Consider the following 72,089-nt stretch of genomic DNA (forward strand, 5'->3'; position numbering starts at 1 on the left):
ATATTGTATTATACATGTATTCTAATATATTATGTAATCTTGGGATACCATAGACACGTATGCAAATGTTTTGACATATCATATCGACCCATGTGTATATATTATTTGGAACAACCATAGACACTCTATATGCAGTAATGTGGGAGTTAGTTATACAGGGTTGAGGTTGATTTCAAAAATATATATACTTTGAGTTGTGATCTAGCCTGAGACGTGTATACACTGGGTCGTGGATTGATTCAAGATAATATATATCAATTTTTTTCTGTACATCTAACGTTGGACAACTAGTTGTAGGTTACTAACGAGGACAGCTGATTTAATAAACTTAAAACATCAAAATGTATTAAAAGTGTTGTAAATATATTTTGAATATACTTTGATATATATGTACATATTTGTTATAGGTTCGTGAATCGACCAGTGGCCAAGTCTTACTTCCCGACGAAGTAAAAATCTGTGAAAGTGAGTTATAGTCCCACTTTTAAAATCTAATATTTTTGGGATGAGAATACATGCAGGTTTTATAAATGATTTACAAAATAGACATAAGTACATGAAACTACATTCTATGGTTGAATTATCGAAATCAAATATGCCCCTTTTTATTAAGTCTGGTAATCCAAGAATTAGGGAACGGACACCCTAATTGACGCGAATCCTAAAGATAGATCTATTGGGCCTAACAAACCCCATCCAAAGTGCCGGATGCTTTAGTACTTAGAAATTTATATCATATCCGAAGAGTGTCCCGGAATGATGGGGATATTCTTATATATGCCTCTTGTTAATGTCGGTTACCAGGTGTTCACCATATGAATGATTTTTATCTCTATGTATGGGATGTATATTGAAATATGAAATTTTGTGGTCTATTGTTACGATTTAATATATATAGGTTAAACCTATAACTCACCAACATTTTTGTTGACGTTTAAAGCATGTTTATTCTCAGGTGAATACTAAGAGCTTCCGCTGTTGCATACTAAAATAAGGACAAGATTTGGAGTCCATGTTTGTATGATATTATGTAAAAACTGCATTCAAGAAACATATGTCGATGTAATATATTTCTATTGTAAACCATTATGTAATGGTCGTGTGTAAACAGTATATTTTAGATTATCATTATTTGATAATCTACGTAATGCTTTTGAAACCTTTATTGATAAAATAAAGGTTATGGTTGTTTTAAAAATGAATGCAGTCTTTGAAAAACGTCTCATATAGAGGTCAAAACCTCGCAAGGAAATCAATTAATATGGAACGTTTATAATCAATATGAACGGGACATTTCAGCAACCCCTGGCGGGGTCCAAGGGACAGAGCCCCTGGCTGGGGTCGAGCTGCCAGGTCAGCTTGGAATTTTTTTTTTTTGGGCTAGCATTGCTTTATTAAAAATGTCTTAAAATTTTATTTTGGCCCGGTTTGACCCAAAATAAAAGCCCGGTTTTGAGCCTCTTTTTTACAGTTATAAACCCGTCCATATTTGAATTCTCGTTCCGTTTCCTCAAAATTTCTACAAGTATATCTAGGGTATATGTAACCGTATCATACCCAGCTTCTATACGTATTTACTATTAGTATATACCAACAATAAAATTCCAATGATCGGCAACTAGACATGATGTTACATGTGGGAACCAACCATTTAACCTCATGTATGACTTATATGCAAGAAAACAAACTAAATCTCCTATATATCCATCCCATAATCACATCATTTTGCATACACACACACACATACAATTTCATTTCCAATTTTCTTTCAAGTTAATTCACTCCCTAATCTCTCTTCATGTACCTACTCAAGAACGTATCAATATAGTCATCCGATTTCAAGGAGATTACTTCCAATCTTTCAATCCCACTCCACCACTCTTTTGATTCCAAGATTTTTCTTATCTTTTCCAGTAGCTTTATCCAAGTAACCTAAGGTAGTAACCTTATTCATAATCTTATTCGATTCATATCTATATAGCTATCTTATTTTGAGTTATAAATTATAACAACAAGAACATAGTTTGAATGATTACAAACTTGTTCGCAAACTAAATAGATCCTTCTAACTTGACTTTTAAAATACTTCAAGACCTGTAATATATCATAATGATATGCTAACTTAACAAGATACAACTTGTTTTTACAAATAACACCTTAAAACAAAATCGGGTATCCGAAGCTAGTTTAGCTACGAAATTAATTGGAGTAAAACTAAACTAATCATATTTTTGCTAATTAATATGATATTTTATACTTATGATTTGATTTTATATATTTCAGGACCACCCGTAAACAACACGAGAAGATTAATCATAAGACCTCATGATTGTACGCAACACGTCATTTGACAACACGGTACTTTATGTACGCAACACGTCATTTGACAACATGGTACCATGGGTCGAGATTAATTCTGATCAATACGAATACAATGGGGTCTTTATTTATTTTATTGAGCAACTAATTGTGGACCATTAACAACAGACTGCTAACTACGGACTAAGAAAATATTAAAAGTATTATATATATATATATAACGATTACTTGAAAAGAAAATATGTTGATATATTATATATATGGTTAGGTTCGTGATATCTATCGGAGACCAAGTCGTGTTAAATACCTTCAAGGCAAAAGTGAGTATATAGTCCCACTTTTAAACTCTAAATATTTTGGGATGAGAATACATGCATTTTATGATTTACGTTATGGACACAAGTGATTAAAAATATATATTCTACGTTGAGTTGTACCACTAGCATACTTCCCTGTAACTTGGTAACTACTATTTACATGAGGTATTGTAAACGCGAATCCTGTTGATAGATCTATCGGGCATGACAATCCCAACCGGACTGGACGACCAGTATTCAACGGTTGCACAGTACTTCGTTTCGGTGACTACACTTGGTACGGTGTAGTAAGATTTCATAATAAAGGGAATATGCGACGTTGATTAAATGTTAAGTATGGTTATCAAGTGCTCAATAACTTAGAATATTTTTATTAAAACGTTTATATATGAAATCTTGTGGTCTCTATTTATAACGCTGCCGGCATTAAACCTATATCTCACCAACTTTATGTTGACGTTTTAAGCATGTTTATTCTCATGTGATAACTAAAAGCTTCCGCTGCAACATGTTGAATTTAAGCAAGATCTTGAGTATGCATATTTGTGTCAAAAATAAAATTGCATATCGGAGAAGTTGTAATGTAAAATACGTTGGAAATCGTGTTGTTATCATCACATGTAAAGTTTGTAAGGCTAAGATTATCGCTAAACGATAATCATTATTATGTTGTTTAAACTTTGTATTTTTAATAAAAGTTATGGTTTGTATTGTAAAAACGAATGCAGTTTTCTTTTAAAAATGTCGCATATAGAGGTCAATACCTCGCGATGAAATCATATGTTATTATATTTGTCCTTATGGTTTAGGACAGGTTATGACACTTAAGGTCGTCTAATGAGCCTTAAGGTCGTCTGATGAGCCTAAAGGTCGTCCAATGAGCCTATATGTCGTCCGATAAGCCTAAATCTCGTTCCGATAAGCCTTAAGCTCATATGGTAACCCTTAAAGTAATCCTATTACGAGGACTCTATTGTGAGAATATGTCCTCACAATAAATCTATTGTGAGGACTTTTGCACTTATTGTGAAGACATTTGTCCTCCTTAAAGGGTCAAATTCTTGTAGTGCAAGTTCACTATCTTATCTACAGACATTAGTTACGTTACATTTTAATTTTGAAAACTGTTAAACATAGGTTTAAGAAACCTTGTTACTAACTACTAACCTACATGTTATATTATTCATGTTCAGTGTTAAATTCATAAGAAAATATTATTTTGGTCATGACCAATGACCTGTTTCATCACTTCACAAACTTCTTCTATGTATAACTTAAGCATACAGCAGATTTACATATGAAATTAAAAACTTGAGGACATGTGTAATCTCAACGTAGCTATTTTCTTCCATTGTCACCTGCCAAGATCAGTGTGGACCCCCGGGGTATTACCCTAGGTGCCGACATACAATTACAACTGTTGATGCAAATCAATAATAGTCAAACTTCAGACACTGGCTCGCCGTCTTGGTTATTTCAGGACACAAAAGTATTTACCTTAACTTTTTCTTTCACTATAGATCCGAATTCACATGAAAATTAAAATAAATATAAGTACTTCGTAGTACGGAGTAATAATATATACAGTAATATATTGTACGGAGTAATATACGAAATATACAATGTAATTTATAGGTAAGCAGTATGTACTACGCAGAGTGTTCATAATATCGGACTCCGTTACCAGAATAGTTCGAAAATATCTGAAAATCGGATATCCAAAGTTTTGGATATTCGATTTTTCAGATTAGGATATCGGATCTACTTTTCGAAATATTGGGGTACATATTCGGATATTGGAATACACGATATCCTAAATTAAGTACACTTATTATTAAAAGTATAAACAACGGTTTATTCGAATACTATACATTAATATCCTAAATCAAACACACTTATTATTAATTATTAATAGTACAAACAATAAACAATGGTTTATTTGTATGATGTTCACCTGCAATATTCATTAGGACTGTTTTTTTAGCACGTAATTAATAAGTTTCATACAATCAGATAGCGTACACGACTGTTGCAATCTTCCCTTACTCGTAGTGCTGTAAACGACGTCGATTGCGTACGTAACAACGCCCGTTGCGACGTTTTGGTGACCATTAGGTCTCGACCCCGTCCCGTCTTCTAATAAGTCAGTCAACTTTCAAAAGTCAGGTCAAATGTGAGAAAGGCCGGGTCAATGCCGGTCAAAAGTCAATAATTCGGTTAAAATCGATCAAAAGTCGGTCAAATCGATCAAAATTGACGTAGTTTAGTGTTACTTCTTTTATTATATTAACGATAATATCGATTATAGGTACAAACTAGTCGACAAGGTATTTTGGCTTTAGAATGTGTGTGTGTGTGTGTGTGTGTATGCCGATGCAGCGATAATATCCCCGCCCCCATCGCTGCCCGGGAGGAAACCTTGAAATCGATCCAAGGGCACGACCAAGTAAAACGCCCCTCCCCTTTATACCCCCCCCCCCCCCCCCCCCAAAACGATATGGGAAAGGTGTCATGGGTAGATACTTCATGACAGGGATGAAATTGTGGGGGTCGAACTCCTGACCTCCCCTAAAGGAGGCATGTCACCAACCGCTGGACCACATCATAGCTTCACCAAAAGTTTTTTGTGAATTGTGGTTGAAAGTTATTTTAGGATGTTTGTATTTATATATTATATCTATATATTTATATTATTAAATTAATTACAAATTAATTACGGAGTACAGTATATTTTAGGTTTTGTAATAAATACAAAGAATAACTCCGTTTTTGTATCACTGTATCCATGGGTAAATCTTATAATGTTTTAAACATATGGGTAAATTTTAATTACGAAAATCAATCTATTTTAATTAATTAATAAATTATTAAATTAATAAAATATTTGATATTATTGATAAAGAATTCATAATTTATAAATACTCCGTAATTAATAATTAATAATCTATCTATCTATAGTTTCTATTAAATTACTAAAATGATGATATCATAAATATGCTTTTTTCTTCACTAGAAAAAATCAAAAATAAAAAAGAAAAAAATTTAAACAACTTAGATGACATCATTAATCATTAATATTTAATTTACAACTAAAAACATAGTCTTTAAAATTACTCCGTATATTGGTTTCATTATACGCTTTTTCAAAATCAAAATAACCCTAGAAAGCTGCTTCTTCTTCTTTTCTGCTTAGGGTTTTTTTCCAGCTTTACACATATACTGACAATCATCAGCAGCTTCTTCCTTTCAGGTTAGGGTTTATTTTCTCCAAATAATTTAGGGTTTATGTGTTGTTACTCGATTATTACTTCTAATCTCCGATTTCTTTGATTTTATTGTCTAAGATTGCATATGACCTTCTTCTTTTCACGTTATCAACTGATTTTCCACTTCATAGCCATCATTATTAGTCTTTAATCTCTATCGATCTCTCTTAAATCTGCATCTTCTAAATCCAGTTCATCATCACAGTTCTAAATCGACATGTTTAATTAACTATTTATCAAGTATTGATTCAAGATCATTTCTTGTGGTAATACAAGTACCAAAGATATTGTCGATCTTGATGATATTAATGCTTCTTCACAGGTATCATCAAAGATTGTTTTTTTATTTATTTTTTGTACTAAATTTAATGTGGATTACTTGAATCAGATACTGATTTCCTTATAAAATAGTTTAATAGTTTATTAGGATTGAATTAAGCTATAAAGTTGTAACCTTCATGAATAAATTTGACCGATGCTTTTTTTTTTTTAAATATAAATTGTTTTTGGGAATGCTGGAGAAATAGAATTTAAAAAGATTTTGTATTTTAATTGAATATGTGAGTTTTAATGTTTTTTTCAGGTTTTAGGATATGGGTTCATGTTTGTAGAATAATTATGTCTAAGAAAAGTTTATTCTTTTTTATTTTTCATTAGCTCACTTAATTGAACTACGGAAATGTGATGTTTACAAAATTGGGAAAATGTTTATGAAATGGATCTAAAAAGTTGGTTTGTTCCTTACTACATTTGTTTTTAACTACTATATGTGTGTTTATTAATCGCAATCAAGTAGAAAATGTTTTTATTAGATCTCACATTAAGCTTTAATGTTAACATCATTCAGCCACTGACATTTACTTTTGTCAAAGTTTAAATGAATCAAAATGTTTATTTAGATGTTCTTCGTTAGTGTTCGCGTTATGTGGTAGGGTAAGTCTAAAATTGTTTCTTGCAACCTGAGGGCATATTGGTTATTCATGTCACTAATTTCGGTCATTTTTAGCTAATGTGTTTATTATTTGGCTCCACCCATCTTGAAGCACTGATTTCAATTGTTTTGAAGAGTCGAGTTGCATGTTTCTTTTCTTTTTTTTATTTGTTTTCAGAGCCGAGTTGCACACATCAAGCTAATGTCGATCGACTTTCTATGCCTTCGGTTGAATCCGTGGAGAGTGGAGTTGGGTACCCGAAGTGAAAAAGGGTAATATTTTTGAAATTAAATCCGAATTTTCAATAGATTAGTCATCGAGTTTTTGTTTCAAGTTTACTTATTCATCATTTTTACACCACTTTTGATTTTTTGGTTGGAACAGGAACCGGTAATAAAGAATGGAATTGTTTGCTCCAAGTTGTATGAATATGGTTTACTGCTGTAACGACCCGGAAATTTCCGACCAAATTTAAACCTTATTCTCTAAATGTCTCCGACACGATAAGCAAAATATGTAATGTTGAGTCTAGAAAGTTTTGAAATCGATATTCAGGAAATCAATTGACCTTCGACCATTCCCGACGATTCACGAACAACTATTTGTAAATAGATACATATATATATATATATATATATATATATATATATATATATATATATATATATATATATATATATATATACATATATAATAATTTGAAATTTTTTTTGATATAATATTCCCAAGAAAGACGTCGGTAATAAAAATCCAAGATGATAGTACACGTTTAATAAATTAGTATTGTTCTAAACCACTTGTTCAAATTCGTTTGTCCATGGAATTGAATTAAAATCACTATTTTCTACTGTGGATCATATGACTTTCAAGACATATTTATATTCATATTATTATTATTAATTATTAACTATTATTAATATATTTATATATAAGTATGCAGAGAGAGATTAGGATGCATATACAAAATATTTAAACCACCATTCTATCTTCTCTCTGTTTCCATTGTCTGTTTCTTGATCACCCTCCTAACACCACTTTCAATCCAAAGAACCACCAATCGGCCACCTTCTTGTTTCCCATCATCACCACGATATCCCCATAACAAACTGCCACCACCACTGATTCGTTTCCGTTTATGATCATGATCCATCACCTTGGGCATCACCTTCGGCCGGTATCACCTCCACAGCCCAACCGAGAGCCACCACCACAATCACCGGATCACCTATCACCACCCTATAACACCCCCGACCACCGTCACCTTATATCTCCCACTTCTATCTCTTGTACGTCCAAAAACCATTCAAGGGTCACCACTTTTACATCACCCCCAACATCGGTCAACCACCACCGTAGGACCTCCCACACAACCACCATCTAACACCATCACTTGCTGACACATGAAGGCCACTGTTTTCCTCTTCAGCCTTGTTGTTCAAAGATCCAAAAACCATTTGTAAATTTTTTCCAATTTCTGTGTTGTTAACCATCGTATACCCAAAACTGAACTACACCATGATCACGATATTATAGCTGCATCTGTTTCTGTTACAAACCAAGAGACCCAAATAAAACCCGGCCATGAAGAAGACCACCACCATAAACCACCTTACAACCACTTTCGATTATTCCTTTTAACTGCTGCAACTCGAAACCGTCACCTCAACCACCATTACACCTCCATGAACACCACCTAAAACTAATGCTATATGCCTGTTTCTTTTCAAATATCGCGTTTTGCTCCTTTTCTGTTGAAACCGTTTGATTGAGGGCCTAAAACCCAACAAAAGACGCTACCACATAATTAATGTTACAACTATTGTAATGTTTATTATTTTCTCTGTAAAACTCCATCGCATACCACCCCAACTCCACTACTAATATTTTCTCTTTCACAAGCTTAAACCACAATCATCTTTGTTAACTGCTGTGAAGTATTTGTTCCAAACACAACACCATCACTGCAACTAATGTACTACTACAGCGCCCTGGTAATTCTGCTTACAACCCACACCCACAACAAAACGACTTTTATTTTCATGATTTAAAGAGGATGATTGGTTTATATTATATATTTAGTTTAAATGAATGATATGGACAACTTTGTTTCTTCCATTAATTAATAAAGGAAATCAAGATAGTGGAAACATGTTGACCCATTGAAAAGGATAGCCACGTTCGTGTTTCTAATTTTTATTTACACACTGAAGTTGGGAATATTATAAGTTAATACATAAAAATCACATGGGTTGTAGTGATAAGTATGATGATTGACGAATGATACGTGATACATGAAGTGGTAACGATGAAAGAGTGAAAAGATGATGATGGTATAATGATGTCACGATTAGGATGTATGATAATAGCGATTTTTGATGATGATATCATAAATTAAGGATGAATGATAAATGAAAAAGAAGAACTGGAAAATACCGGTTAAATGAATTAAAGTGGGAATTAAATCAAAAATAAACAGCTAGAAGAATGGTTTAGCAGCGTGTGTGCTGAGCTATTGGTCACGTGTTCGAAGCTAGGCGACGACAATGTTTTTTTTAATTAGCAATAAAAGCTACCTGTTGGGCTTGTGCTTGCTGTTGGGCCGTGAGATTTATCTTTTGGGCCGTAATCTTGAATTAGATATTGGGCTAGATTATTATATAGATGACGGGTTAAATACGTATGGGTTAGGAGATATAATACAAAAACAGAATTGGAGGAATATTTTGGGTGTTGTTTCTCTTATGCGAGAGGTCGTGGGTTCGAGCTTGGGCAAAAGCATTTTTTTAGGAAAGCTTTAAGGTAGTTTTAATTATCATTATTATTATTATTATTATTATTATTATTATTATTATTATTATTATTATTATTATTATTATTACTATTATTAACAACATTAGTAATAGTAATATAAATTATGAATATTATTAGTAGTATCATTATTATAAAAATTATCACTTTTATTAAAACTACCATTTTTATTAAAATTATCATTTTCATCATTATTATTATATTATAATAAATAAAGATTTATACATAAAATATATTTATATTACCTATAACTACATATTAAATATATTAACATATTTTTATATGTATATACAAAATAAACATATATATAGTTTATAATTAAGATATAATATATAGAATGTAATACAAATTCTATATAAACTACAACACTAAATACATAAATATTATAATAGATTTAATTATTTGATTACCAGTATATGTTTTAATAAATATATGAATAATATAGGTTCGTGAATCCGAGGCCAACCCTACACTTATTCGATGATGTTATATGTATTTTTACTACAAAATACAGTATGGTGAGTATATAGTTCCCTTTTAACTCTAAATATTTTGGGCTGAGAATACATGCGCTGTTTTTATAAATGATTTACGTTATGGACACAAGTGATCAAAAATAAACTTTACGTTGAGTTGTACCATGGCATATTTCTTTATACTTGGTAGCTAATATTTACGTGAGGAGCGTAAACGCGAATCCTGTTGATAGATCTATCGGGCCTGACAACCCCAACCGGGCTGGACGACCAGTTTTTAACGGTTGCACAGTACTTCGTTTCGTTACTACACTTGGTATGGTGTAGGGTTTATTTAAGAGTATGCTGCTGTGATTTAAATGTTAAGTATGGTTACCAAGTGCTCAACGTCTTTTCTATACACGAGGAGTGTATTATGTATAAATATAAAATCTTGTGGTCCATTGTTATAACGCTGCTAGCATCAAACCTATATATCTCACCAACTTTATGTTGACTTTTTAAAGCATGTTTATTCTCAGGTACGAATTAAGTCTTCCGCTGTGCATTAGCTCATACTAAGGACATTACTTGGAGTCGATCATCGCAATGGAACCAAATGTTGATGACATCGTCCAGGAGGAATAGGACGGGTTGTTAAAGTTGGTATCAGAGCGTTGGTCTTAGCGAACCAGGTCTTACATTAGTGTGTCTAACTGGTAGTTGTTAGGATACATTAGTGAGTCTGGACTTTGACCGTGTCTACCTGTCAAAAAGTTTTGCTTATCATTTCTAGTCGGAAACCATCTGCTTATCATCCTTAGGGAATTGCCTGCTTATTATTCTTAAGTCTAGACACGTCTTACTGCATTTAGTGCATCGATAGTGTATAGACAAAATTCATATCTTAGCGTATCTGTTACTGTAGAATTGTCTGACTCATGCCGTAAATTCCTCCGTGGTCTACATAATCTTTAGTACTATATATAGATATTCTATGAAGTTAGAGTATCATCCTTTATTTGAAAATCATTTCACAACAAAGATCCCTTCAATTCATCAAATTGCCCTCTTAGTAATGAACCTAAAACACTTACCGGCGAGCCTGTTCGAGAAACCATTTTATCTTTTCTTTTCCAAGTATCTCGTCACAATTACATACTATCCCATATTTCGAATCTTACTCACCCGCTCGTTTCAACCGTCAATCATCCCGGTATAATAGAAGAAGTTAACGAACTACGCGCTCGTGTGACGGCTTTGGAGAACCTGGTGCGAAGGTTACAAACACCAGCAGCAGCACCGGCAGCATAACCAGTATCGCCAGAAACACCAACATCGCAATCTTCGGTACCAGCATCATCATCAGTATCAACAGCATCACCACCATTAACGTCAACGGTATCCTTATCACCCCTAAACCACAACCGTGTCATAAATCTTATCACAACTTGTACCTCGGATAACAACATCACACGCCTCAATATTATCATCTATATTTCGAGTATGATCTTCGTTCCACATATCGTTCTACATCGATTAATTTCGTTCTACGTATTGTTCTACCTCATTTACTTTCGATCGGCATGGCAATTATGTAATCTCTAATGTTTTAGAGATCATGTAATCAAGTGCTAACAATAAACCTGATGAGTTTAATATCTTATTGACTCATTAAATCTATGATTACATCTGAAGAAAATATATATGCAAGTATATTTTCATAAAGATTGTAATTGAAAATTCTTTCGTACAAACTATTAATGATGAAAATATTTTAACGGGTGGGTAGTACCCGAGGAATATTTGGATTTCACATTAATAAGTTACACTGTACATTCTTCGAATCTAAATCAACGGTCATTTACTATCCTACTTACAATCACCGATATACGTATCCGTTCATCACAGAATAACCATTTCCATTCAAATTTCATATTTGGATTTTTACCTATCCGAATCCAACAAGTGGCATAACGAAGAAAACATTGGACAAAATAAAATTTGTTAGAAACAAACGAATTAACTAATTGTAAATCTGTTAAGGATTCCACGCTAACTGTTCCGGCTAACTGTTCCCAGCTAACTGACTAACATTTAATTTATCGCAATTTACATTTTCGCAATTTTATTTCTGCATTTTACATACCGTCGGGACACATGTACAACAATACGTCGGATTAATTCTGAGACAACACGTTGTGCAATGAATCATGATATATATTTATTTATTTTACGCACTTTAAATAACGGGACACGTATACAAGGTTTCGACTTATCATATCGACCCATCTATATATATATTTCGGAACGACCATAGACACTCTATAGTTGACTATACAGGGTTGAGGTGGATTCCAAAATATATATATGGTTTGAGTTGTGATCGACACTGAGACCGGTACACGGGTCACGATACGTATTAATTAATTATATATATATATATATATTATATTAAACATTAATATATTGAACTGTTGAACCCTTGGACCATTGAACTATTGAACGATTGAACTATTGGACTGCTAACGTTGGACAATTAAAATGAGTTAAAATGCTGATTATAACATATGAAACTAAAACTAATCTTCAAGTTTGCCACTTGATTTTATCTTAAACCTCATTCGTATCTTGACGATTACAATCCGCATTCAAATCTTTTCATGATTCTTGAAAACACCTTGATCGAGAAGTTGAACTAGCCGCACCTCGTCTACGGAAGGAAGATTTATGCATACAGTTATGCACCTGAAAAACTTTCGAAACCGAAGTTATAGTTGAAACGTATCCGCGTCTAAATTCCTTATCATTCATTAGCAAAAACAACCTTGCGATTCCTTTCAAAGTATCCAATTTTGTCACAGCTCCATTTCGACTTCTCAATGAGACTACTCCTACTATAACCACGATATTTATACCTTGTCCTTTCGCCGTCGTTACCGGAGAACCTTTTATATTTCACAACATCACCAACAGAGGTACCAGCAACTCGTTATCTCGTTGGCGAAATCCGCAATCAGTATTTTGAAAATCTCGTAGAAATTCTTCCAGTTATACCAAAAATGTCTATCCCTAAGAATCACAGATTTCGAAGGTGAAGTTTTTGAAAAACACCCTGGACTATGAAGTAGTTCTTGAAATGCTAATGAAGCAGCAAAAAACCGTAAACGACCTTAATAGTCAAAAGTTTACGATGAAGTACAGTATGTTGGAAAAGCCTAGAAAAAGAGAAGGGTTGAAACTGGAAAACGGATTGAGAAAAGTATGAAGGAGATCGTGGACAAATCATGAAAACTAAAACCGACTTCAAAGAATCCAAACGAATCAGTGCCTGCTGAAACCGTTAGTAAGAACCCTACTCCTTATTCTAAACCTTTCCAGATGATATTCTTCATCATCATCTTATCTTAGATATTATAAGATATCTTCATATCTTCCGTTATGCATATTCTCCATATTTCTGGAGATATTTTCTTAACTATCCTTATCTAAAATCATCTATCTCTCCGTAACATCTGCACTACAACATAAAAGAAACTGTGTTAGTTTCTAAGTTCTAAAACCTTCGAGTTTAAAATATGAATGTTTTGAAGTAATGTTGGGAACTGATGCATGAATTAGTATAATATAATGAAACTTGATCAACTTCATTATATTACAGTAAGTCATGCTGAGTTTCTAATGAAGCATGATGATTCACAGTACCGTCATCATGTGCCATATTACACGGCTCTTACATTCTATCCAATGCTGAAACATATTAAGAACATATCATCTTGATAGTTCTATTTTCCTGGATATTCTGGTAATTTGATAAATCAAAATCATGCCATTACCATTCCTCTCTAAAAACATTAGCTATGTTTCTTCCAAATCTCATGCTTACAAATTCCGGATCATTATTCGCTTGACTCGAGGACAGGAAGAGGAAATGAAAGAGTGGATCTCCAAAATAGAATAGGAGCATAAACCACAGCAAATAAGAGAAAGCATTAACTGTGGATGACAATGATTATAGAAGACAGGAGTAGGAACATCGAAATATAAGGGAAGATATAAAACCTAACAACAACTCTGAAACTACAAACCGTGCATATCAATACGTATTGCCACGTAAAGACACGAGAAGATTAAAAACACTATAACCCCAAGATAATAGTAGAAGTAAATAAAATCCTCCGGTGGTAGATGAAATAGAAGAGTGACGGATGTGAAAATTAAGAGTATATCAAGAATTAGAATGGGATGAAGCATATTGATGAATGTCTTAAGGTAGGAATAAGGAGAAAGAGTAGAAGATGTGGGAGATGGAAATAAGGAAACAAAGGAGGTAGTTTTATAGTGAAATATCCGACAAAGAAATCAAAACAGATTTACCGCATTAAATCAAAGGAGATCCTGTTTCCTAAATCGTCGAAGAACCAAATCTTATTACATAAGATTTTCTTTAAATCCCTTAAATTATGGAAATCAATCCTAATCACGACATCGATTAAAACAATTCCATATTCACTCATTTCATTCTTTTGTGATAGCTTCACTCGTGCGCTTCACATGATCGAATCGTTATATCCATATCTTCCAATAATGATAAAACTCTATTATTACCTCATATTCGTCATGAAAACATTCCTATTGTTATTTATGACAACCTCTACCAAATTTCGGGGACGAAATTTCTTTAACGGGTGGGTACTGTAACGACCCGGAAATTTCCGACCAAATTTAAACCTTATTCTCTAAATGTCTCCGACACGATAAGCAAAATATGTAATGTTGAGTCTAGAAAGTTTTGAAATCGATATTCAGGAAATCAATTGACCTTCGACCATTCCCGACGATTCACGAACAACTATTTGTAAATAGATACATATATATATATATATATATATATATATATATATATATATATACATATATAATAATTTGAAATTTTTTTTGATATAATATTCCCAAGAAAGACGTCGGTAATAAAAATCCAAGATGATAGTACACGTTTAATAAATTAGTATTGTTCTAAACCACTTGTTCAAATTCGTTTGTCCATGGAATTGAATTAAAATCACTATTTTCTACTGTGGATCATATGACTTTCAAGACATATTTATATTCATATTATTATTATTAATTATTAACTATTATTAATATATTTATATATAAGTATGCAGAGAGAGATTAGGATGCATATACAAAATATTTAAACCACCATTCTATCTTCTCTCTGTTTCCATTGTCTGTTTCTTGATCACCCTCCTAACACCACTTTCAATCCAAAGAACCACCAATCGGCCACCTTCTTGTTTCCCATCATCACCACGATATCCCCATAACAAACTGCCACCACCACTGATTCGTTTCCGTTTATGATCATGATCCATCACCTTGGGCATCACCTTCGGCCGGTATCACCTCCACAGCCCAACCGAGAGCCACCACCACAATCACCGGATCACCTATCACCACCCTATAACACCCCCGGCCACCGTCACCTTATATCTCCCACTTCTATCTCTTGTACGTCCAAAAACCATTCAAGGGTCACCACTTTTACATCACCCCCAACATCGGTCAACCACCACCGTAGGACCTCCCACACAACCACCATCTAACACCATCACTTGCTGACACATGAAGGCCACTGTTTTCCTCTTCAGCCTTGTTGTTCAAAGATCCAAAAACCATTTGTAAATTTTTTCCAATTTCTGTGTTGTTAACCATCGTATACCCAAAACTGAACTACACCATGATCACGATATTATAGCTGCATCTGTTTCTGTTACGAACCAAGAGACCCAAATAAAACCCGGCCATGAAGAAGACCACCACCATAAACCACCTTACAACCACTTTCGATTATTCCTTTTAACTGCTGCAACTCGAAACCGTCACCTCAACCACCATTACACCTCCATGAACACCACCTAAAACTAATGCTATATGCCTGTTTCTTTTCAAATATCGCGTTTTGCTCCTTTTCTGTTGAAACCGTTTGATTGAGGGCCTAAAACCCAACAAAAGACGCTACCACATAATTAATGTTACAACTATTGTAATGTTTATTATTTTCTCTGTAAAACTCCATCGCATACCACCCCAACTCCACTACTAATATTTTCTCTTTCACAAGCTTAAACCACAATCATCTTTGTTAACTGCTGCGAAGTATTTGTTCCAAACACAACACCATCACTGCAACTAATGTACTACTACAGCGCCCTGGTAATTCTGCTTACAACCCACACCCACAACAAAACGACTTTTATTTTCATGATTTAAAGAGGATGATTGGTTTTTATTATATATTTAGTTTAAATGAATGATATGGACAACTTTGTTTCTTCCATTAATTAATAAAGGAAATCAAGATAGTGGAAACATGTTGACCCATTGAAAAGGATAGCCACGTTCGTGTTTCTAATTTTTATTTACACACTGAAGTTGGGAATATTATAAGTTAATACATAAAAATCACATGGGTTGTAGTGATAAGTATGATGATTGACGAATGATACGTGATACATGAAGTGGTAACGATGAAAGAGTGAAAAGATGATGATGGTATAATGATGTCACGATTAGGATGTATGATAATAGCGATTTTTGATGATGATATCATAAATTAAGGATGAATGATAAATGAAAAAGAAGAACTGGAAAATACCGGTTAAATGAATTAAAGTGGGAATTAAATCAAAAATAAACAGCTAGAAGAATGGTTTAGCAGCGTGTGTGCTGAGCTATTGGTCACGTGTTCGAAGCTAGGCGACGACAATGTTTTTTTTAATTAGCAATAAAAGCTACCTGTTGGGCTTGTGCTTGCTGTTGGGCCGTGAGATTTATCTTTTGGGCCGTAATCTTGAATTAGATATTGGGCTAGATTATTATATAGATGACGGGTTAAATACGTATGGGTTAGGAGATATAATACAAAAACAGAATTGGAGGAATATTTTGGGTGTTGTTTCTCTTATGCGAGAGGTCGTGGGTTCGAGCTTGGGCAAAAGCATTTTTTTAGGAAAGCTTTAAGGTAGTTTTAATTATCATCATTATTATTATTATTATTATTATTATTATTATTATTATTATTATTACTATTATTAACAACATTAGTAATAGTAATATAAATTATGAATATTATTAGTAGTATCATTATTATAAAAATTATCACTTTTATTAAAACTACCATTTTTATTAAAATTATCATTTTCATCATTATTATTATATTATAATAAATAAAGATTTATACATAAAATATATTTATATTACCTATAACTACATATTAAATATATTAACATATTTTTATATGTATATACAAAATAAACATATATATAGTTTATAATTAAGATATAATATATAGAATGTAATACAAATTCTATATAAACTACAACACTAAATACATAAATATTATAATAGATTTAATTATTTGATTACCAGTATATGTTTTAATAAATATATGAATAATATAGGTTCGTGAATCCGAGGCCAACCCTACACTTATTCGATGATGTTATATGTATTTTTACTACAAAATACAGTATGATGAGTATATAGTTCCCTTTTAACTCTAAATATTTTGGGCTGAGAATACATGCGCTGTTTTTATAAATGATTTACGTTATGGACACAAGTGATCAAAAATAAACTTTACGTTGAGTTGTACCATGGCATATTTCTTTATACTTGGTAGCTAATATTTACGTGAGGAGCGTAAACGCGAATCCTGTTGATAGATCTATCGGGCCTGACAACCCCAACCGGGCTGGACGACCAGTTTTTAACGGTTGCACAGTACTTCGTTTCGTTACTACACTTGGTACGGTGTAGGGTTTATTTAAGAGTATGCTGCTGTGATTTAAATGTTAAGTATGGTTACCAAGTGCTCAACGTCTTTTCTATACACGAGGAGTGTATTATGTATAAATATAAAATCTTGTGGTCCATTGTTATAACGCTGCTAGCATCAAACCTATATATCTCACCAACTTTATGTTGACTTTTTAAAGCATGTTTATTCCCAGGTACGAATTAAGTCTTCCGCTGTGCATTAGCTCATACTAAGGACATTACTTGGAGTCGATCATCGCAATGGAACCAAATGTTGATGACATCGTCCAGGAGGAATAGGACGGGTTGTTAAAACTGCCACCTGTTGACGTTGATAAATTAGCAGAAGGACATGTAAAAGTACATGAAGAAATGAACAAAAATGAAGGTGGAAGGTATGTTTGTTTAGATTCATATATTTGTGTTTGATGTAGCAACCTTTATAGGATGATTCAAATAGTGTATATGAAGTAGCAACTTTTTATTTGGATCAACTCAGGTGAAGCAAGTTAAATAAAATATCGACTATGAAACTGCATGAAAGGTGCATGATGAAATGTCCGAGAGAAATAAAAGTATATGGTATAAATTCTAATAAACCTTTTTAACTAGGAATTGACATGTTTAGCAACATGTTGTGTTATTAAATAAGTAAGTTGTTTAATTTTCTGTTGCAAGTATCATATGAATTTTTTGCCATTATAGTATGTACAAAGTTACTTCAATCTTGGTGGACATCATAATGTTGTGATGAATAGTAGATTTTATTCGTGTTAGTAATGAGTTTTGTTAATATTTTGTTCTATTAGGAAGTTGTTAATGATCAAATAGCTTTGGATAGGTTAATGATGTGATGTTAAAGCTATGATATATTAAAAAAAGTACTTTTTGAATAGAGAAGTACCATGGGGTTTTAAACATTTTACGTAAACACTTATCCGGACATGATACTTTACTATATACATACATTTTTAAACTAAAGCAAAGTTGAAATGAGTTAGTTTTATATTAATAATCAAATTAAATTATTCGTATACATCTTTTGTAGTAGATCGTGTTTAGTATAAGAAACTGGGTTGCTAGATAAGGTTACAGAAACATTAAATAAATTATTTGTACATATTTACTTTGATGAAATAAATTCATGTTTTCAAGAAAGGATGAGACTAATGCTAATATGAATGAACCTTGTATTCTTTGGCGGATATCATTTTAGACCATAACCTTGGTGGATTACGTATTGTTTCCTCCTTTCGACATATGCTGATTTTTCTTGAATTACATATTGTAGAAGTTGAATTATGATATGAGGCTAAAGAAGTCTACAAGATTCAACCACAATAAAATATTCAAAAGTCTACAAGATTACAATTCTTGATGTTTTATTATTGACCAGTTAACATAATTTGTTGCTGTTTTATTATTGACCAGTTAACATAATTTGTCAAGATGTGTTGTTATTACATATTGATGTGTTTCTCTAAATATACATATGGAAAATATTTCTTTGTTATACTATATATTTATATATCTTTAACTTAAGTTACAAACAATATTGGATATTGTCTTCGGGTTATATACGGACTAGAATCCGATTGATGTTGTAGTTCATTTATTCTGACCAAGTTAAGTAAAACAATATGTTTGTAAAAACAACGACAAGTTTCTTAGTTGGAATCCGTGGTTTCACGGGTCATTAAACTAAAGGACTTTAACATTTACATTACATTAAACTGTTTCTTTTAAACAAACCCGTGATACTACGGGTCATTTCACTAGTATATTTAATTTGTCATCCGTGTTTACCCTATCGTAAAATATATGGTGGCTAAGACATCAGATACATGGAAATCATGGAATAGATTAATTACAATGAAAGGCAATATTCATGGCAAATTTTTAATAGTCATATTTTTTTAAATATTACATAATATATAATATAATTTTTATATAAATCAAAAGATATTAATGGTGAGAAAAAAATTGAAGACGTTAAGTTATTAACACCACTCAAAACCACTTTTAAAATTTGTCAATACCACGAGCTCTTAAATTCAAATGATTTTTTAAAATTTGTCAACACCGCGGGTTCTTAAACACAAAAGAATAATTGCTTGAAAAAATTAATTAATTTTGCACGATTATTTTACCCATCCATGCAACGCACGGGCTATAACGTTTTGTTTATTTTCGCTATTTACATACTTGAATGATATAATCTGTTTCAGTTTTTGCACGGCTTTTTACACACTCGCGCAACGCACGTGCTCTAAATCCTAGTATATATATATATATAGTCAACCATCTCGACAGTTTTTGTCGACACTCGTCTTGACGTTATAAAGTCCCAACCATCTCGATATCGTCTCGCGTATTTTTCAACCTTGCTTACTGGACATCAATGGCGGAGGGAGGGGGGTAGCTTGGGGGTGTTGAGCTACCCCTAAGTAGATCACCGACAACAAATAGGATATGTTAATTTTTTGTCAATTATTTGTGAGCATCCCCCATGAAGTGTGCATAGCATACTGCATACCAAATTTTTATTTTCATTGTTTAGTCTAAATGAGCCAGCATATTATATTTGTATATTATATAGTCCAATTATAAATGAACACCCCCTTGTGACCTTATATTCGTATCTTATAAGTCCAATTGTTATGGGTTTTTTAATTTAAGTTTCATTAGTCAAAAGGCCCATTAAAATTAAACCTCAATACATATACCTCAAATAGTATAACCCGTACTAAATTGGGTGTAAATTAGGTGTGGATTACTGATTTGCAATAGATGAAGTTTTTGGGAACATACCCTCTGCCGTAACTACGATCTTAAAGACATCCTTGAATTTTGTAAGTTAAATTCTACGAACTTTATACTAATCTTTATCTTTATTGTTCTTCTTTTATTAGATTTCATGTGTCATTTATTATTACATTTTTACAATTTTACCAATAACAAACTAAATTAAATGCTACTGGCCTATTTATTAATTTTGTTATTTCCTATTAATTTTGCTACTGGCCACGTGACTCAGTGTTGCTTTAGACCCAAAACAACCCTTCAATAAAAGTGACATATGTAAGTTAGCAAAAACGTTCTATCCTTTAGACTTTACAGAGCAAGAGATGATCCACATAAAACACGAGTTGCAACATTATGAGCTAGATGTGCCTAATCATCCAGAGTTAAAAAATGTTCAAACTGCTGCTGAGTTATGTAGAGGCCTACGAGAAACTGAGAAGACAGAAATATATCCTTTGCTTGATAGATTGATTCGTCTTATATTAACTCTTCCAGTTTCAACAGCCACAAGTGAAAGAGCTTTTTCATCAATGAAAATTGTTATAACAAGGCTTCGTTGCAGCATGAGTGACGATTTTCTTAAAAATTGCTTGCTTCTTTACATTGAGAGAGACATTGTTGAAACACTTTCAATAGATGAGATAATAGATGATTTTGCTACCAAGAAACGTAGACGTGTTCGACTCCAAATGTCAAAGGTACAATATTAAACAACTAACCGTTTAGTGTATGTTTATACATATTTTACTTATACAATTATTATAACTTTTTTATAGGTTACTCAATGAGGCAGCGGATCGACGCGTGTTAGATATTAATCTATTTTTGGATGATTTCTTTTGGAAAAAACTTGTTCTTTTGAAAACGGTGGTCGTTTACGTTCTTTTGTAATGATACATTGTTATTATATCTGGATGGATTTGTTACCGTTGATCGTCTATAACGTAAATAGAATGTTTATTATCCATAGAGTAATTATAGTAATTTTTTTATTGCGTAAGCAACCCCTATCATAAAATCCTGGCTTCGCCTCTGCTGGACATGGACGAGTTTCTGCAAGTTCGATGAATATTTCATTGTTTTTAGTAACCTTTTTCTAGTAATTCAATATGTGAAATCCATCCACATCATATATATGTTATTTCGGTATGACATCGTTAAAAAAGAGAAATCTAGGTAGGGTTCAAAATTGAGTTCACTCTTACAACTTATATGCTCTAATGCACAACGACTCATGTCTTAAGTTTAAAATAGAATTCGGATATTGGAAGAGGAAATTCACTATAGGAATTTTTGGATATAGAGTTTTGAACTTCCCTACCATGTAGTACTCCGTATATGTTTTAAATGAATGAAAGAAGGATATATATGAACCAATCGCCTAGTTCTATATGTTGTAATAACTGAAATCTATCAAAATTAATCTCATATATTTTAGACATATATTCACCAACATTATACATTATACATTTATATATATATATAAATTGTGGTAAATGGTGTCAACCTATGATCGGTAAACACCATCCGTGAATAGTAACTTTTTTTTTTCTTTTCAAAACATGATTCCCCAAACCACTAACCCAATACCATCCGAATCCCCTGACCCGCTCCACCAACCCGACCCGAATACCCGCTACTTACTTTTTTTTTCCTTCGAAACCAACTCGCAGCGAAAGCGCGGGCCAAAAAACTAGTTAAAAATTAGACAAAAATGCTCAAAACGTCCCTGTGTTTTTAGTATTTAGCCCGAAACGTCCCTGTGTTCTCATATCTGCTTAATTCGTCCCTAAACGTCAAAAAGAGTCCCAAAATAGTCCTTCTGGTAATGTCTGTTAATTTGGACGTTAGTAGTATATCATGTGCACGTCACGTGATTTAAAAAAAAAAAACTTTTTATGTAACTGAATCAGATGATTTACGGGTTAAATTAGAACCCTAATTTACATACTTTCGTTCCAGGGCATAAAATCCCCAAATCAAGCTTCCAAACCCTTATCAATGGCTGTGTATTGTGCGTGTGGTAGCTCGTCGATTGTTCTTATTTCGTCGACATCAAAGAATCCCGGTCGTAGGTTTTATTGTTGTGAACGTAAAGTAAGCTTCTTCATTAAATAATTACTTCTCGAATTTGTACTATTAATCAATTTAGATTTGAATTTATGGTCTGCAGGTTGGTAAGAGCCGTGGTTTCATTGGTTGGGTCGATCCTCCAATTCAAGAAATTTTACAAGATAAAGATGCTCAATTGTCCCGATGGAAGAAATTTGTAGTTTTTATTTGGTTTTGTTTTATTTGTTATTGGTTTTTCAATTAAATTGTAGGTCAATTGTAATGTGATACTTTGATCATTGATGTAAGCCAAGAATGTATTGTTGAATTTCAATAAAAAGTTAGTTTTGCAGCTATATTGTGTATATTTGTTTGTGTATGTTTATTGTGAAACTGCATTTGACTAAAATGGTGACCATCTTAGTATCTGCTATTGACCATAGTGCAAATCATAGTGCAACTGATATTGTGTAAGCTGATAATAGTGCAAATCATAGATGCTCATAGATGCACATACGAGTGTATTGTGTAAACTGATATTGACCACAGAGCATCTTCATAGTGCAACTGATATTGGCCATCTCAGATTAGTATTGACCATAGTGCAACTGATATTGGCCATCTCAGATTAGTATTGACCATAGTGCAACTGATATTGACAACTAATACAATTTGCAAATATTGGCCATCTCAGATTAGTGTTCAGATTATTGCATCTCAGAATATTGTGACAACTAATATTGAGTCTTGTTGTATCTTGAAAAATAGTATATAGTGACTTTGGTGCAACTCATTACATAGTGCATTGGTGCAACTCATTACATAGTGCATTTGTTCAAACTGCTATTGACCATTTCATAGTGCAACTGCATTTGGTGCAACTCGGATACAAATTTCATTTGACCAACACAATAAGCATGCAACAGATCCAGTTGACCAACACTAAAAACTTGCAAATTTCATTTGACAAACGTTGACCAACACTAAAAACTTACATATTATAGTTTACCAACACTATTAACCTATCAATTACAGTTGACCAACGTTGACCAACACTGAAAACATGTAAATTACAGTTGACCAACACTATTAACCTATCAATTACAGTTGACCAACGTTGACCAACACTGAAAACATGTAAATTATAGATGACCAACATTGACCAACACTCAAACAATGCAATTGACCAACAGACTTAAAAATTCCATTGCAATTCACCAACAAATTAAAGCATTGCAATTCATCAACTACATTCAATTCATCAAGTACTTGAAAAACAGATAACAATTCAAAATGATAGAAACAAATGAAAATACTTAAAGGCTTCAATAGACCCTAATCAATTACTTGACTTGCAACACCTTGACTTGCAACACCATGACTTGCAACACCTTGACTTGTACTTGCAGCTCCTTTTCCTTTACTTGCAACTGCTTTTCCTTTACTTGAACCTGCTTTTCTTTTACTTGCACCTTCTTTTCCACAACCCCTTGAATTATGTTCCATCACACCATACTTTTTACATGTTTTACTTTTCCATGTACTTCTATTACAGTAGTAGTGTTTGGATTTATTTTCTGCAACTCCAAGCAATAAAGTCTTGAATATTGTTTCACGTTGTCACCAATAATTACTTTCTTAGCCTTTGACATGGCCCTATATGCAGCCATCGTTTTCACCCCCAATTCATATTTTGTGGTCATGATTTCTTAAATTGCACATGCCTTAAGATCTGGATCAGCTACTAGGATTTCACCAATTTGTTTGGATATAAAGCAGATGATAATTGTTTAAGTTTCCTCTTTTGTTGACAAGTATGTTCTTCATGTAAGGTCTTGACAATCAATGTGTCATGATTTTTACCCTTTGAAGCATGTAAAGTCCAAGGGCAAATAGCCTGGCCGTTGTTGTCTACTACCATTCCAAAACGTCTAACTCTTACTCTCATCAAATCATTCTTCACTGGTTTCAAATCCCTTCTTGTTTCAATTGCATGTAGTCTTACCCTATCTTTAATTTCTTTTGTAGTTGAAAATTCTTGCCCAACATAAAATTTGTGATAACACACTTTCACTATTTCATCTTCATTAATTGATCTTATGTCTTTCAACCTCAACTTTCTTTCGATATCCACTTTGTCACGCTCATTTCCACAATCAAAATCATCAAAGTCCACACCTTCTGCTTCAGCATTTACATCATCAGTATCAATTACTTTGAGTGGTTTTAACTCTAGATCATTAATCTCATCATCATAATCTTATCCATCATCTTCACTACCATCTTCACTACCATCTTCACATAACTTTAAACCCTTACTAACAGTTTCACTTATTGCAAACTCGATATCAATTTCATCAATCAAACTTCCTCTTCCTATACATGTAAACCCATGTTCAACATACACATCAATACATTGATACTTAGGAATGTAACTTAACATCTTAACAACATCATGTTCATGTTCTGTAACTAAAGGACACAATCCATTATCCAAATCAATGCAAGGTATTCTAAAATGATAATACATAGCTTCACCACCAGAAAAACCAATCTCCTTTATAATTGCATTTAAGTTGTCCATAGAAAAAGTAAAACATTCAACAAAATCAAATGGATTCAACATTCCACCAACATATTGTCTTTTAGGGTTACAGATGAATTGACCATGATGATGTACATTGATGGCAAAAAGTTCTTTATAGGTATCTGAAACAGAATAAAAGAAAAAAAAACAAGATGAATCAATGTAACAGTAACCTTTAAACCAAAGAATATTTATCAAACAATAATTTCAAACAGATAATTTCGAATAGAAACTAACCATAGACATCATGATAATCGTAATCACAGACATCGGGTCTCTTAAACCAACCATCATTATCTGCCATGGATGATGTATGCTGTAGACAGGATCGACTGAGTTGTGTATGGAAGGTGAACGTACGAATATTAATGAAACAGTATATACATACAATCTGATCGAATATGAAAGGGTTTTTTCAAATCACGTGACTATCACATGGTATGCAACTAACGGGACATTCTTAACAGACGTTTACCAAGGGATTAAATTGGGACCTTATTTACCTATTAAGGACGATTTGAGCACATTTGTTAATACAGTTTGTTAATACAGGGATGATATGGGCAGAAATATAAAAACACAGGGATGATTAGGGTTTTTTTGTCTAAAAATTAAATGGTGTACAAACTCTTAATGTACAAGATTTTGAATTTATATTTATTTACTGCAGTTGATGAATTGATGATCTGACTGAGATAAAAATCGACGATATGAAGTTTTTAACATGGAAACGGAGAAGTAGAGAAAAAATAGTAATGGTAGAGAAGTACTTCAGTAAATGTTACTGCATCATTTCATACCAGCATTGTTGAACCTCGAAATAAATATATCAATTGGTAAAAAAATCATGCAACTCATCAATCAGTCTAAATATCTCAAAGATAACATTAGAATAGCCAAACTGAATCCCATTGAAGAACAAGTTCCGGGTCTGATCATTTAATCATGCAAAGTTCCCAAAATGTCCTCATCCCTAAATAGATGATACCTGCATAAAACAAGGATGTAACTCTCAGAGTAGATATTGTCAAGTTGAAGAACTTCAAAAACACTTGCACCAATAAGTAATCACTATTAATAACTTAATAGAATAGAGATTATTTTACAGCTACTAGTTACATGTATATCAGATTGAATCTAGGATATTTGTAATAATTAAAAATAGCCTTACTGTTTTTCACCAAGCTTAACTTCAGTACCACCATATTCCGGCAACAAAACGGTATCACCTTCTTTTACACCAATCGGAATTGTATTACCGGATTTATCACGAGTTCCTGGTCCCACAGCAATAACTTTACCAGAATTCAACTGCATATTTATACAATCAATCAATGATAAATTTACATACATAATACATAACCAAATAATGCTGCAAAAAGTGAATTAACTATAAATTATTGAAGTTACCTTGGAGGATTTCTCAGGTAGGAGAATACCAGCCGTGGTTTTAGACGGAGGGACGATTTTCTCCACCAATACTCTGTTGAGACATGGAATTAAACGTTTCGCCATTGCTTAAGGAACAAACGATCGTCTTTTAATACCGATCTGATTTAAGATAGTAGAAAAGCAATTACGATCAACGTTTGGAGATGAAGAGCATATAATTAAATCAACAAAATCAGACACACTAGTTGGTAGTGAAAGTGAGGAAGACAAATAGAGAAAACACAGTGTGAACAGTAACAAATATACAATAAGAATTAACTCATTCAAATAATCCATTATTAACATTTACAATGACATTCAAGGTTACTTTTGACTATTTTCTGTACTTGTCTAAAATTTCACATATAGCACCAACCAACATTAATTAATCTAATATGTCCTTAGTCAGAATGCCTCTTTCATATGACCTAAAACTCGCACCAAAATCAAATTAGCACGTAGCAACAAACTAAGACATTTTATCGAACAGCTGGAGTGCATATCAAATAGAACCAAAAACAACAAATAAACATGATAATTAAACCCCAAAGTTATACTTAAAGCTCCAGATATACGTATATATAATGATATTGAAAGTTACAAACATGATACAAAATCAGACGCACCAATTAGTAGTGAAAACGAATATAAAACAGAGAAAACAAAACGTGAACAGTAACAAATATAAAATGAGGATTAACTCATCATTTAAGATTTAAAATACTGACACGTATAGATAAACTTACATGAATGAAAACGAGTGATTTGAAGCTGCAAAGAATCGCCGTTGATGAAATTTTGAAATAAGTGATCGATCTTCTTAAGAAGTTGGTGTAATTAATTCGTAAGTGAATTTTTGGCCCCTTTATTTTTACTTAATGGCACTTTAGTACCTTCACGTTGAGAGATAAATAGGAGCAAAACGGAAATTGCTCAAAACACCCCTAAATCCCAAAGTGTAAAATAATATGCCATTAAATTTTTATAATTGCAAAAATACCTCCATATCACGCACCGTGTTTGATGTGGGGTGCGAGTTCCCTGTAACCTTAGACAAAATGAATAAACGACCAAACACGATGCACTGTGCTTGGTGTTTGGTGTGAGCTGCGTGTAACGTTGGATGATGTCATAGAAATGATCAACAACCAAGCACTGAGCACCATACACCACGCATCGTGCTTGATGCTTGGTGTGAGTTACGTGTAACCTTGGACAATGTCTAAGAAATGATCAACAACCACGCACCACACATTGTGCTTGGTGCGAGTTGCATGTAACCTTGAACGATGTCGTAGAAATGAATTACCGACCAAGCAACACGCACTGTGCTTGATGCGTGGTCAGGGATTTTTTTTTTTGCAATTTCGTGATTCTAGGGATATATTGTTAAATACTTTGAAATGTAAAGGTATCTTTATTGATTTCTTAATAAAAGAGATATGATGTTTAGCCCAGTAACTTCCGGGCTTTCTAAGCACAATTTGGGCTACAAGTATATGAAACGGTCATTTTAAAAATAATACTACTGAAAATGTTGAAATCTTGTTCCCTGCTCCGATCTTGACAAAGACATGAACGATAATCATTTAATCAACCTAATAAACATATTTTTTTTTTTTCAAAATAAGTGACATAAATTATTTAAATTTCAAGTCAACCAACGTCTCTTATGACCAATACTCTTGGATATATGACCCACTCAGTTATTGTTTGTTTGTTTGTTTTCATCCTCAGTTTCTTGTCTTGTAAGTTGATTATTGGTGTTGTCTCTTTTTATGTTTATATGATTAGAATATGTTAGCTGTTTGTATAAAATAAACACATAAGAAAAAACAGAAAGAATCATTAGTCTTTTACAAGTCCTTGGAAGAACCTGTTACACTGTGAAACCCGTCAATTATTATTCATTATCTAATCGATATTTATAGGGTACATAGTAACCCTAATCTCTAATTAAACCTAATGGTCCCAAGCCCACGTATTGGACTTGGGCCAAATCTAATTTCTCTAACACTTCCTTGCAGTCCGAGCGGTGAAATCAAGAAAGCTCGGACTGGAAGAAAAAATGCTAATATTGAAAAAAAAACGCTAACAAATAATCATAAGTAACTCTTTTTTTCTTATTTGGCGCATTAAATAAACTGATATCGTTTACAAAGTTCAGATTTCTTGACTTATTTTCCATAGCGTTTTTTTTTTCTTTTTACATTGTGAAATCCGTCAATTATTATTCATTATCAAATCGATATTTATAGAGTACATATTAATCCTAATCTCTAATTAACCCTAATGGACCCAAGCCCACGTATTATACTTCGGCATAATCTAATATCTCTAACAGAACCATGTTGCCCTGAAAGGTGTGATGCTCGGTCAACAAAAGCATAGATGCTCACAAAACCATCAGGAGAAGAAGAACCATCACCTATTAGCTAGAGGAAACTATCTTATCCGAACAAAACATAACGAATTCAAAAACACCCCAAAACATACCTTATTCGCAAGGACCTTCCGAAAAGTCAAATAATTAACCAATTAAGCATTACAAATCGGTTCCTTATCCAGTACAAAACACTTGACTTCCACTAAGAATCAACATCAGTAAAGGAAAGATCATCGAGGTATACGTTGAAATCAGGAGCAATTTTACCTGTAAGATAGGTAGACCGAGGTCCGAAATGGAATTGAGACCGAATGAGCCTACCTACAAAATGGTTTTACGAAAAGAAGTCGAACCATTTAACGAACTAATCGTTGCACCAACAAACTGGCTTGGATCGAACATGACAAAGGCGTATTTGCGGTCCGACCAACATTTAGCATCACCAACAAAGCCGAACTTACCGAAAAGGTCGATCAAACATTCACGAGAATGATTGGGATTTAACCTACCAGCAAAGATAGAGACATCTACAGGAGAATCATTCTTCAGCTGCTGAGACTGTCTAAAGAAAGTCTCATGCTTGCCAGACTATCTGTGTTTTCCAGATATTTGAAGAAAACCAGATTTCCTATTTACGTGGGCATGTTATTGAAAGAGTCTACGACTGGAAGTGCGTTTACAAAGTCAAATTATGAATATAATAAAGATTGTGGATGCATTCAAGTATAGTTAATGAGATCACACATATGATGGGATTGTACCATGATTTCGGGAATAAGAAATTATCATCTATTGTAATTTAGTCTTTGCAGTGTAAATAGATTAGTCTAGACACAATATTTAATAGCTCATTCCTTGCTATACGATTGTAATTGTATCTTCTTCTTCTTCTTCTTCTTCTTCTTCTTCTTCTTCTTCTTCTTCTTCTTCTTCTTCTGATCGGTGATATCAACATCGAATGCTCTCATTTGTCACCCACCCACGGGTTAGGAGGAAACCAATTTGCGAAAATGTTGGCAGTACCATCGAAGGGTGGGAAACCCCCCCCCCCCCCCCCCCCCAATCCTTTTCCAGATCGCATTGATGTTGGCAGTACCATCAAATGTTGGAAACTCTCTGCTTGGATTGAGAATCGAACCTGGGTTGACAATACCCCAAGTTTAATCTCACCCCCATACCACTCAAGTCAAACTTCGATGGTTTGTAATTGTATCTTCTGTATTCAAATATTATAATACATACGATTATTGATATATCATTTGTTCAATTTTTATTTTCGCATTTGTTATTGTTCAAATATTATAATTAAGCATTATAATCTTAATTAAATTGATTCTAAGTTAACTGATCAACCCTTGAGACTCAATAGCTCATATTCTGTCCATCCTTCATTTTCTTCAACTATACATTCAAATTCAAATATAAAGCAAAAGAATATGATAAAAAAAAACGAAAGTAAAAATAATAAAAACGTTCATGTGAAGATAGTGCATTAGAACAACATGAGAAATGTTATTTGGAACGTCGAGAGTGGAAGAACGTCGTCCATCGATGTTCGAATAACATTCCAAAGCTGGAACGATGCCCATTTCGTATCATCGAGCCTGGTAGTGACACTTGTGAGAGGGAGTCGATTTCTTTTTGCAGTGTAACTCATAAAATCCCACCGAAATGGTTACGTTTACATAAACCTATCACTATCTGCTTTAATACCATGTTTTAAATCATAACTTTCAAACCGAACACCAAGTATTATCCAATTACTACTATTAAAAACCATCCTCACATATCTCCTCCGACGGTAGCATAGTAAAACCGTTGTGACGCATGTCTCGACCGTTTTTTACAACACTGATCTCAATGATGTTTTTTTGTCAACCATTTGGGAATGGAGCATTAATAAGATACATAAAATCCAACTTGTTTACATGCATCTCTAACATTAGTATCATGTTGTCATAAAATAAACATATAAAGGACTAAAGGAGAAACAACACCGTTTTCATGTCTATCTTTCGATCTCACCTGTACTGTAACGGACTTGGTTGATTTAAATGTTGTTAGTAGCGTATCCGAATCTCCATCGTTTCATAGTTATGCAATTCACTAGAACTCGGAAGGTGAAACAAAAAACGCAATAACAATAAGACCATTTCTAATGGTGATTGTGACGTCACGGGCAGTTAGTGCACATTTTATCCTAAAAGTGCAATCTGACTGTGACATGACAATATCAGTTTCTGACATTTTTTAACCGTGGTGTCAGTTTTTTGTGTCAAATATTGGGTAAGGTAATGTGGTAAAATCTAATTGGAAATTGAGTGGAAAAAGTAAATTAATTATAGAAAATATATATTTATTAAATCAGAAAAATCAGTGATTGATTGAAAAAAGTGACGATTTTTGTTTTTTGCGTCACAAGTTCAACTGACGCAACTGAATGACGACCCGTTAAATTCTGTCAGTTCTCACCAGTTTTGTCCATTTAATCTAACGGATAAAAGTAGTACATGGTTATATATGGTCTAAGAATGCACAAACATGTTATTGAAGTGTACATGTTTGATCATCTTTGTTTCCTATTTCAATTTTCAAGTAACAAATTCATTGCTCTGTTGTCATTTCATTAAGCAACTCTGTCTTTTAAATGCATATGTTACCATCAACCAACTGATATTGACGTACTCAAATAAATGATTAGGCCCACCATTATACATAGTATAAGTTTAGAATAACAAGATGGACTAAGGGTGTGCTTTAGTGTTTTTAATGTTAAAAATAATCATAAGCATACCCTAAAGCAGTTCACTTCAATTTTTTTATAAAGTACTTACAATCCTTGATAGCACTTGATATATGTGTTTAGTTAACTTCACAAAATGCAAATTTAGGAGATATTTCTTATGAAGTCCTGAATAAGACAGCCAACAGATGCATGAGACGAACCGCCCTCTGCCACTGCTGATCTGCTCTTGTCGCTCATCGCTTTCACTTTCGTTCGCATCTCACTATCCGTCATCAACCGGCTTATCCCACTCTCTATCTCGTCAGCTGTAACTACGACATTACCATTAATATCGGACAAATTTTTTTTATAATCTAACTTAATCTCCACAGCTAATCCTAATTCCACCACCATTTGAAATGCATTAACTTGTTGCTCAGCGTACATCGGCCATGTTGCCATTGGTACCCCGAACCACAAACTCTCTAACAACGAGTTCCACCCACAATGAGTCACAAACCCACCTACCGCACTATGTGCCAACACCGCCACCTGTGGGGCCCACCCGATAACTTTCCCTATTCCCTCGGTTCGCTCCAAAAATCCTTCTGGCAATACCACTCCCGGATCCTCGTAATCACCAGGGACTTTCGATGTTTCATCTGATGGCGGTCGACGTAGGGACCACAAGAAACGACAACCACTCTGCTCTAAAGCACGCGCAATCTCCTTCACTTGGGGTTCGTTAAAACATCCCATACTCCCAAAACACAAGAACACCACTGAGGAAGGTGGTTGAGTGTCCAACCACTTGATGATGTCATCATCGACCTGCTTCCTCGCTCCAGACTCACCTTTGAGAGAAATTATGGGTCCTACCGGATAGACCGGCGGGATGCTGATGTCAGATGACAACGACTCAATAGCATATGTTTCAAGTTCAAAGTATGTATTAACCATAATCGCTTTAACCTTTTTCAAATTCCGAGCAGAAGACATAACAAAATCGAGCCCTTCTTTAATCTGAAGAACCGAAGGGAAGACTTTTGTTGGCATCGGTTTGATAAAACTCGGAACCGATATCTCAGTGTCAGAGTGGCTTAGCTCGAAAACATCTTTGCTCTGATCATCGTTTAGTGTCTGAACATATAATTTGAATCCAAGAAAAGCAGCACTAGAAGTAAAGAACACAAAAGTTGGAACGTTAAACTCATTAGCCACATCAATCATACTGGTGCAAAACATATCGATGACGAACCCAGCAACCCGACCCGGACCCGGTTGACTCATCATGTCAGCCACTACTTTTCTTACATGTTTGCAGTGACTGCTGATGTAATCACTGAAAAATGTCATGGGAGATTTCGGGTCACGTGGTGGCCCGATTTCGTCTTGAGGGAGTTCAACGAAGGATATACGGGTCAGAGTGTTGGTAGCTAATGATTCTATGTAGGTTGTTATAGCTGAGTCAGAACCCGATTTGAAAGGCATAATGATAAGGACGGTTATTGAGAGACGTTGATCTCGGTTGACCAGTAGTTTTGCGACCTCCACGGTTGACACGATATGGCCAACGCCAGGGGCAGGGATGAATACGAGCTCTGCAATTGTATTCGCCATTTCGTTTTGGTTCATGAATGGCTTGTTTGAAGTGCCTTTACGTTTATGTTTTTAAGTTGTATACCTTATAGATAATATCAGCTCAGCTGATGTCATTTCATTGCTGGCAGTAGTAAAACTTAGCACGTTAAATTTTATGTCCACACAGACCATTTATTTAGTTTTCTGAGACCTAAATTGTCAATCTATAAACAATTAAAGTAATTGGGACCCATTTTTCGTGATTGGTGGACCGCATTTAATCTCACACCAGATTTATTTAATTTATTATTTCAAAAAAAAAAAAATATTATGCTTCCACCACTAAAGTTTTACCATTCACCACTAACATATTATATTTGACTATATTACCCTTACTATCCTAATTTAAATTTTCTTTTCAATTGCCCTAATGTAAAACCCCTTTTCGCATACAACGGCTGCTGCTACCCAATCTCTCAAATTCTTCATCTTCGATCATATATCATATGTATCATATAAATAATATATAAATTTAAATAATGGAATCACATGTCCTGTTTAACCTCTCATATATTGCTAATTTATGATCCACTCGTATCGGTTGAATGGTAAAAAAATTTGGGGGGCTCCTGTATTGTCTGATGTAAGTATTGGGTGGAGAAAGTTATTAACTATTCGGGATACGATACGTCCATATGTTATTTACCAAGTTGGTGATGGGAATTCAGTGTCTGCTTGGCATGATAATTGGTCAGATTATGGGCCTATTGAGATTTCTCATCGTGATATTCATTCTTGTGGGCTTGATCACAACTGCACTGTTCGTGAGTTAATTAATAAGTGTGATGGGAAATGTCCTCCTGAATGGTTGTCTCGTTACCCAGGTTTAAATAATATCCAGATGCCCATTCTTGTGCCTCGTCCAGATGCTCTCAAATGGCGAGATTGGGATGGCAACTTGACTGATTTTTCTGTTTGTGGAGTGTGGAATTCTATTCGTGATAGATCGCCCAAGGTGCCATGGTTCCCGGTTGTGTGGTTTACCCATTGTATTCCTAGACACTCATTTATGTTGTGGTTAGCTATGGGCGAAAATTTAAAAACTCAAGACAAGCTTCGTCAATGGGAGATGACTCATGGTGATCCGTTGGTTTGCTCTCTTTGCGAGGTGGAACCTGATTCTCATAATCATTTATTTTTCTCTTGTCCATTCTCGGCTAAGGTGTGGGATGTGATGAGAAGCCATATCGAATATGATATTACAGGTTCTTGCTGGAAAGACTTTTTGGTTGCTATATTACCAACTGCTACAAGAAATTCAGCGAAATGTATCGTAGCGAAATTGTTATTTTCAGCGGCTATTTACTTCATTTGGCAAGAGCGGAATTGTAGATTTTTCAGAAGTGGAAAACGGAATCATGAAAAGGTGGTTAAAGTGATTATGTCGACTGTGAGGTTGAAGCTTCTATCGATCAAGTGGAAGGACACCGATCAAGCAAAGCATATGAAAGACAAGTGGAAGATCCCATAATTTTGGTTGTTTTGTTTTGCTTTTTGTAGTGATGTTATAGTTGTTTTGGTTTTGGGTGTTGGCTTTGGCCAGGCTGTTAGTTTAGTGTGATGTTGCTAAACTGTTTTGTGCTTTTCATTTGTTGCTTTATAAAATTTCACCGGGTAAATATTTACCCTTTACCAAAAAAAAAAAAAAAAAAAAAAAATATTGCTAATTTATTTTTATTCGTACTTATCTACTAGTTATTGCTAATTTTAATAAATCTTTTGCATAGTTTTCTATTTGTAATTTTATTCAACTTCAATTCTTCTAACAAAATATGTTTATAAGGTATTTTATACTTCTACATTAACATCTTGATATTAAGTTATCATCACACGTTTATAAGTAAAAATAAAATATATTTGAATCTGACGGATTTTTGTATACATGGGCGCATATATATGTTTATGGAGTTTTGTAATGTAAAAATAGTAGGACAGAATGTTCTTTACCCATCACTTTTTCATGTAGTTATTTAACGTTTAATTCTTATTTTATGTTACATGAGTTTTAACTATAGGACATTTAAAAGGATGAATTAAGTTTAAAAGGGTAAAATTATCAAGAAAATTATTTTAGTGGTGTATAGTAAAATTTTGGTGGTGGAAGAATCATCACCCAACAAAAAATATTGGTTATTTCTATTGGAATTTTGTTGATCCGGGTGGGATCCTAACCCAAGAATCCAGAGTCAAAGCATCTGCATAACAAAATTCAATTAAAAAGAAGTGAGGTATGAATAAGATAAAATGTAGACGATCATTCTCTTATCCTATTATAAAGAGAAATTATTTCTCCACTCACATTGAAACACTCGAATAGTAGAGAAAGTCCTCCACTCTCATTGTTCGATTAATAGAGAAATTGCATCCGAAAAGACCTTCGACCAATAAATATGTTAAAAAAGTGTAAGACGCCATGAAATTGGTATAATCAAATTTTCATAGGTTTAAACATGTCTAAAGTTCAATTTAGGCTTTAATTGACAGTTAAGTCGTCAATAAATAGACGATTGTTGTTGACTCGATTAATAGAGTAAAAGGAAGATGGAAAATAACGAACGTGCGGTCAAGATATTATCCACGTTTTACTTATCTACAAAGATTTGGCAATTTGGTGGTGACCTCACATCCGTTAACACGGAGTCATGGAAGAGTAGCTTCATTTATATTTTGTTATAGGTATCTTGTAAATGAAAGAGGGTTTTTAGGCCTTCAATATACAAAATATCTTGAAAGTGTAATATTGAAAGAGTTAATAAAATAACTATATTTTCCCCACATTCTCTTTGCATTTGTTTTACTTTAGTTGCCGACTAACAAAACTAAAACAACATATTCAATTGTTTTCTCCACTACTATATTATTGCTTCTTTGTGTTTAACGTATCAAACCACACAAAAACAATTATTATCATGTCTTCATCATCCTTACGAATTGCTGTGTTCATTCTTTGTTCGTAACGTATCATTTGTCGATTCTTATTTGTTTTTAATGATGATTTGTAAAAGACTCCACATGTCCTGTTTGTCCGACTTTAATACGGATTGAACTAATCCATATATGATCCAAATATACCATAAAAGGATTTTAGCTTTTGAATAGCTAGGGCTGTAAATGAGCCGAGCTACTCGCGAGCTACTCGAGATCGGCTCGTTAAAAACTCGATTCGAGTCGAGCCTAAACGAGCTCGAGCCCGAGTTCGAGCCTAAGGTAAAGCTCGTTTAATAAACGAGCTCGAGCTCGAGCTTTATAAGTCGAGCTCGTTTAAGCTCGCGAGCCTAAACGAGCTTTCGTGTAATATATATATATATATATATATATATATATATATATATATATATATATATATATATATATATATATATATATAATTTTAATTATAAAAACTGTAATGATTAATCATGTATAGTGTTGGAGCTATTTGGATCTTCGGATCGATGTTCTAGCGAATTCGTGACGTTCGGGTGTCGATTTAGTCGAACCAATCAAGAATGATTGATTAGATCGATGCCTAGAGTCGTTAATTCGACTTGTGGGTTTTTCAGATCTGTTTTTGGTAGAGAGAAACACTCCCGGAACCTAATAGGGTGATTAGCCACAAATGACTACATAATCTCCCTTATATACTCGATTGGGCCGATAGTTGATCGACGGGCCCAACTTGTTTGGTTGATCCGAACTCGGGCCTTTTATGCACCAACATACTCCCCCTAGGACCTAGTTTGATCAACATTCATTCTTTACTCGAATTTGTACACCAACAAACTCCCTTGAGGATCATCATACTCCCCCTCGGATGTGGCATTACATTCATTTTCACGAGACTTTCCCTTATGCACCAATAAACTTCCTTAACTTGCACATATCTTCTCTCTTCATCTTTATCCTTGTCATATTCCATTGATAATCGCAAGTCGATATAATTACCAAGAAATACAACTTGTTGAACCTTTGAGTAAAATCTCTTTAGATATCCGAAGAGTTATACTCAACAATCTTCAAAGCTCACCAGTCATCAGATTAACCCTAACTTATGACTGTTGTGACTTCAGGTTCTTCAATCTCTTCAAATCTTCTTAGAAGCAGCGGAATTTAAAATTTGACTTTGTTTGGCCCATAAATAATCAGACGAAATCTGATTACCCCACATTAACTTTTATTTTCTTCTAAAGCTTCATAACCTGCACATGGTAACATCACAAAGTACGATGACATATATAAACACAAGCACATTAGATATGATTAATCTCTCGATTCTATACAGACATAAACATTAAAATAGGCAAGACGATTAATTAAGCAGCTTTATTCCTTTCTCTCACGTACGTCATTCCTTCATATTCATCAGAACTCCAGAAGCTCCAACTTTAACTTCTTCTTACAGTTAACATGGCTCGTACGTATATCAACTTTGACAAAATGTTGGTTAGATCAAACATTCAGTTCAAACATGTAGTGACCCGAACTTTTCCATGTTTATATATATTAAATGAAATTGTTATTAACATGATTAAGTGTTTCCAACATGTTAAGCAATCAAACTTGTTAAGACTTGATTAATTTAAATAGGTTTCATATAGACAATTGACCACCCAAGTTGACCGGTGATTCACGAACGTTAAAACTTGTAAAAACTATATGATGACATATATATGATTATATATATAGTTAACATGATATTATGATAAGTAAGTATCTCATTAGGTATTTTAACAATGAGTTATATACATAAAATTGAGTTTATTGAATTAAGAAACTCGAAACGATATATATAACGATTATCGTTATAACAACGTCTTACTAAATACATATGAATCATATTAAGATATTGATACACTATGTTTAATCATGATAAATGATAAGTAAACATGTCATTAAGTGTATTAACAATGAACTACATATGTAAAAACAAGATTACTAACTTAATGATTTCGAAACGAGACATATATGTAACGATTATCGTTGTAACAACATTTAACTGTATATATATCATACTAAGATATATTAATATATCATAATATCATGATAATGTAATAATTTAACATCTCTTTAGATATAATAAACAATGGGTTAACAACATTTAACAAGATCGTTAACCTAAAGGTTTCAAAACAACATTTACATGTAACGACTAACGATGACTTAACGACTCAGTTAAAATGTATATACATGTAGTGTTTTAATATGTATTCATACACTTTTGAAAGACTTCAAGACACTTATCAAAATACTTCTACTTAACAAAAATGCTTACAATTACATCCTCGTTCAGTTTCATCAACAATTCTACTCGTATGCACCCGTATTCGTACTCGTACAATACACAGCTTTGAGATGTATGTACTATTGGTATATACACTCCAATGATCAGCTCTTAGTAGCCCATGTGAGTCACCTAATGTGACGATCGTTCCAAATCCATATGGACGAACACGTCATTCATCGATTTCATTGCGAGGTATTTGACCTATATATGATACGTTTTGTAAACATTACATTCTTTTGAAAAGGCACACCATAAATGAATATTTAAATCAAAGGTTTTTGACATCTGATGATTTCTACATATAGACAATCACCGTAAATAATAGTTTACAATAGTAATTCCGTTGACAATGCAGTCAAAATAAGATACATGGTGATGATTTGGTGAATGCAACGTTTTCTTGAAAAATATGCCCTGTATGAATCCATGCACATAGCTTGTCTAACATATAAGCAAACAGCGGAAGACTTCTAGGGAACCTGAGAATAAACATGCTAACAAGTGTCAACACAAAGGTTGGTGAGTTCATAGTTTGTATGTTTCGCATAATCTGTATATAAAGATGGATCACAAGATTTCAGTTGTTCAATCCAGAAACGTTTATCAAAATATTCTACGAAATTGAGCACCCTGGTAACTAAACTTAACGTATATATAATTTGTACCCTTTGTATAATCATCTTAATAATACACGCAAACCAACGTGTACTCTTCTCAAATAGCATACGTCCGTTAAAAGGCTAGTGCTCTAGCTCGGATGGGGATGTCAAGCCCTATGGATCCATATACTGTTATTCGCGCCCACCAGTCCATATCCTATGTACTGGCAGCTACTAGTTACCAAAGCTAAGAGATTTTCGGTTCAAACTCAGTGTAGAATTTAGTATGTACTTGTATCCATTGCGTTTAAAATAAATTGCATGTATTCTCAGTCCAAAAATATAGATTGCAAAAGCAATTAAAAAGGGAGCAAATGAAACTCACCTTAGCCGCATATAAAGTCGTTCACCAAAATGTGATCGAAACTCGGATTACCAAATAACCGTAGATCTCAACCTAGAGAACATATGTTGGTCAATAATTGTTTATCAATCTAGGTCAGGTCATAGTGTATCACAATCCTAATGCTCGAAATTGACATACAAAAGTTATTCAAAGTTGTTTCAAAAAGTCAATTTTGACAATAGTTCAACAAACGAGACGTACCTTATATAAGGATTCATTTACTCGGTTGGTAATATTCAAAAATCCATTTTATCAATCTCGTAAACAAGTTGTTTAAGTATTAATTGCAGATTCAAAAAGCAATTCCAATTAATGTCAATTATAATTCAGTTGACCATATCTTTTGATCCGTTCATCAAAACTATTCGCTATCTAAATGAAAAGTTATTGATTTTTCGCCAGCTTTACAAAAACATGTATATCATATACCTTTTACCAGTAATATATGTATTTAATTCGTGATCTATTATAAACTGTTTAACGATGAAAATTAGCATACACGTATATATAAATATATATACTCGAGCACTAGACATGGATACACAATTAATATATAAAAGATAAAATATAAGTGCTTACGTATCAATATTGAGATTAAATATTGTAGGAAAGTACGTAGACACAACAGAGATGATAAACACTAGATTTGATTCACAAATATACCCTCGAACATTACCCATAACCTCCTTGGCAATAACCCATAATTTCCTTAGCTCTATCCCGCTCAAAAACCCATTTTGAATGTGACACGCTCATAACCTCGTCGTAGTATTTTATGTATATATACTACTAATAATAATATTATAATAAGATTAATAATAATAATATTAATCTTAATAATAATAATAATAATAATAATAATAATAATAATAATAATAATAATAATAATAATAATAATAATATAATAATAATAAATAATAATAATATGTGGAGAGTGGAGACCAGATCGAGCTTTTATAGTATGTGGCCTGCTACAGTACCTCATGCGATCGCATGAGTTTTCAGTGTTTTTGCCATGCGATCGCATGGCCGCCTTATCCTGTTTTTGTTTGCTAGTTCGTCGACATCAAATAGTGGTTTACTGTAGCAAATCACTGTAGCAAAGTCGTTTTCACTGTAGCACTGTAGCAAAATACGGTTTCACTGTAGCAAATAGTGTTTTAATGTAGCAAATAGTGTTTTACGGTAGGAAAGTCGTTTTTACTTGTACATATATATATACATACATACATATAATTGTTCATTAATCATCGAGAGCAGTCAAATGTAATTTAATACATGAAACAGTTCTAAAATTTTGAAATTCAACTTCATAGACTTTGCTTATCGTGTCGGAAACATTAAATCATTTAAAGGTAAAGTTTAAATTTGGTCAGAAATTTCAGGGTCATCACAGTACCTACCCGTTAAAGAAATTTCGTCCCGAAATTTAAGTGAGGTCGTCATGGCTAACAATAGAAATATTTTCATGACGAATATGAGTTGATAAATAGAATTTTATCACCGTTGAATTATATGGATAAAACAATCCAATTACTCGAAGCGTATGAGAGAAGTTATCGTAATAAAGTGAAATGAGGGAATTGAGATTTATCTTAACTTTTGTTTAACGCCTTGAATCGAGTAAATTTTTATTTTTTTTTTTTTTGAAAAACAAGGTTACTGCCTGGACAAGGCTTATGCCGCGGCGCGGCCAGCCTTGTCGCGGCGCGACAATACACAAGAAAATTTATACTTCTTAGCCTTGCTTCTGTTCCCAACATCAGTTATATGCCGCGGCGCGGAGCCCTTGGCCGCGGCGCGACATAACACTAATCCGGGGGCTGATCTGCAACATTTCACTTAAACCAAACTTTTTCACTTTTCATCATACTCAAACATATTTAAAACTGCATAATTCATACACAAACATCAGAAATCAGTTTCTAACATCGTGAACCATCTATAAACAACATTTAGACAACAAAACGTGTTTTCATGAATCAAAACCATCATTTGGTCCCAAGTTCAACAATAACAAACATGACTCATTCAAAGCCCTTGGCGTTTAATAAGCGGTAACCGTAGAGCGTGATTACAAAAAGGGACTTGCAATACCACTTACGCTATGCCAATGCTCCTCTAGCGCTTTACACGGGCTCCTTACCTTCACGATGGACCTTAGCACCTAAAACATAAAACATCATAGGGGTAAGCTTTTGCACTTAGTGAGTTATAGGAAAGTAATAAAACACAAAACACAAAACATTTGGGCACAAATCATAACACTTATCCTTCAACCCATTGGTTGCTTGCATACATTCGGATCCAATTCATTCATACCATAGACATGACTTACTAGGCCGAACCTAGTAATCATGCCTAAGCTAACCATAGACATACTAAATATGCCTAAGCTATCATCATCTCATACATAGACACTTAATGTGTCTAAGCTAACACAAACCATAGGCAAGATTACTAGCAATGTAATAACCTTGCCTAAGCTAAACATCAACCATAGATACAACTATTAGGTTAACCCAATAGTTCTATCTAAGCTACATAACTAGTGCACTTAGTCGTTTCTCTCTTGCACGGATGCAATCCGAGAACACTAAGCCACTCTTGACCCGCCCATATTACCCCCTATGAACTCACCTTGCTTAATTGAATTTCCTTGATCACTTGTAACCTCTTTTCCTTGATTAGCACCTATACATGAGCTAATCTCATTAATCATCACTCAATCGAAAATCACAACTTTCATGTATTAATACACTATCATATACTTTCACATTTACTTAACCCCCCCCCCCCCCCCCCCCCCCTAATCACAACATACATACATTCTAGCCTTGATCTCATCTTTTCTAAAACAAGAATATTACCAATTAAACTTCATAACTTTAATCAAGTACATTTACTAGTTCATTTCTTAGCAATACATGCAACTTTTCCTTTAATCCTTTCATTATTTAAGAAATGTGCATACAATCCAATTTCATTACTAACACCCTTAAATTATCAAATAATCAATTTCTATAACCTTCAACAATAACCATAGTTCATACATGAACATCCTTCATCACAATTTCTAGCTAGAACACATAAACTTCTCATTGAGACATTTTAACAAACACTTGGTGTGCATGACTAGAAATCTAACTAGAACATCATCAATCTCACCATAATCATGCCATAAATCTATAATGCAAGTTCATACATGTAATTACTTCCAAAATCATCAACAATTCCATTCTAATTTATTCAAATGTGCACAATTTAACAAATAGCAACTTTCTTAAGCATAATCTCATCATAAACACACCATATAAGCAATACTTGGACACAAAATCCATACCTTGACTTTTAGAGTTTAAGAACCCTAATTGTGCACAAAGAGAGTGAAATTGGAAGATTAGAGCTTGCTAAAGTGATTAGGGTGTCTTAGATTTCACTAATTCAAGGTTGCATGAGTTTAATTTTAACAATTGATGGATCCTCCTCTTCCCTTTGCAAATGTCGACACTCACAAGAACTCCAGGAAGGTTTTCTGTATTTTGCACTTAATAATTTATTTTTCCAGCATTTTAATCCCTTTTATATAAAATAACTTTGGCTTATTAGCAATTTCTACCCTCCCCACCACAACTATGGTTAGAGAAGTCCTTATTCTTAACTTTTCACCCTTAGTCCTTCCTAACTTAACCAATAAACTTAACTTTTATCCATTTAATTTCTTAGCAATAAAAATTTACATAAAATAATACCTTAAATATTTGGGATGTTACAACTCTCCCCCTCTTGGATCGTTCGCGTCCTCGCGAACCATTCTTGATGCAACGACGGATAATACTTCAAGAGCCATTCTTCGGGTTCCCATGTACACTCGGAACCTTTTCTAAATTGCCATAATACCTTCAATAATATTACCTACTTATTCCTCAAGTGCTTAACCTTTTGATCCATAATTTTTATCGGCTTTTCCGCATACCTTAACTTATTATCGACCTCAATTTCATTCAAAGGAACATAGGTTGATTCATCCGCCAAACATTTCCTCAATTGTGACACGTGAAACGTGTCATGTATATTACTCAATTCATCGGGTAGAGCCAAACGGTAGGCTACCTTCCCAACTTTCGCCACTATCTCAAATGGTCCCACGAACCTTGGACCCAATTTTCCCCTCTTTCTAAAACGAATGATGCCTTTCCATGGAGAAACTTTTAGCATCACTTTATCACCTACTTGAAATTCTATCGGTTTTCTCCTTTTATCTACATAAGACTTTTGTCGATCTTGTGCCGCCTTTATTCTTTCACGAATTTGGTCAATCATCTCGGTGGTTTGTTGTACTATTTCCGTGCTTCCTAATTCCCGTTGACCTACTTCGCCCCAACAAATCGGGGTTCTACACCTCCTTCCATACAACATCTCATATGGTGCCATTCCAATTGTAGAGTGATAACTATTGTTGTATGAAAATCAACTAATGGTAAATGAGCATCCCAACTACCACCAAAATCGATAACACATGCTCTTAACATATCCTCGAGAGTTTGTATAGTCCGCTCACTTTGACCATCCGTTTGCGGGTGAAACGCGGTACTTACATGTAACTTAGTACCCATTTCCTCTTGAAACTTTCTCCAATATCGCGATGTAAATCGGGTGTCTCGATCTGAAACAATAGAAACCGGCACTCCATGCCTTGCAACAACTTCTTTCATATATAACTTTGACATTGCTTCCGACGACGAAGCTTCTCTTATTGCCAAAAATAATGCACTCTTAGTCAATCTATCAACAATAACCCAAATTGCATCGTGTTGTCTAGGGGTCTTAGGCAACTTAGTCACTAAATCCATCGTAATATGCTCCCATTTCCACACCGGTACCTCTAAAGGTTGCATTTTACCGTAGGGCATTTGATGATCGGCTTTCACTTGAAGACAAGTAAGACACTTGTGCACATACTTAACTATATCCCTCTTCATTCCCGGCCACCAATAGTTTTTCCTTAAATCTCTATACATTTTCGTAGCACCGGGGTGAATCGAATACTTAGACTTGTGAGCTAAGTCAAGGAGCTCACTTCTAACATCACTTTGCAAAGGTACCCAAATTCTCCCATATCTAAGCCTTAAACCACGAGAATCTACCACAAAATCGTCAACTTGCCCCTTGATTCTTTCTTTTCTCACGTTTTCGGGCGATAATGCTTCACCTTGTGCAACACGAATATCATCAAATATTTGAGGTGATATTACCATAGCCAAGCTTGTTATCTTAATCGGTTGATGACTTGACTTCCTACTAAGAGCATCCGCTACTACATTCGCTTTTCCGGGGTGATATAAGATCTCACAATCATAATCTTTCACCAAATCGAGACCTCTCCTTTGTCTATCGTTCAAATCCCTTTGATCAAACAAATACTTTAAGTTCTTATGATCGGTATAAATGGAAAACTTAACACCATAAAGATAATGACGCCAAATCTTTAGAGCAAAAACCACGGCCGTCAATTCTAAATCATGCGTAGGATAGCGTTTCTCGTGTTCCTTCAATTGTCGGGAAGCATAAGCTATGACCTTCCCATTTTGCATCAATACACACCCTAAGCCTTTCTTAGAAGCATCACAATAAACCGTCATGTTCTCATTCCCTTCCGGTAAAACCAATATGGGAGCTTGAACGAGCTTCTCCTTAAGGAGTTGAAACGCTTGTTCTTGCTTTTCTTCCCATCTCCATGGCACACTTTTACGAGTCAGCTTGGTGAGTGGGGTGGCTATTCTAGAAAAATCTTGTATAAATCGCCGATAATACCCCGCTAAACCTAGAAAACTCCTAACCTCGGTAGGATTCGTAGGTGGTTCCCATCTCATAATTGCCTCTATCTTCACCGGATCAACACAAATACCCTTATTGTTAATGACATGGCCCAAAAATTGAACTTCACGAAGCCAAAACTCGCACTTAGAGAACTTAGCAAACAATCTTTCTCTTCTTAAAGTCTCTAATACTTGTCTTAAATGTACCGTATGTTCCTCTTCACTCTTAGAATATACCAAAATGTCATCAATGAACACAATTACAAACCTATCAAGCATCGGTCGACAAACTCTATTCATCAAATCCATAAACGCGGCCGGAGCATTTGTTAATCCAAACGGCATAACCACAAACTCATAATGACCATACCTTGTTCGAAAAGCCGTTTTAGGGACATCTTCTTCCCTCACCTTCAATTGATGGTAACCCGACCTTAAATCTATCTTTGAAAAGAAACTAGCACCTTGTAGTTGATCAAACAAATCGTCTATCCTTGGCAACGGGTACTTGTTCTTAATAGTGACTTTATTCAATTCTCGATAATCAATACACATTCTCATAGTTCCATCCTTCTTTTTCACAAATAAAACCGGAGCTCCCCAAGGTGAACTACTAGGACGTATAAAACCTTTATCTATCAAATCTTGTAATTGAGTCATCATTTCTCTCATTTCCGACGGGGCTAATCGATAGGGAGCTTTGGCAATTGGCGTGGCCCCGGGTATCAAATCTATTCTAAACTCTACCTCTCGCTCGGGAGGTACACCGGGCAATTCACTTGGAAACACATCCGGAAACTCGTTAACTATTGGTACATCATCTAATTCAACAACCTTTTTCGAATCATCAACAACATGTGCCAAAAACGCACAACACCCATGAGACAAAAATCTTTTAGCCTTAGCATATGTGCATATAGGAATTGCACGCCTAGCTCGTTCCCCATAAATCCATATAACTTTTCCACTTGGTGATTGAACTAACACTATTTTCTTACGACACAAAATTATCCCCTCATTGCCATCTAGCCAATCCATGCCCACAATTACTTGAAATTCCCCCATTTGCATGGGTATTAAATCAATGACAAACTTTTCATCATCCAAAATAATTTCACACCCCTTAATGATACTATACACCATCACGGTCTTATTATCCGCTATTTCAACCTCTAATGGGTGTTCTAACATACTTGGGGTCATATTAAAATGCTTACAAAAAGAATATGATACAAACGACCGCGTAGCACCGGAATCAAACAAAACATGCGCAGGTAAAGAGTTTACAATAAAGGTACCTGACACCACATTTTGGGACTCCTTCGCTTCGAGTGCGGTAATCTGATGAGCTCGGGCCCTTGGTCGGCTATCACTAGTCTTCGGTTCCGTCTTAACCTCTTTCTTAACACTACCACTAGCTAAATACTTCTTGTATTCCGGACATTCGGCTTGAAAGTGACCTCTCTCAAAACAATAATAACATTGCTTACCTTTCTTAGGACATTCGGCGGCCCTATGTCCCGGCTTTCCACAAGAGTAACAATCGGAGGTACCCGCTTTACATTCACCCGTATGATTTTTACCACATCTAGTACACAACTTGGCTTCTTTCCCACCGCTCTTACCCGACACAAAACCCCCTTTTGACTTGTGCAGGGATTCGGAACCAAACTTACCCTTCTTCGGACTAACATTTTGCATTGCCTTGGAGTCTTGATCTAACTTTCGCTTAAACGCCGCCTTCTTCCTAAGTTCGTGTTCTCTAACAAGTGCTCTATTCATCATTTCGGCCAAAGTCTTATACGTGCTCTTGTCAATAAACTCACTTATCTCGGGATTCAACTTTTCATGATAATGATCCATCATCAACTTGGGACTTGACACAAAGTCCGGACAAAATCGAGACTTATCATTGAACTCGGCATTAAACTCGGTCACCGACTTACTTCCGTGCTCTATATTCATAAACTCGGATTTCAACCTACTAACCTCAGCGGGTGGAGCAAATTGAGTCATAAACATTTCACGGAACTTGTCCCATGAGAAACTTGTAGCCACGTCTCGCCCATGAGACTTAACTATAAAATTCCACCACTCATAACCACTACCCTTCATTTGATGTGCCGCGTAAATTACCTTTAAATGCTCGGGGCATTCACATAGCATAAAAGTTTCTTCAATCTCATCTATCCATCTTTGACTAACAATAGGGTCAACCTTACCATGAAACTCAGGGGGATGGCAATTTGCAAAGTTCTTATATTCAAAACGATCATCCTTTCTTTTAGGGGCTTCTACCTCTTCTTGCCTTACCCCACTTCCCCCTTCACCTCTTAAGGTAGGGTTATTGGCAACAAAAGTCTTTAACTTCTCATCTAATTGATCATTGATCAACGTCTTGATCTTTTCTAACAAGGTTGGGGTATAACGTATCAAGGCTTGCCCTATTTGCCCCGAAATGTCATTTGGCATGTTAACTTCTTCCGATTCGTTTTGAGAGTCTTCTATAGACTCCGTGGATGGGGTGCGGACGTACTCATCATCCTCATCTTGACCTCGGTTTGGCGATACAATAGCCATTCTGAAAATTACATTCAACCCATTAGTTCAAATACCGGTAACACCATTATTCATCAAAACCAAACAATCCGAAAGAATTCCTAACTCGATTCACCATGACCATAGTAGACGTCCATGTGTACTAAAATGAAGTAATAGCAATGGCCTGTTGTTATTACACCATTTCATTACACATCTAGTCTACCACGACATCATGGCTAGCGAGTATCAAACTCCTTACATAAACCAATTCGTAATCTTATTCATTATACTATGGGTCTTGTCAATGACTCTACCCTATGGAGCATGGCACAACTATACGACTTTAACACTTATGCAAGTCCTAAACCGCTTATCCTTTCGCAACAATGGTTTAAGCCTAGATAATCCCTATCATGGGTTATCCAAGTCCCTTAAACCACAGCTCTGATACCAACTTTTAACGCCTTGAATCGAGTAAATTTTTTTTTTTTTTTTTTTTTTGAAAAACAAGGTTACTGCCTGGACAAGGCTTATGCCGCGGCGCGGCCAGCCTTGTCGCGGCGCGACAATACACAAGAAAATTTATACTTCTTAGCCTTGCTTCTGTTCCCAACATCAGTTATATGCCGCGGCGCGGAGCCCTTGGCCGCGGCGCGACATAACACTAATCCGGGGGCTGATCTGCAACATTTCACTTAAACCAAACTTTTTCACTTTTCATCATACTCAAACATATTTAAAACTGCATAATTCATACACAAACATCAGAAATCAGTTTCTAACATCGTGAACCATCTATAAACAACATTTAGACAACAAAACGTGTTTTCATGAATCAAAACCATCATTTGGTCCCAAGTTCAACAATAACAAACATGACTCATTCAAAGCCCTTGGCGTTTAATAAGCGGTAACCGTAGAGCGTGATTACAAAAAGGGACTTGCAATACCACTTACGCTATGCCAATGCTCCTCTAGCGCTTTACACGGGCTCCTTACCTTCACGATGGACCTTAGCACCTAAAACATAAAACATCATAGGGGTAAGCTTTTGCACTTAGTGAGTTATAGGAAAGTAATAAAACACAAAACACAAAACATTTGGGCACAAATCATAACACTTATCCTTCAACCCATTGGTTGCTTGCATACATTCGGATCCAATTCATTCATACCATAGACATGACTTACTAGGCCGAACCTAGTAATCATGCCTAAGCTAACCATAGACATACTAAATATGCCTAAGCTATCATCATCTCATACATAGACACTTAATGTGTCTAAGCTAACACAAACCATAGGCAAGATTACTAGCAATGTAATAACCTTGCCTAAGCTAAACATCAACCATAGATACAACTATTAGGTTAACCCAATAGTTCTATCTAAGCTACATAACTAGTGCACTTAGTCGTTTCTCTCTTGCACGGATGCAATCCGAGAACACTAAGCCACTCTTGACCCGCCCATATTACCCCCTATGAACTCACCTTGCTTAATTGAATTTCCTTGATCACTTGTAACCTCTTTTCCTTGATTAGCACCTATACATGAGCTAATCTCATTAATCATCACTCAATCGAAAATCACAACTTTCATGTATTAATACACTATCATATACTTTCACATTTACTTAACCCCCCCCCCCCCCCCCCCCTAATCACAACATACATACATTCTAGCCTTGATCTCATCTTTTCTAAAACAAGAATATTACCAATTAAACTTCATAACTTTAATCAAGTACATTTACTAGTTCATTTCTTAGCAATACATGCAACTTTTCCTTTAATCCTTTCATTATTTAAGAAATGTGCATACAATCCAATTTCATTACTAACACCCTTAAATTATCAAATAATCAATTTCTATAACCTTCAACAATAACCATAGTTCATACATGAACATCCTTCATCACAATTTCTAGCTAGAACACATAAACTTCTCATTGAGACATTTTAACAAACACTTGGTGTGCATGACTAGAAATCTAACTAGAACATCATCAATCTCACCATAATCATGCCATAAATCTATAATGCAAGTTCATACATGTAATTACTTCCAAAATCATCAACAATTCCATTCTAATTTATTCAAATGTGCACAATTTAACAAATAGCAACTTTCTTAAGCATAATCTCATCATAAACACACCATATAAGCAATACTTGGACACAAAATCCATACCTTGACTTTTAGAGTTTAAGAACCCTAATTGTGCACAAAGAGAGTGAAATTGGAAGATTAGAGCTTGCTAAAGTGATTAGGGTGTCTTAGATTTCACTAATTCAAGGTTGCATGAGTTTAATTTTAACAATTGATGGATCCTCCTCTTCCCTTTGCAAATGTCGACACTCACAAGAACTCCAGGAAGGTTTTCTGTATTTTGCACTTAATAATTTATTTTTCCAGCATTTTAATCCCTTTTATATAAAATAACTTTGGCTTATTAGCAATTTCTACCCTCCCCACCACAACTATGGTTAGAGAAGTCCTTATTCTTAACTTTTCACCCTTAGTCCTTCCTAACTTAACCAATAAACTTAACTTTTATCCATTTAATTTCTTAGCAATAAAAATTTACATAAAATAATACCTTAAATATTTGGGATGTTACATTTTGACGTATTAACGATTGATTTCTGGAATTTAGGGAATAGAAAATCTTCATAATCTATATAAGATTTGATTCTTTGGAATTTGCGGAAATTAGGATTTTCTTTGATTAAATGCGTAATCTGCCTCGATTGCTATGTCTGATATTTCGCTATAAATTGACCTATTCCGTTTCATTTATTTTCACCACTCCTATAATCTTCTTTCTTATTTCATACATCCCAATAGATTGTGAAAATGCTTAATCCAGTTCTGATTCTTGATATTTTCCTGGCTATCGTATCCTTCATTCTTCTTTTTCATCTGCCACCAGAGGAATTTATTTTCTTCTACTATTACCTCGGGGTTATAGTGTTTTTCATTCTCCCGTGTCTTTATATTGCTATACGCATTGATATACACGGTTTGTAATTTCGGGGTTGTTATCGGGCTTTATATTCTCCATTATATTTCGAAGCTTCATGCTTTCGTTATCTCTTCCCGACCTTAAGTCAAGCGGATAATGGTCCAGAATTCATAGGTATGAAGTTTCAGATGAACATAACTAATGTTCTAAGAAAGAAATGGTAATAGCACAATCTGACTTGTCAAATTACCAGAATACCTCGAAAAAACCGAATCATCAAGAAAAATATTTTCTTGATATGTTTAGAGGTTAAATAGAATTAAAGAGTTATTTAACATGGTTCATGATGAGGGTATGATCTGTGAACCTTTATCACGTTCCATTAGAAACTCAGCATGACTTACTGTAATATAATCACGTTGATCAGGTGTCATTATATTATACTAACTCATGCTTCAGTTCCCAATTACTACTTCAAAAACATTTGTATTTTAAATTCGAATTTTTCAGAATCTAGAAACTAAAACAGTTTCTTTTATGATATTACACAGATAGAGTGAAGAGATAAATAATCTCGGACAATGATAGTTATGAAGATATCTTCAGAAATATCGAAGATATTTATAATGAAAGATATGATAATATATTAGAATTTCTAATATCAACGGATGGTGAAGAAGATTTGTCTGTGAAGGTTTAGAGTCAGGAGCAAGGTATTCGTTAATATCTTCAGCAGATACTGAATCATTTGGATTCTTTGAAGGCAGGTTTAGTCTTTGTGATTTGTCCACAGCCTCCTTCATACTTTACTCAATCCGTTTTTCAGTTCCAAACCTTCTCTTTTTCTCAGCTTTACCACCATACTATTCTTTATCATCAAACTTTTGACTGTTAAGGTCGTTTACAGTTTTTGCTGCTTCATTAGCATTTTTCCAATTTCAGAGAACTAGTTCATAGTTTGGGATGTTTTTCAGAAACTTCACATTCTAAGTATGTAAGTCTAGAAGTTGGATGTTATCTATATATAACTGTTGTCGTAGAAAATGCTGCGAGATTCAAAATACTGATTGCTAATTCCCGGTGGTTGATATGGCAATTATTGTTACAAGATGTGGATGAGTACATGATAGGGTTTCAATGAGTATAAGGATTTTTCTAAAGGTCAAAGATCAATGGAGTTGTTGGTAAATTTACTGCTAATGTGGTGGAACATGAAAGGTTTTCCAGTAACAAGAACGTATATATCAAAGTCACAATAAGGCTAATATGAAAAGTCGAAGTTGGTTAGAAGTGTGATAAAACTGGATACTTTGAAAAGGATTGCAATATTATTTTCAGTAATAACAATGCTAAAGGATCTTTCACATTTTTGAAGTCAAAGTATAGCTTTGAAAGATGTAGAGATCTAAGAATGATGTCACCCGTTAAATCTTGACTTGGATTCTGATCCGTCAATATCAGAATATGTAATTGAATTTGTATGGAAACGATTGTATATCGCTGTGAACATAGTCAATAATTTTTTTGAATCAAAGTTGAAGAATGTACAGTATAACATATTAATTGTGAACTTATATATTTCCCGGGAATTACCTACCCGTTAAAGATTTTACAAGTAATATTTTGTACAAAAGAATTTTCATTACAGTCTTTATGAAAATACATGTATGTATATTTCTTCAGATGTAATACGGATTTAATGAGTTAACATCATATTAAGCTCATTTGATTTTTAGCTTGACTTAGAAATGATTAATCTCTAAAACATTAAAGATTACATAATCTTTGCGGAGTTTTTCACTAATGAAATTAACACTTCATTATTTATTCTTATTGATATTCCTCGGTGAAGGATGTTGGTGCTCGTGGAATTTTTGTGAAGCTTACAAGGCACATATGATGTTTTCTGAAAAGTTTCGAGTATATTGAAATTGAAAATGTAAAATCAATTATGTAATTAATTAATACACTTGGTTTATTATGAAATGGAATTCTTTGGATTGAAACAGAGATTGTAGTTAACGAAGGTTAAGTTGTTAACGAAGGATGTACATCATAGCATATTAGTAATATGAATTTAACCGAGTAGTATTTACCCTTTTTCAATTCATACTTAATAGCTTAGTACGAAAAGATTTATGATGGTTTTAAAATATATATAAGATATACAAATAAATTCTTCAGAGGGAATGAGTTAATATTTCATAACTCGTTGATACAAATATACGCGTTGTTGACTTGTAATAATATTCACAGTGCTTTCTTGAACTGGCGGAGCTTGTGATGTTAGAGGTGCTGATGATTCTAATGATGTTGGCAGCACTAACTGTGCTGGTGAGGCTAAGGGTACTATTGATGTTGTTGGTAAAACAAGTCTAGCTTGTACCTTACGCATCATTCTTGTCAGGGTTTCTATTCTTCCTTCTATTTATCTGATTTATGGTTAGAACTGGGATAAATAATCTCTAAGATTTTAGAGATTACATAATCATCGTAGAATATTTTATCGATGAAGTTATGAATCAGTACTTCATAATTTATTGTTGTTGGCACTCCTTGGTATCTAAGGTGCGTATGATGTTGATATCCGAAGTACAGTTTTTAGATGTGATATTGAGGTGTGGGATGCGGATGTGGTTGTTGGTGGTGGTAATGGTACTGTTGTTGTTGATGATGGTGGTACTGGTTATGCTGCTGGTGCTGCTGCTGGTGTTTGTAACCTTCGCACCATATTCTCCAAAGCCACTACCTGAGCGCGATGCTCGTTGACTTCTTCTATTATACCGGGATGATCGGTGGTTCGGACGAGCGGACGAATAAGATCCAGAATTTGAGATAGTATATTATCGTGACGAGATACTCTGGAAATGAGAGAGAAAATGGTGTCTCGAACAGGTTCGCCGGTAAGTGCTTCAGGTTCTTCGCCAAGAGGGCAATGTGGTGGATGGAAGGGATCGCCTTCTTCTTGTCTCCAATAATTAAGTAGGCTACGAACCCATCCCCAATTCATCCAGAATAGATGATGGCTAATTGGTTGATCCATTCCGGTTACACTGTCTTCGGAATTTAGGTGAATATCCATATCGGAATAGCTGTCGGAGTTTAAGGAATTTGAACTAGATACGGGATCCATCTTGTATAATTAGGGAGATGATTTTTGATATGAATTAGATTATAGAATTTAGTTTGGTATTCTTCAATACATAATTTACATATGTATATATAATACCAAATTCCATAAATCACGGAGAAATTTTCGGAAGATGTCAGGAAAAGTTTACAGTAACAGATACGCTAAGATATGAATTTTTGTCTATACACTATTTATGCAATAAATGCAGGAAAACGTGTCTAGACTTAAGAATAATAAACATGTAATTTCCGACAAGAAATGATAAGCTTTTCTTTTAACATGCAGACACGGTCGAAGTCCAGACTTACTAATGCATCCTAACCACTATCAGTTAGACACACTCATGCAAGACCTGGTTCGCTAGGACCAACGCTCTGATACCAACTGTGACGATCGCTCCAAATCCATATGGACGAACACGTCATTCATCGATTTCATTGCGAGGTATTTGACCTCTATATGATACGTTTTGTAAACATTGCATTCTTTTGAAAAGGCACACCATAAATGAATATTTAAATCAAAGGTTTTCGACATCTGATGATTTCTACATATAGACAATCACCGTAAATAATAGTTTACAATAGTAATTCCGTTGACAATGCAGTCAAAATAAGATACATGGTGATGATTTGGTGAATGCAACGTTTTCTTGAAAAATATGCCCTGTATGACTCCATGCACATAGCTTGTCTAACATATAAGCAAACAGCAGAAGACTTCTAGGGAACCTGAGAATAAACATGCTAACAAGTGTCAACACAAAGGTTGGTGAGTTCATAGTTTGTATGTTTCGCATAATCTGTATATAAAGATGGATCACAAGATTTCAGTTGTTCAATCCAGAAACGTTTATCAAAATATTCTACGAAATTGAGCACCCTGGTAACTAAACTTAACGTATATATAATTTGTACCCTTTGTATAATCATCTTAATAATACACGCAAACCAACATGTACGCTTCTCAAATAGCATACGTCCGTTAAAAGGCTAATGCTCTAGCTCGGACGGGGATGTCAAGCCCTATGGATCCATATACTGTTATTCGCGCCCACCAGTCCATATCCTATGTACTGGCAGCTACTAGTTACCAAAGCTAAGAGATTTTCGGTTCAAACTCAGTGTAGAATTTAGTATGTACTTGTATCCATTGCGTTTAAAATAAATTGCATGTATTCTCAGCCCAAAAATATAGATTGCAAAAGCAATTAAAAAGGGAGCAAATGAAACTCACCTTAGCCGCATATAAAGTCGTTCACCAAAATGTGATCGAAACTCGGATTACCAAATAACCGTATATCTCAACCTAGAGAACATATGTTGGTCAATAATTGTTTATCAATCTAGGTCAGGTCATAGTGTATCACAATCCTAATGCTCGAAATTGACATACAAAAGTTATTCAAAGTTGTTTCAAAAAGTCTATTTTGACAATAGTTCAACAAAAGAGACGTACCTTATATAAGGATTCATTTACTCGGTTGGTAATATTCAAAAATCCATTTTATCAATCTCGTAAACAAGTTGTTTAAGTATTAATTGCAGATTCAAAAAGCAATTCCAATTAATGTCAATTATAATTCAGTTGACCATATCTTTTGATCCGTTCATCAAAACTATTCGCTATCTAAATGAAAAGTTATTGATTTTTCGCCAGCTTTCCAAAAACATGTATATCATATACCTTTTACCAGTAATATATGTATTTAATTCGTGATCTATTATAAACTGTTTAACGACGAAAATTAGCATACACGTATATATAAATATATATACTCGAGCACTAGACATGGATACACAATTAATATATAAAAGATAAAATATGAGTGCTTACGTATCAATATTGAGATTAAATATTGTAGGAAAGTACGTAGACGCAACAGAGATGATAAACACTAGATTTGATTCAAAAATATACCCTCGAACATTACCCATAACCTCCTTGGCAATAACCCATAATTTCCTTAGCTCTATCCCGCTCAAAAACCCATTTTGAAGGTGACACGCTCATAACCTCGTCGTAGTATTTTATGTATATATACTACTAATAATAATATTATAATAAGATTAATAATAATAATATTAATCTTAATAATAATAATAATAATAATAATAATAATAATATAATAATAATAATAATAAATAATAATAATATGTGGAGAGTGGAGACCAGATCGAGCTTTTATAGTATGTGGCCTGCTACAGTACCTCATGCGATCGCATGAGTTTTCAGTGTTTTTGCCATGCGATCGCCTGGCCGCCTTATCCTGTTTTTGTTTGCTAGTTCGTCGACTTCAAATAGTGTTTTACTGTAGCAAATCACTGTAGCAAGTCGTTTTCACTGTAGCACTGTAGCAAAATACGGTTTTACTGTAGCAAATAGTGTTTTAATGTAGCAAATAGTGTTTTACGGTAGGAAAGTCATTTTTACTTGTACATATATATATATATATATATATATATATATATATATATATATATATATATACATACATACATACATATAATTGTTCATGAATCATCGAGAGCAGTCAAATGTAATTTAATACATGAAACAGTTTTAAAATTTTGAAATTCAACTTCATAGACTTTGCTTATCGTGTCGGAAACATTAAATCATTTAAAGATAAAGTCTAAATTTGGTCAGAAATTTCCGGGTCATCACAGTACCTACCCGTTAAAGAAATTTCGTCCCGAAATTTAAGTGAGGTCGTCATGGCTAACAATAGAAATGTTTTCATGACGAATATGAGTTGATAAATAGAATTTTATCACCGTTGAATTATATGGATAAAACAATCCAATTACTCGAAGCGTATGAGAGAAGTTATCGTAATAAAGTGAAATGAGGGAATAGAGATTCATCTTAACTTTTGACGTATTAACGATTGATTTCTGGAATTTAAGGAATAGAAAATCTTCATAATCTATATAAGATTTGATTCTTCGGAATTTGCGGAAATTAGGATTTTCTTTGATTAAATGCGTAATCTGCCTCGATTGCTATGTCTGATATTTCGCTATAAATTGACCTATTCCGTTTCATTTATTTTCACCACTCCTATAATCTTCTTTCTTATTTCATACATCCCAATAGATTGTGAAAATGCTTAATCCAGTTCTGATTCTTGATATTTTCCTGGCTATCGTATCCTTCATTCTTCTTTTTCATCTGCCACCAGAGGAATTTATTTTCTTCTACTATTACCTTGGGGTTATAGTGTTTTTCATTCTCCCGTGTCTTTATATTGCTATACGCATTGATATACACGGTTTGTAATTTCGGGGTTGTTATCGGGCTTTATATTCTCCATTATATTTCGAAGCTTCATGCTTTCGTTATCTCTTCCCGACCTTAAGTCAAGCGGATAATGGTCCAGAATTCGTAGGTATGAAGTTTCAGATGAACATAACTAATGTTCTAAGAAAGAAATGGTAATAGCACAATCTGACTTGTCAAATTACCAGAATACCTCGAAAAAAACCGAATCATCAAGAAAAATATTTTCTTGATATGTTTTGAGGTTAAATAGAATGAAAGAGTTATGTAACATGGTTCATGATGAGGGTATGATCTGTGAACCTTTATCACGTTCCATTAGAAACTCAGCATGATTTACTGTAATATAATCACGTTGATCAGGTGTCATTATATTATACTAACTCATGCTTCAGTTCCCAATTACTACTTCAAAAACATTTGTATTTTAAATTCGAATTTTTCAGAATTTAGAAACTAAAACAGTTTCTTTTATGATATTACACAGATAGCGTGAAGAGATAAATAATCTCGAACAATGATAGTTATGAAGATATCTTCAGAAATATCGAAGATATTTATAATGAAAGATATGATAATATATTAGAATTTCTAATATCAACGGATGGTGAAGAAGATTTGTCTGTGAAGGTTTAGAGTCAGGAGCAAGGTATTCGTTAATATCTTCAGCAGATACTGAATCCTTTGGATTCTTTGAAGGCAGGTTTAGTCTTTGTGATTTGTCCACAGCCTCCTTCATACTTTACTCAATCCGTTTTTCAGTTTCAAACCTTCTCTTTTTCTCAGCTTTACCACCATACTATTCTTTATCATCAAACTTTTGACTGTTAAGGTCGTTTACAGTTTTTGCTGCTTCATTAGCATTTTTCCAATTTCAGAGAACTAGTTCATAGTTTGGGATGTTTTTCAGAAACTTCACATTCTAAGTATGTAAGTCTAGAAGTTGGATGTTATCTATATATAACTGTTGTCGTAGAAAATGCTGCGAGATTCAAAATACTGATTGCTAATTCCCAGTGGTTGATATGGCAATTATTGTTACAAGATGTGGATGAGTACATGATAGGGTTTCAATGAGTATAAGGATTTTTCTAAAGGTCAAAGATCAATGGAGTTGTTGGTAAATTTACTGCTAATACGGTTTCACTGTAGCAATGTAGCAAAATAAAGTTTTCACTGTAGCAAATAGTGTTTTACTGTAGCAAATAGTGTTTTACGGTAGGAAAGTCATTTTTACTTGTACATATATATATATATATATATATATACATACATATAATTGTTCATGAATCATCGAGAGCAATCAAATATAATTTAATACATGAAACAGTTCTAAAATTTTGAAATTCAACTTCATAGACTTTGCTTATCATGTCGGAAACATTAAATCATTTAAAGATAAAGTTTAAATTTGGTCAGAAATTTCCGGGTCATCACACCTAACACATGTGGGAACTATCATTTGGCAACTAGCATGAAATATCTCATAAAATTACAAAAAATATTAGTAATCATTCATGACTTATTTACATGTAAACAAAATTACACATCCTTTATATCTAATCGATATATCAACGACTAAAAACACCTACAAACACTTTCATTCTTCAATTTTCTTCATCTAATTAATCTCTCTCAAGTTCTACCTTCAAGTTCTAAGTGTTCTTCATAAATTCTATAAGTTCTAGTTTCATAAAATCAAGAATACTTCCAAGTTTGCTAGCTTACTTCCAATCTTGTAAAGTGATCATCCAACCTCAAGAAATCTTTTTTATTTACAGTAAGATATCTTTCTAATACAAGGTAATACTCATATTCAAATTTTGATTCAATTTCTATAACTATAACAATCTTATTTCGAATGGAAATCTTACTTGAACTTGTTTTCGTGTCATGATTCTGCTTCAAGAACTTTCAAGCCATCCAAGGATCCTATGAAGCTAGATCTATTTTTCTCATTTTCAGTAGGTTTATCCATAAAACCTGAGGTAGTAATGATGTTCATAACATCAACCGATTCATATATATAAAACTACCTTATTCGAAGGTTTAAACTTGAAATCACTAGAACATAGTTTAGTTAATTCTAAACTTGTTCGCAAACAAAAGTTAATCCTTCTAACTTGACTTTTAAAATCAACTAAACACATGTTCTTTATCTATATGATATGCTAACTTGATGATTTAAAACCTGAAAACACGAAAAACACCGTAAAACCGAATATACGCCGTCGTATTAACACCGCGGGCTGTTTTGGGTTAGTTAATTAAAAACTATGATAAACTTTGATTTAAAAGTTGTTCTTCTGGGAAAATAATTTTTCTTATGAACATGAAACTATATCCAAAAATCATGATTAAACTCAAAGTGGAAGTATGTTTTCCAAAATGGTCTTCTAGACGTCGTTCTTTCGACTGAAATGACTACCTTTACAAAAATGACTTGTAACATGTATTTCCGACTATAAACTTATATTTTTTCTGTATATATTCATAAACTTAAGTTCAATATGAAACCATAGCAATTGGATTCACTCAAAATGGATTTAAAACGAAGAAGTTATGGGTAAAACAAGATTGAATATTTTTACTTGTTATAGCTACGTGAAAATTGGTAACAAATCTATATTAATCATATCCTAGCTAACTTATATTGTATAATACATATATTCTAATATATTATGTAATCTTGGGATATCATAGACACGTATGCAAATGTTTTGACATATCATATCGACCCATGTATATATATTATTTGGAACAACCATAGACACTCTATATGCAGTAATATTAGAGTTAGCTATACAGGGTTGAAGTTGATTCCAAAAATATATATACTTCGAGTTGTGATCTAGCCTGAGACGTGTATACACTGGGTCGTGGATTGGGTCAAGATAATATATATCAATTTATTTCTGTACATCTAACTATGGACAACTAGTTGTAGGTTACTAACGAGGACAACTGACTTAATAAACTTAAAACATTAAAACGTATTAAAAATGATGTAAATATATTTTGAACATACTTTGATATATATGTACATATTTGTTATAGGTTCGTGAATCGACCAGTGGCCAAGTCTTACTTCCCGACGAAGTAAAAATCTGTGAAAGTGAGTTATAGTCCCACTTTTAAAATCTAATATTTTTGGGATGAGAATACATGCAGCTTTATAAATGTTTTACAAAATAGACACAAGTACATGAAACTACTTTCTATGGTTGAATGATCGAACCCGAATATGCCCCTTTTACTTGGTAACCTAAGAATTAGTAAACCAGTCTACTAATTGACACGAATCCTAAAGATAGATCTATTGGTCCCAACAAACCCCATCCGTTATAGCGGATGCTTTAGTACTTTGAGTTTTTATATCATGTTCGATGGATGTCCCGGAATGATGGGGATATTCTTATATGCATCTTGTTAATGTCGGTTACCAGGTGTTCACCGTATGAATGATTTTATCTCTATGTATGGGATGTATTGAAATATGAAATCTTGTGGTCTATTATTATGATTTGATAATATATAGGTTAAACCTATAACTCACCAACATCTTTGTTGACGTTTTAAGCATGTTTATTCTCAGGTGATTATTAAGAGCTTCCGCTGTTGCATACTAAAATAAGGACAAGATTTGGAGTCCATGCTTGTATAATATTATGTAAAACTGCATTCAAGAAACTTATTTTTGATGTAATATATTCATATTGTAAACCATTATGTAATGGTCGTGTGTAAACGGTATATTTTAGATTATCATTATTTAATAATCTACGTAATGCTTTTAAACCTTTATTGATAAAATAAAGGTTATGGTTGTCTTAAAAATGAATGCAGTCTTTGAAAAACGTCTCATATAGAGGTCAAAACCTCGCAACGAAATCAATTAATATGGAACGTTTATAATCAATATGAGCGGGACATTTCAAAACACACACTGGTTTAACCATTTTGACTCAACAGTTTTAACAAACATTCAAAACAAACACATTGGATTTCAATCATCAAAAACGTTTTACGCCTTTTACACAAACTCAGCTTCAGTCTGATATGTCGATTTGAAATCACACGAGTAACCAAAAAATAAATAAGACAAAAGATATTTTTGGATTTTCTAAAATTTATGCTAAAAGACACTAAAAATATTTTTTTATTTTTTATAGTATGAATGCATGTATGAAAAGCAGATGCAATTACACTAAAATACTAACATGCAATTTAACATAAACAAAATCACATATTTTTGCGAGATGTTGATCTTAACATGGAAACAATACTAAACTATAGTAGTAATTCATCATCGTTCAATTCTTAAGATTAAGTACCTACAGATTAAAACTCTGATTATAGATATCAAGTCACACTAAGCTTTCATATTCTTTCCTCATAGATATTTTGTTGATTACGTTGATTAATTACTTTAACATATCGCTATGCTAGATTACATCATAGAATCAGTCCTTATTTGAGATCGCACGATGTATCAGGTACTCAATTGAGCACTAAAGTCCAGACGATGTCCGTTATCACTAGCACATATTTTCGAGCTAATTGAACAGGAGATAGTCTCACTGTATTTTGAATATTCCTGTCAGCCATAGGCTTCTACCTCAACCTATACCTTCGATTTAGATGGGTCAGGTGGATCTCATAGTATTTTAAATATTCTGAGATGTACATACACAAACGCTATAAGCCCCATGCTTTTCATCTGTGATAGCATAACTTAGATTACATATCTGTAAATATATTTTTAGCTTCTTTTCTCAATGGGTATATCTTAAATCACAGGCGCAAGGATGCTCGGCAGTTCAATGTGAACTCCTGGATCAACAATCCAAGCCACGCGAGAGCGGCACACTATGAATAATTTGAGATTTGAGCACAGATCTTCTTTAATTATGGGAACTCTCATCATTATCTTTCTTCTTGATTGATTTTGACTTGAATTCTTCATCTTTGAACCTTTGAATATTGTTTTCATCTTGTTGAAGTGACTTGAACTTTATGCAGATGCTCGTTGACTTCATAATTACTTTGGATGCTTAAATCATTCATATGTGTTCTCCCTTAAAGACAAGGACGACCCGTGAAGGTCAGATATACTTTTAGACATTATTTTTGAAATATATTTACCTCTATGTAAGCTAACCTTTCTATGTTTTGGATTCAAGCATTACGAACTGATAGAATTTGATATACAATATCTGTACAAAATATCCTCACCTTGTATTGATCACCTGAATATTCCAATTAGTCGTCAGACTCAATGGTAGAGCAAATTTTGATTATTGCTTGGGAATATTCATCACCAAATATGTCCAGTATAAATCTCAATAGGGAATACCCTCACCTTCTGTTGATTTCCTGAACAATTATTTCTAGAATATGCACACGTGATAATTAGGTGACTACCATTCAACCGCTGTAAATCTTTCCATGATTTCCTCATCAAGATATTTACATGATTATGAGTGTGATCATCTCATTCTATGATTAAGTCATAAGGCTTAATAGTACTTAATATGAAAATCACTGATTTAATCTATACTACTTACTATGCGCGCCAAACGATAAACATACTAGTTCAGTAATACAGTCATCTCCCCAACATGTTGATCAAGCAAAGCATTTTTTATTTTCTATTTTTTTTGTGTTTTTCATTTTATCATTTTTTTTTGTATTTTCGGATGTTGCCATTTTCTCCCCCTAAAATACTAAAACCGAAAATCTTTTTGGCTTTATGGATTTTATGCAGTCAGAAAATAAAATGCAGTGCAGAAATTTAAACTACCTAACATGCAAATGTAAACAAATACAATAAAGAAAACATAAAAATAGTTGGTTACTCATTTGACGTTTCGTTTCTGGGACGATATCAGACTGATTTTTGACACCAAATTACGTTACTAAACGCGTTCTACACCGAACTGTGTAGAGTCAAACAACATACGTTTCAATCCGTGTTGCATACTGAAGTATATGAAAGCCATTCTCCTGGGCAGTTATGTGAGGATCGCCCCATTGTCGACAATCCATGTACTATCAACAAGGTTAAACAAACTTAGTGACCTGCACAAAGCTAAAAAAAAAATTAATTCAAAGTGGGAACCCAAGTCCGAATGGCAGTGGGTTTCTCGTCAACACCAACAACCTGTAAATCCACCCATTTTCCAGTGGATCCTGACAGTGTTGTATACACATCATCACCACTTGAACTACAACCTCCATCAGACTTAGCTTTCCAAAACTGACGCTTAGATGGCGACTGTTTATGATAAGCAATTGCTGAGTCAAAGTTAGGAGGTGTGGAAGTCCTGAAAGTTGGGGTGGACGCACGTTTCTTAATATGAGAGGCTGAACGATTCTTGAAAAATCTGCTGTTCTTCCATTTTGACCTAGACAAATTTTCATTAAACGTTTGGTTCAGGTCAACCTTCCTATACAGTGTGCGAGACCTCTTTGGACAATTCCATGCAACATGTCCTAGTTCTCCGCAATCAAAACACTTTCTATAGTCAAATTTACCTGAGTAATGAGCTGCTGAAATGTCCCGTTCTTATTGATTAAAAACGTTCCATATTAATTGATTTCGTTGCGAGGTTTTGACCTCTATATGAGACGTTTTTCAAAGACTGCATTCATTTTTAAAACAAACCATAACCTTTATTTCATTAAGTATGTCTCGTTACATATATGTCTCGTTTAAAAATCATTAAGTTAGTAGTCTTGTTTTTACATATGTAGTTCATTGTTAATATACTTAATGATATATTTACTTATCATAGTATCATGTTAACTATATATATAAAGGTTATGGTTTGTTTTAAAATGAATGCAGTCTTTGAAAAACGTCTCATATAGAGGTCAAAACCTCGCAACGAAATCAATTAATATGGAACGTTTTTAATCATTAAGAACGGGACATTTCAGTTGGTATCCGAGCGTTGGTCTTAGAGAACCAGAATTTTGCATTAGTGTGTCTTATCGAGTTTGTTAGGATGCATTAGTGAGTCTGGACTTCGACCGTGTTTACTTGAAAAATGATTGCTTAACAAATTTTGTTGGAAACTATATATTTTTAACATGTGAATATTATGTGATATATTAATCTCTTAATGCGTTTGATATTATGTGATAGATGTCTCCCTCTAGAACAAGTCCCATTGACTCACCTAATAATAATGAAGAGTCAAATGTAAATTGGAATGATTCGTGGACTGATTCACAAGTTCCCGAAGAGGAACCGGAAGAAGAGTCGGAACCGGAAGAAGAATCGGAACCGGAAGAAGAATCGGAATCAGATGAAGAAATAAAACCGGTGGGGGAAATAATAAAACGGTTAAGTAAAAGAAAATCCTCAACCAACCGACCAAGGTTAATTATGGTCAATGGTGTTTCCGCCAAGGAAGCAAAATATTGGGAGGATTACCAATTCTCCGATGAATCGGATTCCGACGAGAATTCCGATGATGTTATAGAAATTACCCCAATTGAATTTAAAAAGGTAAAAGAAAATAATAAGGGAAAGGGCATAAAAATAGAGAAATCTAATTCCAACCCCGATGAACTTTATATGTATCGTCAACCCCCGAAGTCCTTAAGTTGTAACAATGACCCGGGAACCTCTAAACCACCAGGTTTTTCTAAACCAATGTGGAAAATAACGGCTCGTATTAGGGGAACATCATATATCCCTAGAAACTTGGCAAAACGAACCAAAACCGAAGAAGAAGAAACAAGCGAGTCGGAATAAGATAGTTGTATTCGTGTGGTGTAATACATGTAATATAGTGTGCTTATGCTTTATGATATATGTAAAAATTGCTTGTATTAATAAGTATTTTTTTTTTATGAATCTAACTGTTGTCTATTTTACAGTATAAAAACACAAAATGGATAGACAACCCAATATTTTAAGAGACCTACCCGGAGACATGATTGATGAAATCTTGTCTAGAGTCGGTCAGAATTCTTCGGCACAACTATTTAAGGCGAGATCAGTTTGTAAGACATTCGAAGAACGTTCCAAGAATGCCTTGGTTTATAAAAGGCTTTCGTTTGAAAGATGGGGGATATCACATTGGGAAATCCATAAGTTACGATGTGTTTACTTTGACGCATATATTGCGGGGAACCCAAATGCTATTTTACGCAACGGGTTAAGAAATTATTTTGACTCAGTATATCCGAATATAGGACTTCGTGATTTAGAAAAAGCGGCTAACATGCAAAATAAAGAAGCATGTTATGCTTACGGATTAGTAATGTTCTCTTCTCACCAAAGTGAGAACAAGAACATCGGGCTACAACTATTAAACAAAACGTTCCCACAAGTGACGGAGTCGGTAATTGGGGTAAGAAATGAGGTTTTTAGATTGTTACGGGACTGTTGGACATTACGTAACCCTCGTCCCTTTGACGACGTTACAACACGCTGTTTTATCAACGGCCATAACGGTTATGTTCCACAAGACCAAGGATGGGAAGTAATCCTAGTAAAACCAGAATGCATGACTTGTTTCTGGACGTATGAATTACGTGTCTTTATTGCCTTTGCTGAACGACTTGTGTACTAGCTAGAATTATCTTCACAACCATCTTGTATCAAATTTATTGTGTGCTATATTTCATGCTATATGTAAAATAAGCGGTATTGTAAGTTTGTAAAATATTGTGTAAAAGTTTGAACGCGAAATATTATTATAATCAGTTTTTCATATAGAATTGTAGTAGTTGAATTGTATATTAGCTACTAAGTATGAACTTAACGGGTAGGTACTACCCGAATTTAAACTTATAAAACGCTAATATGAAGAAAAAGCTTTTATAAATGAGTTCATATTATGCTACGAAATACTATTAACTACTCTTAATATTATGTATGATTAACTTGTTCCATTTGACTATTTTGAAGGAAATGGCACCGACTACTTGACACACCGTGAATATGAATGAAGAGGAATTCCGTACTTTTCTAGCTTCAAACATAGCCGCAGTACAGGCTGCGCTACATACCAACAATAACCTTGGATCTGGCAGTACAGGAAATCGTGTAGGATGCACCTACAAAGAATTCACTGCCTGCAAACCTTTGGAATTTGATGGAACCGAAGGACCGATCGGATTGAAACGGTGGACCGAGAAGGTCGAATCGGTGTTTGCCATAAGTAAGTGTACTAAAGAGGACAAAGTGAAGTACGCTACGCATACCTTCACAGGTTCTGCGTTAACATGGTGGAATACCTATCTAGAGCAAGTGGGACAAGATGATGCTTACGCACTACCGTGGTCAGCATTCAAGCACTTGATGAATGAGAAGTACCGTCCCAGAACCGAGGTCAATAAGCTCAAGACAGAACTTAGAGGGTTACGAACCCAAGGATTTGATATTACCACGTACGAAAGACGATTCACAGAATTGTGCCTATTGTGTCCGGGAGCATTCGAAGATGAGGAAGAGAAGATCGACGCGTTTGTGAAAGGATTACCGGAAAGAATCCAAGAAGATATAAGTTCACACGAGCCCGCCTCCATACAACAGGCATGTAGAATGGCTTACAAACTAGTGAACCAGATTGAAGAAAGAATTAAAGAACAGACTGCTGAAGAGGCCAATGTGAAGCAAGTCAAAAGAAAGTGGGAGGAAAACGGTGATAAGAATCACCAATACAACAACAACAGCAATTACAACAATAATCGCAACAATTATCCCAACAATCGCAACATCAATCGCAACTACAACAAACGGCCCAACAACAACAACAACAACAACAACAACAACAACAACAACAACAACAACAGCAACTACAACAATCATCCCAACAACAATAATAACCGCAACAACAACAACAATCAGAAGCAGCTATGCCAAAGGTGTGAAAAGTATCACTCGGGGTTCTGCACCAAATTTTGCAACAAGTGTAAAAGAAATGGTCATAGCGCGGCGAAGTGTGAGGTCTACGGACCAGGGGTTAATAGAACGAAAGGAACAAATGGTGTCGGAACGAGTAATGGCGGAGCAAGTAGTGTCGGAGAAAGTTATGCCAATGTAGTTTGTTATAAATGTGGAAAACCGGGCCACATTATTAGAAATTGCCCGAACCAGGAGAACACGAATGGACAAGGCCGCGGAAGAGTTTTCAATATTAATGCGGCAGAGGCACAGGAAGACCCGGAGCTTGTTACGGGTACGTTTCTTATTGACAATAAATCTGCTTACGTTTTATTTGATTCGGGTGCGGATAGAAGCTATATGAGTAGAGATTTTTGTGCTAAATTAAGTTGTCCATTGACACCTTTGGATAGTAAATTTTTACTCGAATTAGCAAATGGTAAATTAATTTCAGCAGATAATATATGTCGGAATCGAGAAATTAAACTGGTTAGCGAAACATTTAAGATTGATTTGATACCAGTAGAGTTAGGGAGTTTTGATGTGATAATCGGTATGGACTGGTTGAAAGAAGTGAAAGCAGAGATCGTTTGTTACAAAAATGCAATTCGCATTATACGAGAAAAAGGAAAACCCTTAATGGTGTACGGAGAAAAGGGCAACACGAAGCTACATCTTATTAGTAATTTGAAGGCACAAAAACTAATAAGAAAAGGTTGCTATGCTGTTCTAGCACACGTCGAGAAAGTACAAACTGAAGAAAAGAGCATCAATGATGTTCCCGTCGCAAAAGAATTTCCCGATGTATTTCCGAAAGAATTACCGGGATTACCCCCACATCGATCCGTTGAATTTCAAATAGATCTTGTACCAGGAGCTGCACCAATAGCTCATGCTCCTTACAGACTCGCACCCAACAAGATGAAAGAACTGCAAAGTCAATTACAAGAACTTTTAGAGCGTGGTTTCATTCGACCAAGCACATCACCGTGGGGAGCTCCTGTTTTGTTTGTCAAGAAGAAAGATGGTACATTCAGGTTGTGTATCGACTACCGAGAGTTGAACAAACTTACCATCAAGAATCGCTACCCACTACCGAGAATCGACGACTTATTTGATCAACTACAAGGCTCGTCTGTTTATTCAAAGATTGACTTACGTTCCGGGTATCATCAAATGCGGGTGAAAGAAGATGATATTCCAAAGACTGCTTTCAGAACACGTTACGGTCATTACGAGTTTATGGTCATGCCGTTTGGTTTAACTAATGCACCAGCTGTGTTCATGGACCTTATGAACCGAGTGTGTGGACCATACCTTGACAAGTTTGTCATTCTTTTCATTGATGACATATTTATTTACTCAAAGAATGACTAAGAACACGGTGAACATTTGAGAAAGGTGTTAGAAGTATTGAGGAAAGAAGAATTGTACGCTAAGTTTTCAAAGTGTGCATTTTGGTTGGAAGAAGTTCAATTCCTCGGTCACATAGTGAACAAAGAAGGTATTAAGGTGGATCCGACAAAGATAGAAACTGTTGAAAAGTGGGAAACCCCGAAAACTCCGAAACACATACGCCAGTTTTTAGGACTAGCTGGTTACTACAGAAGGTTCATCCAAGACTTTTCCAGAATAGCAAAACCCTTGACTGCATTAACGCATAAAGGGAAGAAATTTGAATGGAATGATGAACAAGAGAAAGCGTTTCAGTTATTGAAGAAAAAGCTAACTACGGCACCTATATTGTCATTGCCTGAAGGGAATGATGATTTTGTGATTTATTGTGACGCATCAAAGCAAGGTCTCGGTTGTGTATTAATGCAACGAACGAAGGTGATTGCTTATGCGTCTAGACAATTGAAGATTCACGAACAGAATTATACGACGCATGATTTGGAATTAGGCGCGGTTGTTTTTGCATTAAAGACTTGGAGGCACTACTTATATGGGGTCAAAAGTATTATATATACCGACCACAAAAGTCTTCAACACATATTTAATCAGAAACAACTGAATATGAGGCAGCGTAGGTGGATTGAATTATTGAATGATTATCACTTTGAGATTCGTTACCACCCTGGGAAGGCAAATGTGGTAGCCGATGCCTTGAGCAGGAAGGACAGAGAACCCATTCGAGTAAAATCTATGAATATAATGATTCATAATAACCTTACTACTCAAATAAAGGAGGCGCAACAAGGAGTTTTAAAAGAGGGAAATTTAAAGGATGAAATACCCAAAGGATCGGAGCAGCATCTTAATATTCGGGAAGACGGAACCAGGTATAGGGCTGAAAGGATCTGGGTACCAAAATTTGGAGATATGAGAGAAATGGTACTTAGAGAAGCTCATAAAACCAGATACTCAATACATCCTGGAACGGGGAAGATGTACAAGGATCTCAAGAAACATTTTTGGTGGCCGGGTATGAAAGCCGATGTTGCTAAATATGTAGGAGAATGTTTGACGTGTTCTAAGGTCAAAGCTGAGCATCAGAAACCATCAGGTCTACTTCAACAACCCGAAATCCCAGAATGGAAATGGGAAAACATTACCATGGATTTCATCACTAAATTGCCAAGGACTGCAAGTGGTTTTGATACTATTTGGGTAATAGTTGATCGTCTCACCAAATCAGCACACTTCCTGCCAATAAGAGAAGATGACAAGATGGAGAAGTTAGCACGACTGTATTTGAAGGAAGTCATCTCCAGACATGGAATACCAATCTCTATTATCTCTGATAGGGATGGCAGATTTATTTCAAGATTCTGGCAGACATTACAGCAAGCATTAGGAACTCGTCTAGACATGAGTACTGCCTATCATCCACAAACTGATGGGCAGAGCGAAAGGACGATACAAACGCTTGAAGACATGCTACGAGCATGTGTTATTGATTTCGAAAACAGTTGGGATCGACATCTACCGTTAGCAGAATTTTCCTACAACAACAGCTACCATTCAAGCATTGAGATGGCGCCGTTTGAAGCACTTTATGGTAGAAAGTGCAGGTCTCCGATTTGTTGGAGTGAAGTGGGGGATAGGCAGATTACGGGTCCGGAGATTATACAAGAAACTACCGAGAAGATCATCCAAATTCAACAACGGTTGAAAACCGCCCAAAGTCGACAAAAGAGCTACGCTGACATTAAAAGAAAAGATATAGAATTTGAAATTGGAGAGATGGTCATGCTTAAAGTTGCACCTTGGAAAGGCGTTGTTCGATTTGGTAAACGAGGGAAATTAAATCCAAGGTATATTGGACCATTCAAGATTATCGATCGTGTCGGACCAGTAGTTTACCGACTAGAGTTACCTCAACAACTCGCGGCTGTACATAACACTTTCCACGTCTCGAATTTGAAGAAATGTTTTGCTAAAGAAGATCTCACTATTCCGTTAGATGAAATCCAAATCAACGAAAAACTTCAATTCATAGAAGAACCCGTCGAAATAATGGATCGTGAGGTTAAAAGACTTAAGCAAAACAAGATACCAATTGTTAAGGTTCGATGGAATGCTCGTAGAGGACCTGAGTTCACCTGGGAGTGTGAAGATCAGATGAAGAAGAAATACCCGCATCTATTTCCAGAAGATTCGTCAACACCTTCAACAGCTTAAAATTTCGGGACGAAATTTATTTAACGGGTAGGTACTGTAGTGACCCGAACTTTTCCATGTTTATATATATTAATTGAGATTGATATTTACATGATTAAATGTTTCCAACATGTTAAGCAATCAAACTTGTTAAGACTTGATTAATTGAAATATGTTTCATATAGACAATTGACCACCCAAGTTGACCGGTGATTCACGAACGTTAAAACTTGTAAAAACTATATGGTGACATATATATGGATATATATATAGTTAACATGATACTATGATAAGTAAATATATCATTAAGTATATTAACAATGAACTACATATGTAAAAACAAGACTACTAACTTAATGATTTTTAAACGAGACATATATGTAACGATTATCGTTGTAAAGACATTTAATGTATATATATCATATTAAGAGATATTCATACATGATAATATCATGATAATATAATAATTTAAAATCTCATTTCATATTATAAACATTGGGTTAACAACATTTAACAAGATCGTTAACCTAAAGGTTTCAAAACAACACTTACATGTAACGACTAACGATGACTTAAATACTCAGTTAAAATATATATACATGTAGTGTTTTAATATGTATTTATACACTTTTGAAAGACTTCAATACACTTATCAAAATACTTCTACTTAACAAAAATGCTTACAATTACATCCTCGTTCAGTTTCATCAACAATTCTACTCGTATGCACCCGTATTCGTACTCGTACAATACACAGCTTTTAGATGTATGTACTATTGGTATATACACTCCAATGATCAGCTCTTAGCAGCCCATGTGAGTCACCTAACACATGTGGGAACCATCATTTAGCAACTAGCATGAAATATCTCATAAAATTACAAAAATATGAGTAATCATTCATGACTTATTTACATGAAAACAAAATTACATATCCTTTATATCTAATCCATACACCAACGACTAAAAACACCTACAAACACTTTCATTCTTCAATTTTCTTCATCTAATTGATCTCTCTCA

General features: G+C 34.3%; 5 protein-coding genes and 1 long non-coding RNA gene across 7 annotated transcripts; 3 read left to right on the forward strand and 3 right to left on the reverse strand.

The window, feature by feature from the left end:
• Positions 1-5,757: 5,757 nt before the first annotated feature.
• Positions 5,758-7,276, forward strand: LOC139903985 (uncharacterized). Of its 2 annotated transcripts, XR_011778611.1 has the most exons (4): positions 5,832-5,886; positions 6,108-6,224; positions 7,012-7,106; positions 7,219-7,276. It is a non-coding gene; the product is annotated as an uncharacterized lncRNA (long non-coding RNA). The 2 variants fall into 2 exon arrangements; XR_011778610.1 differs by lacking the exon at positions 6,108-6,224 and having other exon boundaries at positions 5,758-5,886.
• A 13,773-nt stretch (positions 7,277-21,049) lies between these two features.
• LOC139840747 (uncharacterized) lies at positions 21,050-21,514 on the forward strand. The gene is made up of 2 exons (XM_071830996.1): positions 21,050-21,424; positions 21,503-21,514. The coding sequence occupies exons 1-2, from the start codon at positions 21,050-21,052 to the stop codon at positions 21,512-21,514; spliced, it is 387 nt and encodes a 128-aa protein (XP_071687097.1).
• Positions 21,515-24,143: 2,629 nt separating this feature from the next.
• Positions 24,144-25,921, reverse strand: LOC139903976 (uncharacterized). The gene is made up of 2 exons (XM_071885903.1): positions 25,603-25,921; positions 24,144-25,487 (listed from the first exon to the last, which is right to left on the reverse strand). Exons 1-2 carry the CDS (start codon positions 25,667-25,669, stop codon positions 25,039-25,041), a joined length of 516 nt encoding a protein of 171 aa, XP_071742004.1. The 5' UTR covers positions 25,670-25,921; the 3' UTR covers positions 24,144-25,038.
• A 189-nt stretch (positions 25,922-26,110) lies between these two features.
• LOC139844385 (10 kDa chaperonin, mitochondrial-like) lies at positions 26,111-27,682 on the reverse strand. Its single transcript, XM_071834604.1, has 4 exons — positions 27,543-27,682; positions 26,776-26,916; positions 26,537-26,676; positions 26,111-26,353 (listed from the first exon to the last, which is right to left on the reverse strand). The coding sequence occupies exons 2-4, from the start codon at positions 26,878-26,880 to the stop codon at positions 26,305-26,307; spliced, it is 294 nt and encodes a 97-aa protein (XP_071690705.1). The 5' UTR covers positions 26,881-26,916; positions 27,543-27,682; the 3' UTR covers positions 26,111-26,304.
• A 4,340-nt stretch (positions 27,683-32,022) lies between these two features.
• LOC139839804 (anthocyanidin 3-O-glucosyltransferase 2-like) lies at positions 32,023-33,640 on the reverse strand. The gene has a single exon (XM_071829965.1). The coding sequence runs from the start codon at positions 33,540-33,542 to the stop codon at positions 32,070-32,072; it is 1,473 nt and encodes a 490-aa protein (XP_071686066.1). The 5' UTR covers positions 33,543-33,640; the 3' UTR covers positions 32,023-32,069.
• Positions 33,641-34,071: 431 nt separating this feature from the next.
• LOC139840748 (uncharacterized) lies at positions 34,072-35,019 on the forward strand. Its single transcript, XM_071830997.1, has one exon. The coding sequence runs from the start codon at positions 34,072-34,074 to the stop codon at positions 35,017-35,019; it is 948 nt and encodes a 315-aa protein (XP_071687098.1).
• Positions 35,020-72,089: the final 37,070 nt, after the last annotated feature.

This window comes from Rutidosis leptorrhynchoides, chromosome 4 (genome assembly GCF_046630445.1).
Source record: "Rutidosis leptorrhynchoides isolate AG116_Rl617_1_P2 chromosome 4, CSIRO_AGI_Rlap_v1, whole genome shotgun sequence".
Classification (NCBI taxonomy): Eukaryota; Viridiplantae; Streptophyta; class Magnoliopsida; order Asterales; family Asteraceae; genus Rutidosis; species Rutidosis leptorrhynchoides.

Excerpts from the sequence above, each read along its gene's own strand:
- LOC139840747 (XM_071830996.1), top strand. The coding sequence starts at position 21,050 with ATGATCCACATAAAACACGAGTTGCAACATTATGAGCTAGATGTGCCT.
- LOC139839804 (XM_071829965.1), bottom strand. The coding sequence starts at position 33,542 with ATGAACCAAAACGAAATGGCGAATACAATTGCAGAGCTCGTATTCATC.
- LOC139903976 (XM_071885903.1), bottom strand. The coding sequence starts at position 25,669 with ATGGCAGATAATGATGGTTGGTTTAAGAGACCCGATGTCTGTGATTAC. Across the intron at positions 25,488-25,602 it reads CGATTATCATGATGTCTATG|ATACCTATAAAGAACTTTTT; the intron begins GTTAGTTTCTAT and ends ATTCTGTTTCAG.
- LOC139840748 (XM_071830997.1), top strand. The coding sequence starts at position 34,072 with ATGATCCACTCGTATCGGTTGAATGGTAAAAAAATTTGGGGGGCTCCT.
- LOC139844385 (XM_071834604.1), bottom strand. The coding sequence starts at position 26,880 with ATGGCGAAACGTTTAATTCCATGTCTCAACAGAGTATTGGTGGAGAAA. Across the intron at positions 26,677-26,775 it reads TACCTGAGAAATCCTCCAAG|TTGAATTCTGGTAAAGTTAT; the intron begins GTAACTTCAATA and ends ATAAATATGCAG. Across the intron at positions 26,354-26,536 it reads GTTAAGCTTGGTGAAAAACA|GTATCATCTATTTAGGGATG; the intron begins GTAAGGCTATTT and ends TGTTTTATGCAG.